The sequence below is a fragment of the Notolepis coatsorum genome (assembly GCF_963971535.1).
Source record: "Notolepis coatsorum genome assembly, chromosome: 6".
Taxonomy (NCBI): Eukaryota; Metazoa; Chordata; class Actinopteri; order Aulopiformes; family Paralepididae; genus Notolepis; species Notolepis coatsorum.
This window is the reverse complement of record NC_140170.1, coordinates 32544820-32605767: the sequence shown is the minus strand read 5'-3', so window position 1 is coordinate 32605767 and position 60948 is coordinate 32544820. Positions and strand designations below refer to the sequence as shown.

The 60948-nt window shown below is 42.6% G+C and overlaps 1 protein-coding gene across 1 annotated transcript; it reads right to left on the bottom strand.

The window, feature by feature from the left end:
- Positions 1-410: 410 nt before the first annotated feature.
- On the bottom strand, positions 411-51937 carry LOC311229976 (uncharacterized protein). Its single transcript, XM_084316088.1, has 2 exons — positions 51907-51937; positions 411-4011 (listed from the first exon to the last, which is right to left on the bottom strand). Exon 2 carries the CDS (start codon positions 3914-3916, stop codon positions 2282-2284), a length of 1635 nt encoding a protein of 544 aa, XP_084172214.1. The 5' UTR covers positions 3917-4011; positions 51907-51937; the 3' UTR covers positions 411-2281.
- Positions 51938-60948: the final 9011 nt, after the last annotated feature.

The following is a 60948-nucleotide window of genomic DNA, read 5'->3' as shown; positions in this document are numbered from 1 at the left end:
CTGTAATTATTATTATTACCATTATTATTATCATCAATTTACGAAAGAACCCATATTAGCGTACTAACACGTAATCATTATTTGCAAGCTTGGTGATATTACTTCACCGTCTAATAAGTTTTACTACTGCCAATAGCATATATATATATAATATATAACTTTAGCTGAAAAGCATTAACCAGCCATTGATTCAATCTGTATAGTCACCTCCAGGAAATCAGGGCGCGGCCAGCATCGTGGCCCATTGCTGGCAGAAATCAGTCCAAGAACTCAATGGATAATTATAAAAAAGTCATCTTTATTTCAAGTTACAAAAAAAGACTGTATTGGAAATGTCCAATACAGTTTAAAAGATTATATAAACAAAACATCTCATCTCTAAGATAGCAACAACCTAACACGGCTGGTGTCTGCAAGCAAAATACTGCATGTCAAAAACTCTGTAAAATCAAAATCAAAATCTGTCTGTCTCTAGCGAGCTGGCCTTTTTATAAGGTCCGTCACGTCACGCCATCATCAGTACATAGCTCCAATCATTGTACAGTACGTGTCATATCCCTCCTTCAGTTATTTGTTACTTTGCAGTTACATATCAAATCAAGTAATTCATAAGAATACAATGCCCCGGCGGCTAGGTGGTGTAGTGGGCAAGGCACTCGCCACCAGTGTGGAGACGCTAGGATTCGCGTGTTCGAATCCAGCTCTCCACATTGTTTTTCGGTTTGGCTGGTCGTCCGCAGTAATACACATTGGCCGTATTACGGGGAGGGAAAACTGAAGGGTGGGGATCGAACGTTGTGAACAAGCGACTCCTACAAGTCGGTTGGTGCGCCTGCGCAGTAGAATCAGGAAGTGTCGGGGGCAGCGTGAGCCTCCCACGCGTTACTCCTCGACACTGAGAGATCGAGCTGCGCAGGTGAAAAGATGCGACTGCTGTTACCTCAAGTACCGGAGGGGACTTGTGCTATGTATGACTTAGTCCACATTGCAGCCGGCTTGTGGGAGGCAAGAAACAGCGTTCGTGACAGGGGAGGGTTGAATTGGATGATACGAAATTGGGATGGGAGAAAATATGGAAAAATGGGAGAAAAAGTGGATCAAAAAAAAAAAAAGAATACAATGCCCCTCTGACTAGAGCTCCCTTCTCTTGGCCTTGCATTCCAGCCGTTCACTCCCTTACTGCATGGGGCCTCTTTCGTTCTGACTCACTCTAACAGTAAGAGAAACAGGCAGAACAGTACAGAACAGGCAGAACAGTACAGAACAGGCAGGACAGGCAAGGGTTATGATACCTTCTGTAGGTATCATCGCCAAGCATATCATTCTTTTTAAGCAGAGAATTATGAAACATATAATTAATATAGCATTATATATATATATACACCTTTATACCAACATTCTGACTGTAACATAACATTAACATTTAACTGTATAAAAGTGTATAAAAAATATACAGGTTATATAAGAATACAAGTGTGCACAAGTTTACACAAGTGGGAGGAAGAATATACAGACATTCCTCTTAATCATATATAATAAACATAAGAACAGGATGTCATTATACAAAGTGTCACTCGTTGACTTGTGGCACTTAACACCCCCTCTGTCATCTTGTTCTGTCATTTTCCACTGTCCTAATAGCGTCTGTACGGGGGGACGAGATGGCGATTGCGGGGTCACGTGGCTGTGACTCTCCACACCCCCTCTGTCATCTTGGTACCTCGGTACCCTGGTAGCCGGCGGGAAGACTTGCATCTGTTGTTCCCTGGCTGGACGGCTGGCTGGTCACCCCATACTGAGGTCAGAAAGTTCCTATGATCCCAGTATTTAAAACACCAGAACAATGTGGTGTTATATTTTATATTTATTAACTTGACCTTACCACAATGATGCTTCCATCCTGTGTGAATTCTCTGGTGTGATTTAAGATAAGACAAATGACTAAAGCTCTTCTCACACTGGTCACAGGAGTGGAGCTTCTCTCCTGTGTGAATTATCTGGTGTAATTTAAGATGAGACAGTCGACTAAAGCTCTCTGGTGAATTCTCTGGTGTGATTGCTGATCATGTTGATGACTAAAGCTCTTCCCACACTGGTCACATGAGTAGGGCTTCTCTCCTGTGTGAATTATCTGGTGTGGTTTAAGATGAGACCGTAGACTAAAGCTCTTCTCACACTGGTCACATGAGTAGAGCTTCTCTCCTGTGTGAATTATCTGGTGTAATTAATGATGAGACAGATTACTAAAGCTCTTCTCACACTGGTCACAAAAGTAGGGCTTCTATCCTGTGTGAATTCTCTGGTGTGTTTGCAGAGTACTCAGTCGACTAAAGCTCTTCTCACACTGGTCACATGAGTAGGGCTTCTCTCCTGTGTGAATTCTCTGGTGTCTTCGCAGATCACATTGATGACTAAAGCTCTTCCCACACTGGCCACATGAGTAGGGCTTCTCTTCTGTGTGAATTCTCTGGTGTTTTTTAAGATTAGACAGTGCACGAAAGCTCTTCTCACACTGGTCACAAAAGTAGGGCTTCCATCCTGTGTGAATTCTCTGGTGTGATTTCAGACTAGACAGTCGACTAAAGCTCTTCTCACACTGGTCACAAAAGTAGGGCTTCTCTCCTGTGTGAATTCTCTGGTGTGTTTGCAGAGTACTCAGTTGACTAAAGCTCTTCTCACACTGGTCACATGAGTAGGGCTTCTCTCCTGTGTGAATTCTCTGGTGTGTTCGCAGATGACTCTGTTGACTAAAGCTCTTCTCACACTGGTCACATGAGTAGGGCTTTTCTCCTGTGTGAATTCTCTGGTGTTTTTTAAGATTAGACAGTGCACGAAAGCTCTGTCCACACTGGTCACAGGAGTAGGGCTTCTCTCCTGTGTGAAACATCTGGTGTGATTTAAGATGAGACAGTCGACTAAAGCTCTTCTCACACTGGTCACAGGAGTAGGGCTTCTCTCCTGTGTGAATTATCTGGTGTAATTTAAGATGAGACAGTTGACTAAAGCTCTTCTCACACTGGTCACAAAAGTAGGGCTTCTCTCCTGTGTGAATTCTCTGGTGTTTTTTAAGATTAGACAGTGCACGAAAGCTCTTCTCACACTGGTCACAAAAGTAGGGCTTCCATCCTGTGTGAATTCTCTGGTGTGATTTCAGACTAGACAGTCGACTAAAGCTCTTCTCACACTGGTCACAAAAGTAGGGCTTCTCTCCTGTGTGAATTCTCTGGTGTGTTTGCAGAGTACTCAGTTGACTAAAGCTCTTCTCACACTGGTCACATGAGTAGGGCTTCTCTCCTGTGTGAATTCTCTGGTGTGTTCGCAGATGACTCTGTTGACTAAAGCTCTTCTCACACTGGTCACATGAGTAGGGCTTTTCTCCTGTGTGAATTCTCTGGTGTTTTTTAAGATTAGACAGTGCACGAAAGCTCTGTCCACACTGGTCACAGGAGTAGGGCTTCTCTCCTGTGTGAAACATCTGGTGTGATTTAAGATGAGACAGTCGACTAAAGCTCTGTCCACACTGGTCACAGGAGTAGGGCTTCTCTCCTGTGTGAAACATCTGGTGTGATTTAAGATAAACCAGTTGACTAAAGCTCTCCCCACACTGGTCACAGGAGTAGGGCTTTTCTCCTGTGTGAATTCTCTGGTGTCTTCGCAGATCACTCAGTTGACTAAAGCTCTTCTCACACTGGTCACATGAGTAGTGCTTCTCTCCTGTGTGAATTCTCTGGTGTCTTCGCAGAGCACTCAGTTGACTAAAGCTCTTCTCACACTGGTCACAGGAGTAGGGCTTCTCTCCTGTGTGAATTCTCTGGTGTGATTGCAGATTACATCGGTGACTAAAGCTCTTCCCACACTGGTCACAGGAATAGAGTTTCTTTCCTGTGTGAATGCGTTGGTGTTTATTGAGATTCATCTTTGAACTGAAGCTTTTCCCACACTGGTCACAGCAGAGACCTTTTCTTCCATCCAAGCCTCTTGGTTTCTTCCCAGGCCTGACAGGACAGCTTTCTGGATGGAGAAGAGTGTCAGAGGAAGGAGAAATTTGGTGATTTTATTCAGGTTTAATTACCATGTAAGAGGTTTATAATGGTATGTAGCTGGGTTTTATAGTTTAAGAACACAGTGTAGTCCAGAGTGGTCTACAGTTCTAGACTTAAACCACTTTGTTTCAAGCACCAGTTAGTAGGGCTGTACCGAATGCCATTTTTTAACATTCGAAGCTTCGATTGAAGTATTCGAACAAAGCTTTGAATGTCTATAAAAAAGAAATGTACTTAATTTTTTTTAGGGACGTTTTTTTTTCTCAAACTAAATCCTCAATTTGAATAAAGTGATTAATCTGATTAAATGAGTCTTTCTTTTATTAAATCAACTTTCTTTAATGAATATAACTAATCAGTTTCGTCAACATAAACAATCCAATAAGGGCACGGTTGGTATGAAAGTGATGGTGGCATCTTATAGTATAATATTAGTGTAGCCTAATCTTTAACTACAACTGTGAAGAAAACCCCCATTGGTTTAAAAAGATTGAAAAAAATAATAATAATAATTTGAATGTTGATTTAGAATTCGAATGTCAACATTATGATCGAAGCTTCGAAGCATTCGGTAGGCCTACAGCCCTATCAGTTAGTCAACAGTTTCTGGAGCAGGAGTGGTTACATCATGGCTATGGTTAAGGTCGGTTTAAATTTAGTCCGGGACTAAAGCCCCTTTAGTCTCAGGTTATGACAGATTTAAGTGTCACCTTATGGATCAAACCTTATATCACGCTATGGAAAATTTCATGTACCTTTTTTTTTATCCGCTTTTTCTCCTTATTTTCAATTTCATGTATCCAATTCTTCCCTCCCCTGTCTTGAACGTTGCTCGACTATGCCCCCCACTGGTCGGTTGTAGAGAGGATAGAAGCCTTGCATCACGCGTTCCCTCCGGCACACGAGGAGGCAGCCTGTCACATCTTTTCGCCTGCCAGTGCGGACTCTCATTGGCGAGGTGTAACGCATGGGAGGCTCACACTACCCCCGCCATTTCCTGTCTCTGCTGTGCAGGCGTCTCCCAACCGATCTGTAGGGGTCGCTGTCCACAACGTCCAATCCCCACCCATCGATTTCCACCCGCTGACTCTGCCAAATGAGCCAGTACGACGGCCGACCCAAGCCGAAGGCAATGCTGAGACTGGGATTCGATACAGGAGTCTCTTGCATTGGTGATGAGCGCAATCTCCGCTACGCCACCCAGCCGCACCCAATTTCATATATCTGTAACGATATATACATGGAACAAAAATAACTTTTTGGCTGGTAGATAAAAAAATTAAATAAAAAAATACCAGCCAGGCAGATTTTTTACCAGCCAAAAATGATAAATAGCTTTTTAGCAGAGGTGTGGACTCGAGTCACATGACTTGGACTCGAGTCACAAATTTGATGACTTTAGACTTGACAAAATCAAAAAAGACTTAACTCGACTTTGAGTTCAACACCAATGACTCGTGACTTCACTTGGACTTGAGCCTTTTGACTTGAGAAGACTTGATACCTTCCCCCATGCCCAACGATAAAAAATTATGTTATTAAATGTGCCGTGAATTAATTCATTTCCAGCTAATAGACACTTAATTTCCCAGATCCACTTTGTTTGAAACAATCCGACAGCATCCAATCAAGTTGCGCGAGAGAAACACACAAAGAAGTAACGTTACAATTCAGAACGACGGATCCAGTGGAAAATGATACCAAAGATTGCTTCATTTGCTTATAAAAACGACGTGGTGGGGGGCGGCTGGGTGGCGCAGCGGACATTGCGCTCATCACCAACGCAAGAGACACCGGGTTCGACTCCGACTGTCGGCGTTGCCTCCGGCTTGGGCCGGTCGTCATACTAACTATAGGGAGGTGTAGTGGTTACGTCATTTTTATTTTATCATTCCATTTGGGCTGTGGGGGGTGCTTAATGTCTGAAGGAGTCGACTGAAGGCTTCTTGTCCTCTGCAAAAGCATGCAATTGGTCCACTGATGGATACATCTTGATATTTGTCTAGTCTGTTCATTAGATGGGTGAAATCCTCTTCAGTGCCTCTGTGCCTGTTTTCGTAGGCAGTTAGCCTCTGGTATGCGTGCCATTAGCATTAGCCACGCTTCTAGGCCTCTTTTCTTTTGGAAAGAATGATACACATTTTTTTTTTTTTATTATAAATTCTTTTTATTTTTTTTACTAAGGGGTTGGCAGTCGACTACGGCTCCTTTCGACCAATTAGTCGACTAATCGACTAATAGGGGTCAGCCCTAATCCACAATCTATAGCTCAACATGAAAATATTCGCAATGAATCGTAAAGGTAGCAAAACGAGATGATCGCAAATTGCCCCTTAATTTGGCCCGTGTGAGTGGTAAATTATATTTGGGGGCAACCTTGTGAGTAGTGATTTCAACCCTTCATTCGCATTTCACTCCTAAATTAATAAAAAAAAATAGTAAAACATTAGCCTACAACCAGGGCTGTACAGTGCGACATAATGCCGCGCTGCGGTGCTATGAAAAAATCTGTCGGCAATGAATGAATTTACTGCGATAGCCGTGTGTGGAAAAAAAAGATTTGCGTGTGAAGTGAATCTGGGTCATGTTATATACTTGGTAGTTGTAGTCTAAACAGAGCGGCAAGCGGAGAGGCGGAGGGCTTGTTGTCTTTGTTAACTCCAAATGGTGCCACCCTGGGCACATCACCATTAAGGAACGCATCTGTTCCCCCAACATTGAACTATTGGCACTGAGTCCGCGAGAAATAACACACGTTCTGGCTCTGACTGTTTACATCCCACAGAGCGCGGTGGCGGTGCAGGCGAGTGACGTCATACACTCCACAGTCGCGGCACTCCAGACAAAACACCCGGATGCATTTATTTTTATCAATGGGGACTTCAACCATGTCAGACTGAACAAGACCCTGACAAACTTCACCCAGTATGTCACCTGTAAGACCAGGGGAGACAAAACACTGGACCTCCTGTATGCTAACGTGAACGAGGCTTTCAGTGCGACTTCCCTGCCCCCCATTGGCCCCCCCTTGGCCACAACCTTGTGAGGCTTGTATCTACATACAGGCCTCTCATTAAGAGACAGCCACCGACCACCATGTCTGTCCCACAGTGGTCTGACGACGTAGAGGAGGAGCTACGGGAGTGTTTCAGGTCGACAGACTGGGACATGTTTGAGAGGGTCCATGGAGACGACATTGATGGACTATCCCACTGCATCACAGACTACATCAGGTTCTGTGAGGAGAGCATCGTACCCACAAAGAAGGTACGCTGCTTCTCAAACAATAAACCCTGGATTAGCAAGGACATTAAACACCTGCTAAACAGGAAAAAGAGGGCCTTCATGGCAGGGGACACTGAGCAGGCCAGGGCTGTCCAAAGGGAGCTAAAAAAAGAGCTAGGGGCAGCCAAGGACAGCTACAAGGACAGGCTGGAGGGCAGACTACAGGCCAACAACACCAGGGAGGTGTGGGTGGGTGTCCGGAAGATTACTGGGTTCAAACAGCAGGGCACAGCTGTTGAGGGCCCCCAAGAGCGTGCAGACAAGTTCAACACGTTCTTCAACCGATTCGACCAGAGTGGCCTCCCCACACCCCTCCCCCCACCCATCGACACCAGCACCAGATCACACCTACCAAGCACCCCCCCCCACCCACCCACACCCATCAGCAGCAGCAGACTGCCCACCGCCCCCAACCCTGACGATCACTAACAGCCAGGTCAGTAGGCAGCTCTCCAGGATTAGTGTGAACAAGGCCAGAGGACCGGACAACACCAATCCCAGGGTGCTCAAAGCATGTGCGGAGCAGTTGGCAGCACCGCTCCAAACAACTTTTCAACCTCTCCCTGAGGCTGGAGAGGGTGCCCCAGCTCTGGAAGACCTCCTGCATTGTCCCGGTGCCCAAGAAGGGACGACCCAGCACCCTCAACGACTACAGGCCAGTCGCTCTGACGTCACACGTCATGAAGACGTTTGAGAGACTGGTCCTGCAACACCTCAAGCCCCTGGTGTGTGACTCCCTCGACCCCCTGCAGTTTGCATACCAGGCAAACATCGGGGTGGAGGACGCCATCATCTACATCAGTGGTTCCCAACCTTTTTCCCCCCAGGGACCCCCAAACATCTCTGATGAAATTCGCGGACCCCCTCCTAATAAGATACCATAAAATACTTTTTTTTTTTCATTTTAATAACAAACTGCTTATACACAGGCATATGCATCACAATTAGACCCACTATGCTTCTTTGACTTGTGCCTTCAATCAACAAATCTCATCTTGCACCATATGCATTTCAAAATGTTTGGCCAATATTCAAATGCTGTATTCATCCTCTCAAATCAGGCCCTAATGGTGAACGGTTTGCATTTATGGAACAAATCAATGCAACAAATTAAACTAAATATGAGACAGGAAATTCCAATCAGTAGCAGAGAGAATCTGTCCTAGCTGGGGTTAATACCTTTTTTTGTCATTTTAATAACAAACTGCTTATACACAGGCATATGCATCACAATTAGACCCACTATGCTTCTTTAACTTGTGCCTTCAATCAACAAATCTCATCTTGCACCATATGCATTTCAAAATGTTTGGCCAATATTCAAATCCTGTATTCATCCTCTCAAATCAGTCCCTAATGGTGAACGGTTTGCATTTATGGAACAAATCAATGCAACAAATTAAACTAAATATGAGACAGGAAATTCCAATCAGTAGCAGAGAGAATCTGTCCTAGCTGGGTTTAATACCTTTTTTTGTCATTTTAATAACAAACTGCTTATACACAGGCATATGCATCATAATTAGACCCACTATGCTTCTTTGACTTGTGCCTTCAATCAACAAATCTAATCTTGCACCATATGTATTTCAAAATTTTGGCCAATATTCAAATCCTGTATTCATCCTCTCAAATCAGGCCCTAATGGTGAACGGTTTGCATTTATGTTGAATGAAGTAAGAATCCACTGCAGTAAAAATATCCTCACCTCGAGTGGTGGTAGTAAGGTTGACTGACATGAGAATGTCCTGCTTCAGATCCTCATTTTCGATATATTGCACATAAACGATGAGCACAGCCTCGTCTGCGACAGTTGTAGTTTCATCAAGTTGTATGGCAAATGGACCCTTTCTAAGCTTTTCTGACAGCTGCTGCTCGCAATCACTTGACATCTTATCAATTCGGTCTTTCACTACATTGTTCGAGAGTGGTACTGATTTTAGTTTATCCGCCACCTGTGGGCCGCACAGTTTCTAAACCATTTTGATGCAGGCTGGTTTGATGAGCTGCTCGCCAATATTGTGCGGTTTCTTTGCTTTTGCAATTAAAAGCGAACACTCAAAGGAGGCTTCGGTAGCCTTCTGTAAATCACTGCCACCCCTGCTCCACGCTACTCTAACATCAACAGGCTTGTTCGCCTTGAGAGACTGTTCTTTCCTCCGAAAAAAGTCTGGATCCTTCCCAACGGTTTCTGGGTGCTTAGATGCCTGATGTCTCTTCAGCTTGCTGGGCTTCAGGCTCGAGTTTGCCAACTTTTCTCCACAAATCACACACTCAGGTCGTTTGTCTGGTCCCTCAGTGAAGCCCATGGTGATGTAATTTTCGCGATTGCTGTAGGTCCTAACTTTTTTTGCAGATGAGCTGCCGTCATCTCCTTTTCGTTTGTCACACATTTTCGCCTCTGGCGGCTGACTGCAGACGAGCCGAGAAAGTTAACTAGCGTGCTAGGCTAGCTACAGAAAGTGATACAGTCAACTGATTCGCGTTTTAGCGGTTACCCGGTAGCCTACTGTTAATGTTCAAAAATCATGTCTAGATGTTTATTTATTTATCTTTATTTTTTATTGTAGTGGAGAGACTATTCATGCTTCTGATGATAAAAATATAAAAAAAAAAAAAAAAAAAAAAAAAGACCTCAAATCATCTGTGGTCTGGCGGACCCCAGGTTGGGAATCACTGATCTACATGCTCCACAGAGCGTACACGCACCTGGAGAAGCCGCGCTGCTCAGTGAGGATTATGTTCTTTGATTTCTCCAGCGCCTTCAACACCATCCAGCCATCACTGCTAGCAGAGAAGCTCTCCGCGATGCAGCTGGAGCACAGCTTGGTGGCCTGGATCAAGGACTACCTCACTGAGAGGCCGCAGTACGTCAGACTAAAGGACAGTCAGTCTGACGTACTGGAGAGCAACACCGGCGCCTCCCAAGGAACTGTGCTGTCACCCTTCCTCTTCACCTTCTACACCTCAGACTTCTGCCGCAACTCAAGAGGGTGCCACCTGCAGAAGTTCTCAGACGACTCCTCCATCGTAAGCTACATCACCGACGATGATGAGGAGGAGTACAGAGCCCTGGTGGAGAGCTTCGTGGGGTGGAGCGACAGCAACCACCTCCAACTCAACACCAGTAAGACCAAGGAGCTGGTGGTGGACTTCCGGAGGGGCAAGAAGAGGCCCCCCCCCGATTCCCATCACCATCCGAGGGGTGGAGGTGGTGGACTCATAAGTTCCTTGGGGTACACCTGAACAATAAACTGGACTGGTCGGATAACACAGAGGCCCTCTACAGGAAGGGACAGAGCAGGCTGTTCTTCCTGAGGAGACTCAGGTCCTTCAACGTGTGCAATAGACTGCTGCAGTCATTTTACCAGTCTGTAGTGGCCAGCGTCCTCTTCTATGCTGTGGCATGCTGGGGAGGCTACATCAACTCAAGGGACACCAACAAGCTCAACAAGCTGGTGAGGAAGGCTAGCTCCGTGGTGGGAGTCGAGCTACCTAGACTAGAGGTGATGGCAGAGAGAGGGATGAGAAGGAAGCTGGCTGCCATCATGGAGAACCCCTACCACCCCCTCTACGACGAGCTAGTCAAGATGAGAAGCACGTTCAGCCACAGACTCATACCCCCCCGACACTCAACTAACCGCCTCGGACAGTCCTTCATACCAGCGGTCATCAGGCTCCACAACAGTGGGCAGCGACTAGCGGCCTCCAGGCTCCACAACAGGGGGCAGCGACTAGCGGCCTCCAGCCTCCACAACAGGGGGCAGCGACTGCTGCCAGACATTGACCTGGGACTAATAGGAACCCAAGAAGGACAATTTACACTATCTTAGGCATACTGCACCTTATATGGATACTGTGAATAATGTATATTTCAGTGGATACTATGATACTGTGAATAATGTATATTCAGTAGATAGTAAATTATAACACTACCTTATGCATACTGCACCTTATGTGACACTGTGAATATATTTTTTAGATAGTAAATTATATTGACCTATTTGTTTACACTGCTTGTGTTGTTTTTACTACCTGTACCCCCCCCCCCCCCTTCCCCCATGCTGCTATGATGCCTGAATTTCCCCAAGGGGATCAATAAAGGAATATCTTATCTTATCTTATCTTATCTATTGTGCGATTAAATACCATGTCCCCGTCTGGTAGAGTCCATACGTCCATACAGATTTGTAGCACAGGCCAAAATGTTGTAGCACGTATAAAACGTGTTATATTTGTAACAGTCACAAATGTGCCTATTGTATTTGTGTTATTTAGTTGGAGTGCCATGTTTGGCTGTAATTTTCATGCTGACAAGTCGACGTCACACAGCCAGACACGTTACTTGTAAGGAATTATGGATTTTGTGTTGGGTGTATGGACTCTACTAGGGGTGGGAAACACCAGTTTCATCACGATACGATATCGATTCTTTGGACAACGATACAATATTTGCCGATATCTGCCACAATACGATACAATGCAGGTGCCTGCAATCGATACGAGATGATATCATAAGCCCATTTAACACAATCAGTAACATTTAGATCAACTCAAAAAAGGTAACGAAAATATAATTTGATATTTTCTTTTTTAGCTCTTCCAGACATTTAAATGAAAAACTATTTATTGTTTTTAATACAAATAGACCTCCTGTTCACTATAAAGTGCCACGTTTTGATATATTGAGCTTTAAACTTTAAGTAAATTTTTTTGGAACATGCAACCTAAAACCCCTTCCTCTCCCAAAAAGGTTTTTTTCATGACGACGAGACGTGACGTCACGTTATTGAAGACCACGTGACGCTAACACGACTAAATAGTTAATTACATATCGTTGACCACAACTGAGGACACAAAAATGTCATTTACAAAAACCAGGACGAAATTTCTCTTCATGTATCAGGGCTGTACACTGCGACGAAATGATCGCAAATTGCCCCTTAATTTGGCCCGTGCGAGTGGTAAATAATATGTGACTCGACGTGACCAAACCCGATTTGATCCGGTGAGAAACAAGTGCCAGAAAAGGAACAATTGTCTTGCTCTTCAGAAAATTGAAAAAATCGAAATCTGTTTTTTTTTTTTACATCTTTGAAATGTCAATAATGTGTTCTCTTATTTGCCCTTATTTGCAAACTTAAATACAACTTGTAAATGAGGTAATTATTGTTATATAGTTCGACAGTATTGTCTCTCAATACTGTGGAAAAACTACAGGCGAGGGCATTTACGGTGTGGGTCTGTCAGCTTAACAGGTACTTAAGAGGTGTTGAAACACACAGCCAAACACTCTCCTTTCTTAGCAGGGAGAAGAACAATGTTTATTCACTTTATCTTAATGTTATAAGTTATAGCAACGCAACAAACGCAGTGTCCTGTCCATATAAAAAAGATTAAAAAAAAACGCGAGTCCGCGCGGGTGTATTGTCATTAAATTAAACAACATTAAAACACATTTAGAATGTCACGAATTTGATGAGCGAACGAATTTCATTCAAGTGAATTTATTGCAACCTAATGGTATAAGAAGTAAATTCATTCAATAGGGAAACTCAAAGAAAATAACAAACAACTTATTATCATTATAGGACGCGTTGGTTGTTGTTGTAGACGAACGCGCGCTGGCAATTCATTTGATGACAAGACAAACGTCTTTCTGGGTCTGCATCCCCTTAACAATTGTGTGTATTGAGCTGTACTGTATTATTGCAACTTGGCTTGAATCCGCAGCAATAAGCCAGATAAACAAAATTGTATTAACGCGCCTCGTTAAATCCTCCGCTGTTTCCTCTCTCTCAGTGCTCCACTGTCCGGCTGGCTGCGATTAAATACCATCTCCGCGTCTGGTAGAGTCCATACGTCCATACAGTTTTGTAGCACAGGCCAAAATCTTGTAGAAAAGTATAAAACATGTTATATCTGTAACAGTCACAAATGTGCCTATTGTATGTGTTATTTAGTTGCAGTGGCATGTTTGGCTGTCATTTTCATGCTGACAAGTCGACGTCACACAGCCAGACACGTTACGTGTAAGGAATTATGGATTTCGTGTTGGGTGTATGGACTCTACTAGGGGTGGGAATTACCAGTTTCATCACGATACGATATCGATTCTTTGGACAACGATACGATATTTGCCGATATCTACCACGATACGATACAATGCAGGTGCCTGCAATCGATACGAGATGATATCATAAGCCCATTTAAAGGTGACATGTACTATAAATGTCATTTTTCAGTCTCTAGCATTGTATTATAGTAATAGGAGTTCGTATCAATGTGTTTTAGTGTCTAAATACCATATTGGCGGATTGCTCTGATTCAGCTCAGCCCCTTTCCTCCTCCAGTAAATCAGGCCATTTTGATTTGAACGGCTGAGTGACGTCATTCGGCCGCTGGGTAGTGCACAGTGATGCGATTGGCTCTGTGGTTGGAGCTAATGCCCGCCTACTTCCTCATACTGCGAAGCAGATTGAAATATGACACATCTGCATACTCTGGAGGGAGAGAGAGAGAGAGAGAGAGATAGAGAGGGAGACAGAGAGAGAGAGGGAGGGAGCACTTGGGGGGGGACCTGCCGCGCCACACGGGAGGTGGGACCCTCTCGAAAACGAGGGGGGGGGGCCTCCCTTCCTCCCCTCTCCCGTGTGGCGCGGCAGGTCCCCCCCCCCCCCCCCCCCAAGTGCTCCCTCCCTCTCTCTCTCTGTCTGTCTCCCTCTCTCTCTCTCTGTCTCTCCCTCTCTCTCTCTCTCTCTCTCTCTCTCCCTCCAGAGTATGCAGAGGTGTTGGGTTTCAATCTGCCCTGCAGGGAGAGAAAAAACTAAAGGAAGAGACGGCCTATATTTTTTTCTCTCTCTCTCTCTCTCTCTCTCTCTCTCTCTCTCTCTCTCTCTCTCTCTCTCTCTCTCTCTCTCTCTCTCTCTCTCTCTCTCTCTCTCTCTCTCTCTCCAGAGTATGCAGAGGTGTCGGGTTTCAATCTGCCCTGCAGGGAGAGAAAAAACGAAAGGAAGAGACGGCCTATCCTTTTTCTCTCTCTCTCTCTCGCACCCCCCCCCCCCCTCTCTCTCTCTGTCTACCTCTCTCTCTGTCTATTCATTCATTTTCATTCATTCATTCATTCATACCAGTCGCAGACTGTGTGGACTGACTGTCACTCAAAGTGCTTATGGGCGGAGCCAGGCCATAACAGCCTGAAATCTTGGGGCTGAAAAATGATGGTTTTGAGTACTTGATTACAAATATAAAACAATGCATTTTTTTGAAAAAAAATATGTCTTCAATAGACTAACAGGAATTGTGTAAAGTTGCCCAAATAGTGCTAGGAATAGCAGTACATAGCCCCTTTAACACAATCAGTAACATTTAGATCAACTCAAAAAAGGTAACGTAAATATCATTTGAAATCTTCTTTTTTAGCTCTTCCAGACATTTAAATGAAAAACGATTTATTGTTTTTAATACAAATAGACCTCCTGTTCACTATAAAGTGTCACGTTTTGATATATTGAGCTTTAAACTGTCGGCAATGAATGAATTTACTGCGATAGCCCGTGTGTGGAAAAAAAAGATTTGCGTGTGAAGTGAATCTGGGTCACGCTAACTTGGTAGTTGTAGTCTATCGTGCGATTAAATACCATGTCCCCATCTGGTAGAGTCCATACATCCAACACCAAATCCCATAATTCCTAGCAAACATTCGAATCGAAACTGAATGTGAACTTCCTTTCAATAAGTTTAAGCCACTAATTTTTCTCTGCAAGAACAACAGAGCGGATATCAGTCCATCTTGACAACCACGTCCGATGTGGAGAGATGATAAGAGACCATAGCCGATTAAGTCGGACCTGGCAGTGATGATTGACATGGACACTTCTAACGTTCAGCCGTGAGTAGCCCACTGGTGTTAGGACGTGAAATACTGTCTACTTAAATTTCCCTCCAGGGATCAATAAAGTATCAACCTATCTATCTATCTAATAATGAGACAATATACAAATAAGATCATACTAATAATTGTCACGGTTCCCCGTATGAAAGTGGCTTGCAACTTACTGCTGGTAAAATCACTGTTTATTTCTCGTTTTGCATAGTATTACATTCATCTTCTATAAACAATCAAAGTCCTACCGTAAGAGCTATGGCCTCATACGGGTCAATTAAACCTTTTTGATTACAGTCTTTCCTTCGAGCTAAGTTGAACTGAACATTTCACTGTCAAAAGCGCAAACTTAAACAAGGTTGCGTCGCAACACGGTTTTCAAAATAAAGGTAACATAACAAATACCGTAGTAGGCCTCTCAATTCTTATAAAAAAAAAGTCCCGGATATACTGTACATAAACATTAATTGGCATAGATCTCTATACCCCAACACATTGATCACTTTAGGCACACCCTGAAACCAGTAACATCACAAATATGAAGCAGGTAATTACCCATACAAATAATAAACCTTTCATGGGGTTATTTACAATAATAATAATTCATTTTATTTATAAAGCACTTTTCATTGTGAAACAAAAGGTATGGAGAGTTTCTTGTCCTCCTGATTAATGCAATGGTGTGTGTGTGTTGTGGTGATCTCATTCAAGGAGCACTACACAAGCGCGCGCACACACACACACACACAGTTTGTTGTTTTTGTTCTATTAGTGATTTACACACTTTCTCAGTTGGTTCATTATAAAAGATACAAACCTGAAAACAAACGCACTTAAATGTTAAATAAAAGGACCACAGTAATGAGGCAGGAGGAACATATTTTTTTGCACTATAATGGTAAAATTGTTATTAAAAAATGTGCCCCTAAAAAATATTCTGTTTTCCAGTTTCATCACGATACGATATCGATATTTGCCGATATCTGCCACGATACGATACAATGCAGGTGCCTGCAATCGATATGAGATGATATCATAAGCCCATTTAACACAATCAGTAACATTTAGATCAACTCAAAAAAGGTAACGAAAATATAATTTGAAATCTTCTTTTTTTAGCTCTTTCAGACATTTAAATGAAAAACTATTTATTGTTTTTAATACAAATAGACCTCCTGTTCACTATAAAGTGCCACGTTTTGATATATTGAGCTTTAAACTTTAAGTAAATTTTTTTGGAACACGCAACCTAAAACCCCTTCCTCTCCCAAACCGTTCCTGCAATTGTTTTATGTTGCATGATGATCATGCATACATTTATTATGTATTGTATTTATGTTTAAATATCAACATTATCTGTCCACCCTCAGTACATTTACTATCAATATAATATACTCGCCTGACTCCATCATATCTTTTCAAACGCACACACACACATACAGAAGGGAGAATGCCCCCCCCCCTCCTTCCCAGTCCCCACTCTGCTGTTCTCTGTATTGCTCTGAAGAGGGTTTTAGCTTGTTGTTAGCTTATGCTAACGTAACATTAATTCCGGTCTTAAACACGACGTGGTCATAAAGGAATGGCGAGGATTGCAAAGCATGTTATATGCATTTGACCCATTGCGGAATAAAACAGCAGGGATTTGTTTTGGGTGGCGAAATAGGCACACTAGCCTTGCTCTGTTGCAATGTGCGTGTTCCAGACGCTACTGCTGCTACTACTGAGACGAGTACTGCTGTGTTGTGAGCCGAGCGGACACCACGGGATTTTCAAAATAAGAGTATCGATATGAACTGAGCGTTGCTAGCTGCCGGAGCCATAGTTATTATAGCTGGAGCTGCGCTTGGGGCGGAAATGTTATTGTTACTTGCCAAACCTTAAATCTGCCCGCCATTGGCGCTTGGCGCGTACTTATTTTGTTCCCTGGAATAGTATATCATGGAGCCATTCGTGGTAGATATATTACACTTTAAGTTACTACTATTAGTTACTTTATTAATTCGTATCTTTGTGAGGTTACTGTTATAATTTACATTACATTGAAAAGATATGAAGCTACATTTTTTAAAGGTGCATTTTTTTATACAGAAAGAGGTATTATTTAGAACATGAATTCATATTTAGTAAGGCTTGAAAGAAAAGAGCTATTTTGTTATTTATAGGTTGATTTTTAAGTTATTTTCTTGAGATTTGTCAGATGACTAGGCATAATAAAGCATGTTGAGTAACTTTGGTTATAGAGATATCATTTTGTTATATAAATAATAATTTTATATCCATAGTTACAGAGGAGGCATACTTTAAATATATTAAAATTATAAGGCATCTTTGAGTCAACTTTAAGTATCTTGAGGCTGTGGGCACTGAGTGGGCAGTGTCCTCTTTTTTGGAAATCACAATATGGTCACCCTAGAATATACAGTCCGAGGTACTACTACGTAACCTCTGACCTATAGTGGAAGAGTTAGACTTTTCAGAAGTTGCATCTGTTCTGACTTTATTTATTCCTGTCTTAGATTGCAGATGTGAAGAAACCCAAGACACTACAGCCAAAGCCTTGTGATTTCTTTGGTGCCTTGTACAAACAGAACTCCCTCGAGCAACTAAGCAGAGGAGGCAGTCGCCGCCTGGATCGGCCGCACAGCACTCCCTGCACGTACAGTGGAAGATGAGGATTTCATAATGATGTTGCGAACATTTGATAAAAGGTTCAGAGTGCCAAAAAAGACTAAAGTTTCCAACCTGGTGGACAAAGTGTATGTGGAACAACAAGAGAAATGCAGGCACAGGTTGTCCATGGCACGCAAAATAACCTTAGGTTTAGACATAATATGTGACAGAGTCCAGTGATTGTGCCAACATGTCTACATTTTCATTTTCCAGATTGTGAAAGTACAGAATGTAAGCTTTCAAATGATGTGTCATACTTTGAAATCTGAGAATGTTATTATTGTGATGTGCTAATTTTTTATCTTGTAGCAGTCTTTTTTCCCCAGAGACTGAAGCAGAGAAAACAGCTCTCAAAGATTTAACACCTACGCCAGGTTTCTGCTGGGCGTAAACAATACCTCCCAGCCACACCTCTCCCCTGAATAGTATTAACTAGGGCTGTCAGTTTATCGCGTTAATTAGATTAATTAATTACACAGCAAATTATCGCGTTATGAAAATTAACTCAAATCTTTTTTTTTTTTTACATTTTTTTTTTGTATCATTAATTCCATAAGAATGTAGAATACACATTTACAGACTTTTTTTTATATGGTCCATTTGCATGTTCTTGGTATCTGATTCTAGGGACATCTATGAATCTCAGGGAATGTATTCCCAGTGTCAGAAATACTGTGGGCTAGATCCACAAAGAATGGATTGCACAGTGCAAGTTGCACCCTTACTTACAATTCATTATGAATTGAAAATGGGGGACCCTGATGTAAACAAGATGAAAGTCTTTCTCTGGTCTGCATCCCCTTAACAATTGTGTGTATTGAGCCGTACTGTATTGTACCCATTCTGCAATCTGTTAATAACATTTTCATTCAATCAATCAATCAATCATGGTGATTGATTGAATGAAGATTTTATTTTGAGTAAATTGTAATGAACCAAATGAGAATATCAATAATTTTTTTTTTTATCTTTGACTGTGAATAACACCATGCTCAAATTGACCAGACCTGAAAAATCTAAGCAAATTAATAGATGGAAGATGATTAAACAGAAGGTTTTGTAGATACAGTACTGAATTCTGCCATCCGGACACATGCAAGTTGAAATATGATTATAGAATATAGAATATCAGGCATAAAATGGTTATGCGATTAATTAGATTAATTAATTACAAATCCTGTAATTAATTAGATTAATTTTTTTAATCGCCTGACAGCACTAGTATTAACATAATTAAGTGCTGTGACAGCCATGCTGTCATGACAGATCAGATACAAAATCAAACATTTTGTATTGTAGTAGTAATATAACTACTAGTCTAAACTAATAGTAGCTTAGAACTAATAGGAGGACTAACCCAAGGAGGACAATAACACTACCTGTGAATAATGTATATTTCAGTTATTGAATTGAAAACCTTTATTTATTAAATTAAATTATATTGACCTATTTGTTTACACTGCTTGTGTTGTTTTTACTACCTGTACCCCCCCCCTTGCAGTATGATAATCAAATCAAATCAAATTTATTTATAAGGCCCGACAACACACGTTAATGTCCCCATGGGCCATACAGGTCTTCTTTAAACAAGTCAAGAAGAAAACATAACAATAAGTCAAGAACAGAACAAGAACACCATAAGGTCCAAACATTTTTAGATGAATGCAAAAAAAAAATTTAAATTAAATTAAAGAATGCAAGCACTCCCAGACATACCCCACGCGAAGGTAAGGAAAAACTCACTAAAACCTAACAATAGGGAAAAAAGCTCCACAGGCAGTGTTGAGGAGAGAAACCTTAGAAGGGCCATTCAAGGGGGGATCTCCCTTCTTAGATGTTGGTGATAGTAGTGTTGCAGACGGACAGTTGGTAAGCATGCACTCATGTGTGTAGTGAAACACAGATGAGTGCATGCAATAGCAACTGAACATTTTGAAAGATTAAAGATAAAGCTAATAGCGATAGCAACTGAACATTTTGAAAGATTAAAGATAGAGCGGATCTATTTGGGGCACAGGGGCGGCGCAAAGAGAGTCACGTCCTCCCCGTCTTAGTCACTGCACATTCAACACTCCGGTCATTGCTCAGGGACAGCCGGAGACAGGGAGATAGGGGGCGGTGCAGAGAGGGTCGCGAACTCCCCGACATCATCGCGGGACGTCCGGCACTCCGGTCACCACTACGAGACCTCCGGAGACAGGGGGGCACGCAGAGGGGGTCGCAACCTTTAATAGTATGGAATAGCAGTAGTATGATAATAGTATGTAATAGAAATATTATCATTGCATGACAAAATCAGCAGACAGAGATATCAAATCAATTCAAGAGGTTTATTCGTCACATACATACCAGGGCATACAGTGAAATGCGGGTGGTCATGCCCGCATCGATTGTGCAATAACTGCATCTTCTGGCCGCCTCAGACCTACTCCTATCCGAGCTCCGGGAGGGTCATCAAAGAGAAGTCGCCTATTCTCAGTCCTTGCCCCACAATGGTGGAATGAACTACCCACCCCCGTTAGGACAGCTGAAACCCGTCCAATCTTTCGCCGTCGACTAAAGACGCACTTCTTCAACCATTATCTGAATTAAAAAAAGAAAACAAATATCTAACCCTAACTAACCGTACTGTCATGCACTTGTCCTAATAAACTAACCTACACTGTAGCACTCAACACTTTGATGAACATTGTTGCTCAGCTGATAGAGTTGTGCCCTTCCTGATGGCTTGTCGTACAGAACTTGTAAGTCGCTTTGGACAAAAGCATCAGCTACCGTAAATGACTAAATGTAAATGTAATAGCAGTAGTATGTAATAGAAATATTATCATTGCATGACAAATCAGCAGACAATATCAAATCAATTCAAGAGGTTTATTCGTCACATACATACCAGGGCATACAGTGAAATGCGGGTGGTCATGCCCGCATCGATTGTGCAATAATACTAATAATAAAATACATAAACAGGTAATAAGAAGGCATAAGATGTGCATGAAATATACAGTTTCAACTCTGTCATTATGCTATACTACTATAATCTAAACTATACAAGAACCACATCGGTTCTTTCCTTTAAAGTGACCTTTCCATTTAGTTTAAAGTGACATTTTTTTTATTCATCGCATACATACCAGGGCATACAGTGAAATGCGGTTGGCCATGCCCGCTACGATAAAACAATAGTAATAGTAATAATAATACAAATATAATGTACATGTACCGGTATACAACAATACAATTCTTCTATGTCCCTATGCTATACTAGTACTACTATACTATCAAGTCAAGTCAAGAATGCAATAATAAGAATCCAATAGGATGAGAATGCGACATTTGTGCAATAATACAAGTAATAAGAGTAAGACATATCAGGTATATGTACATGAGTTTTACAAAAGCTTTTATTATACAAGAACCACTCCTGTTCTTGTTTTTTTAAAGTGACCTTACATTGTGAGCGTGTGCAGCATGAGTGTGTGTGTGTGTTCATGTTAAAGTGACTGCTAGTACAGTGTGTGTGCTCATGTGTGCTTGTGTATCAGCTGAGTAACAATGTTCATAAAGTGTTGAGTGCTACAGTGTAGGTTAGTCTATTAGGACAAGTGCATGACAGTAAGGTTAGTTAGGGTTAGATTTTTTTATTTTATTTCAGATAATGGTTGAAGAAGTGCGTCTTTAGTCGACGGCGAAAGATTGGACATGTTTCGGCTGTCCTAACTGGGGTGGGTAGTTCATTCCACCATTGTGGGGCAAGGACTGAGAATAGGCGACTTCTCTTTGATGACCCTCCGGGAGCTCGGATAGGAGTAGGTCTGAGTAGGTCTGAGGTGGCCAGCATCGTCACGGTATAACTTCGCCGTCACCATGCCAGGACTGTTGGCATCGAAGCTGTAATAGAATAAACAACACATTTAAAATATGTGAGAGAGAGAGAGAGACACAGACAGACAGAGGAGCAAGTGTAGTAATGTGAGAGAGAGAGAGAGAGAGAGAGAGAGAGAGAGAGAGAGAGAGAGAGAGAGAGAGAGAGAGAGAGAGAGAGATGGTAGTGGAGCAGGTTTTAACTGCACCTGGATGAATGCATGAATGAATGAAAACGTTATTTAACAGATTGCAGAATGGGTACAACACAGTACGGCTCAATACACACAATTGTTAAGGGGATGCAGACCAGAGAAAGACGTTTGTCTTGTTTACATCAGGGTCCCCCATTTTCAATTCATAGTGACATGACATATAGGTATAGTACTGTAACATTTGTTTGTTAACCTTCTGTAGTGTGGTAGTGGAAGGTTAACTGTCTGTAGTGTGGTAGTGAAAGGGTTAACCCTTTCTCGTGTGGTGGTGAAAGGGTTAACCGTCTGTAGTGTAGTAGTGAAAGGTTAACCTTCTGTAGTGTGGTGAATGAATGAATGAATGAATGAAAACTTTATTAACAGATTGCAGAATGGGTACAGTGCAGTACAGCTCAATACATACAATTGTTAAGGGGATGCAGACCAGAGAAAGACTTTCGTCTTGTTTACACCAGGGTCCCCCATTTCCAATTCATCGTAAGGTAGTGGAAGGTTAACTGTCTGTAGTGTGGTAGTGAAAGGGTTAACCCTTTCTCGTGTGGTGGTGAAAGGGTTAACCGTCTGTAGTGTAGTAGTGAAAGGTTAACCTTCTGTAGTGTGGTAGTGGAAGGTTAACTGTCTGTAGTGTGGTAGTGAAAGGGTTAACCCTTTCTCGTGTGGCGGTGAAAGGGTTAACCGTCTGTAGTGTAGTAGTGAAAGGTTAACCTTCTGTAGTGTGGTCGTGAACGGGTCAATACACACAAGGGGATGCAGACCAGAGAAAGACGTTTGTCTTGTTTACATCAGGGTCCCTCATTTTCAATTCATACAAGAGGAGACTGTACATTAGTAGACTGTACACACCTGGAGTTTCTCCACCTGCAGAAGTGCTTTCCACAACCGAACGAAGGATCTCTGACCAACAACAGATATCCTGAAAAGACAAGTGTTTTTGTTAGATTGGCAGAATAGAATAGAATCTTTATTGGCATTGTTGGTACAACGAAATTTAGTTTGGAGCATCACCACTGGCATACAAGCATACTGAATATAACATGTACTTTTTTATTTTCACCACATGTGCAATCGTTTTGAAACTAATTTCAGATCTAATTGTTCCTACATGTTAAAAATAGGGAAGAGAAACTTGAAAGCCTTTCAATATGTCAAGAAAAGTTACCTTTTGTGTTATATTATCCCGAATAATAAGCAATTCATACAGAACTATGAACCTTGAACCCCAGATCCCTTCAGGAAGTGTAGTTTTCCAAGAATTCCAACTCTAGCTATGTGCATTACAAAATGGCCACAAAAAGACTACAGTTCCCAAAATATCCAAAATGGACGCCCTCGCGGGTAGAATGGCCTGTAGATCCGATTGTAGTTACACACACCACACAAAACATACATCTACATCTACCGTCTACGTATACAATACAATATACAATCATAAATACACTTACCCTGTTGAATGTCAATATTTCTTCCTTCTCTTCTTCCCCTGTTGAGAGCAGCTGACAAGCTCTGTGCGTCCATCGTTAACGTTACTGTCTCTGTGTGAATGTTAGCTGGGCTCAGTGAATCGAATCTGCATATGAACACAGTGTGGGCGTAACTCTCAACGGCGCAGCTATTCACATGCAAAAATGACAGACTCCGTGGAGAGGATCAGACTTATGTCTCAAACAGCCTTTTTTTAAACACAGATTTCTTACAATTAGAGTTATTATATATGTTCGCTGTTATACTAAATATGTTCTTCAACCCTCGAACTGTAAGTATATATATAAAAAAAGAAACGGAAAATAACCAAACCAAAAAAGAAAAAAACACTTTTCCTTTTTTTGAAGAACTCAGCACTCCGACTTGTAGGCACGGCCGCTGGTCTCGGTCACATATGGTCCAAAAAGGGTTTCACTGCATCCTTCATTGCAATCAGTGCTTGTTATTTCAACCCAGAAGATAATAAGCCTGAACATATTCTCCTGAACCTGAAGGAAATGGTTCACCCCCACACTGCTCAAGCTATAAGTGCGCTTGTGGAGGAGTGCATAGAAGCCTGGGGGATCCCAAAAGAGAAAATCCTCACGACGATCACTGACAATGGCAGCAACATGGTGGCTGCGTTCCCGTTCCGTACTGCAGGAGAAGAGGCCACGACTTCTGAGGAGTCGGACTCTGAGCACAATGAGGATGACATTGAGGAGAACAACAACGATGTGCTGCAGGAAGGAGAGGACGACATTGACGGGTCAGTCTGTGCTTGAAGTTGAAATAATTCTATATTCATTTGAATAATAATAAATACCGGTAGGTAACTGGTTATAATTGAATTTCATATACATAATGTTGAAGTGCCACAGACAACTAGTGACACTTTTTATAATGACATCCTGTTCTCTCTGTCACTTGTATGATGTAAAGGTTTAAGCATATGTTTATTGTATATATCTGTTTTAAATCTAGGCATATGTTACTGTATGTGTCTATATGTGATATGTATTCATATATATATATATGTGTATATGTATATATATACATATATGTGTATATGTATATATATACTGTGCGCCTTGCACGAGTATCCATGTCTGGGCTGGGCTGCACAGTCAGAATGGAAAGTCTTCCTTGTCTTCTTGTCTTACTGTTAGTGGAGCCAGGAATGTGGCCTTGGAGACGGCTCCGAGCAGAAGAGCAGAGGAGAGAATCACTGCCTTACAGTTATGAGGCAGAGAACTATTATTATTATTATTATTATTACTTTAAACTACAAAATACATATGATGTTTGGGCATGTCAATCAGTGTTTAAGTATATGAGTATTGAATAGTACATATATATGCTATATCTGCTTTCTGTAGAATTTGGATCAATGCAAACATGACGTAATAGGGGCTTTTCCACAGCCACAAGGAATCTATTACATTCCCAGTTACTGTAACAACTAGAAGGGGAGGAGAGTTCATCCTTGCTGAATTGTGTGTTGATTGGCTGGTGGAGTAGACAGGAGCCAATGGCAAAGATACAAGTTGGAAGGAGGAGTGTTTTACTGTGCCTACTATATGACGCTACGGACCTGTGTATAAAAAGGCCAGCTCGCTGGATCCCAGTCAGATTTTTCATTCTTAGACTTCAGACACCATTCTTATAGCGACAGATACCGTTGAGCGATGTATTGGAACGGAATTTGTCTATTTTTCAGGGTGGCGTACCTATGACAAGACTGTCTTTTTTAGATGCTCTAAAATCTTTTAAATTACAAAGAGAGTCTATGCTATGCTAGAGAAGAGATGTTTTGTTTTATACTTCTTTTAACTGAATTGGACATTTCCAATGCAGTCTCTTTTGTAACTTGCTTTTTCTAATTAAAATAACTTTGTTATAATACCTGAATAATTGAATTCGTGGACTGCTTTCTACCGCAATGTGTCACGACGCTGGCCTCGCCCTGCTCTCGTCTGAGGTAACGGTATAGCTACATTCTGGAAGCCATGCAGATTGAATCAATTGCTGGTTACTGCTTTTCAGCTAAAGTTATATAGAGGATATTATATATATATATATGGCACTGTTTGTTGTTTGCGGGCGCCGGTATCTCTGTGTTCGACGAGCTCCATCAGATTTGTGGAAAACTGAGTCTGGCCACTGCAGGGCCGGACGATCGGTACCACGGATTGATGGATCTGTCGAGTTGATAAGGGGTACTGGGGCTTGCAAATGATTATTTTTTTTTTTTTTTAACTTACATTTGTATTGAACATTTATAGACAAACACCACAACATATACAATAACATCAACAACACTATTAAACAGACATAAATAATAAAGAAAAAAAGTAATACCCAAAAAGACTCAAATAAAAAATACTGACTTAAGCAAATATTCACATACATAAATAATGAAGTGGAAAAAACATAAAACAATTGTCATATCTTAAACAAAAATAAAATTAGAAAACATTAAGTGTGTGACATGGGTTCAGAGATCCTCCTTGAACCTCTTTCCTCCTTTACCCTTCGCCCTCTTGTGTTTCATTTGTTCCTTCCTTTGTGATGTCATTTTCGTTCCCCTTATAATCCTCCCACTTTCCCCATCTTTCCCCAAATTTCTCTTCCTGTAGCCTCAGCATGTGTGTTATCCTCTCCATATCCTGTATCTCCTCTACTATTCCTACCCATTGTGCTATTGTCGGTGGGTCTTCTTTGTACCACAGTCTCGTTATTGCTTTTCTGGCCGATATCAACATTATCTTTATTAAATACTTGTCCCCCCTCGTGTGTCAGGTCCCCTAAGTAAAGCACCAGTCCCGTTTGTGGTAACCCGTATCCTAATATTCTGATCATTTCCTCCCCTATCTCCTCCCAATACCCCTTCAGCTTCTGACATCCCCAGAATATGTGTGTGTGGTTTGCCCCCTCCTTCCCACACATCCTCCAGCATGCCCTTTGTGTTGGTGCATATTTTCCCTTCAACTCTGGGGTTATAAAGAATCTGATTATGTTTTTCCATCCAAACTCTTTCCATATCCTCGATCCTGTACCTCGCATGTTACCCCATTCCTTCTCTGTTATTCCTATCTCTAGTTCTCTCTCCCATTTCTCCCTTATGTAATCGGTCGTGTGTCCCTTGCTGTTCATTATAGCCCGGTATATTGCTGATATTACTCTTCCTTGCCCCCCTTCGTATGCCCATACTATCATCTTGATTATTACATTCTGTTCTTCGTCTTTGGCCCCCCTTATTTCTTTGTTGTAGTAGTCTCTAACCTGTAGATATCTGAAGTGGTCCCTGTTTTCTAGTCCAAATTTCTCATTTAATTTTTGTAGTGTTTGCATTTCCCCCTTCTCTATCATTTTGCATATCGCTGTTGCCCCCCCCCCCCCCCCCCTCTGAATCCATGGTCCAACCTCCCTGGTTTGAATCTCTTGTCATGCGCTACCCATCTTAGAACCCCTGACTGCTTCTCCAATTTGTGTGTTTTTACTACTCTGTTCCATATGGTCAAGGTGCATTTGGTGATTGGATCTAACAGTCCCTCTTTTTCTTTGAATAGTTCCCTATCTCCCACCAGAGCTTGTATCTTGTATCCCTCCCCTTCTTTTTCAATGTCTTTCCATCTTGCCTCATATCTGTCGTTACACCAGCACGTCACTGCTCTCAGTTGTGCTGCATAATAATAATCTTGTAGGCTGGGTACTGCCATCCCTCCCTCTTCCTTTGGTAGTTGTAGTGTTTTATATCTGACCCGCCCATATGAACCTCGATATCAGTCTGTCCCACTCCCTGAATTGATTCTGTGGTATTTGTATCGTTAGTGACTGGAACAGGTACAGTAACCTTGATAGTATGTTCATTTTAATGACCTCTATTCTTGAATTGAAGTCCAAGGGCATTACTGTCCATCTCTCTAAGTCTCTCTTGATGTTCTGATTTATCTGTGTATAGTTCGCCTCAAACAGTTTCCCCACCCCTCTCGTGATGTTCACCCCTAAGTATTTAATCTTGTCCATGTCCCATCTTGTCTGGTTGCCTCATGTATACTATCACGTCGTCCGCAAATAGGCCTAGTTTATATTCCGTTCCCTTTATCCTTACTCCCTTAATGTCCTCTGTCTGTCTGATCAGTTGTGCCAGTGGTTCTATGAAAACGGCGAAGAGCGTTGGTGAGAGACAACATCCCTGTCTGGTAGCCCTCTCTAATCTGATTCTATCCGTCAGGCTGCCATTCACCTTAACCCTCGCTGTCGGTTCTTGATATAGCGCCTTGATCATCTTCATTGCCCTCCCGTTCAGTCCAAACCTCATCAATGTTTTATATAAAAATGTCCAGCTCACACTGTCGAATGCTTTTTCTGCATCTAGGCTAATCAATACCGCACTACCACCTTGTTTTTGTATCTCCTCCACTATGTGTAATGTCTTTCTCACGTTGTCCTGTGTCTGTCTCCCTTTAATAAATCCAGTTTGATCTTCATCTATAATGTCTGGCATAAACGTCTCGAATCTCTTTGATATTATTGATGTATACATCTTGTAATCCACGTTGAGTATGGACACAGGTCTGAAACTACTACATAATTCTCTATCCTTCCCTTCCTTCGGTATCGTGGTGATTACGGCTTCCTTCCATGAGGGGGGCATTTTGCCCTCTTCCATCGTGTGTCTGAATGCCGCCCCTAACATGGGTGTTAATTCTGTTCTAAATGTATTGTAGAATTCCGATGGGAATCCGTCGCTCCCCGGAGATTTGTTGTTTTTAGCTCTACTAATTGCCTCTTCCAGTTCCCGTTCCGTAATTATTTTATTTAATTCTTCATTCTGTTCTTTCCCTATCGATGGTAAGTAAGTAAGTAAGTAAGTATTTATAAAGCACCTTTCATACATGTCATGTAGCTCAAAGTGCTGTACACAATTATAGGCATATATAACGATAAAAGCAATAAAGTCATAGTGATCAGTTAAGATCAATGTTTAAAAAAATAAAAATAATAATAATAATAGTAACGTAAAAATGAAAATAACGTAAAAACAGTCATTTGCTTACCAGTTTGGGAGAACAGGTCCGCACAAACATTTCCGCTCAGTGGCAACCGGAAGTGCACTAAACCAATGCACTTGTATGGTAGGTAGCAATGTTTAGGTCTTATAATGCTAGTGTAGTTACGTTTTTATCAGTGGTCATAGCTGGGTCCATAGTGCTTTACCAAGTCCCATGGATCCATCAGTGGCCGTGTATTGTGTGCGTATGTACCCGTTCGCTCATGTGGTCAGTGGCCAGAGTTGGGTCCACAGGACTTATCCAAGTCCCATGGACCCATCAGTGGCCGCGTCTTGTGGTAGAAAGAAAGAAAAAGAAAAACGTATAAAGAAAACAGTCTAAAGTTTGAAAGTTTGGGAGGTCCGCAAAAACACGCCTTCAGCTCAGAAGCTGAGGCGTGTCAAAAACTTTTGAAAAACTGGAGGCGTGTCTCCTATTGTACCCATTCCTTCATCTAAGAAGTTTGAAAGTTTGGGAGGTCCGCAAAAACACGCCTTCAGCTCAGAAGCTGAGGCGTGTCAAAAACTTTTGAAAAACTGGAGGCGTGTCTCCTATTGTACCCATTCCTTCATCTAAAATGTTTGAAAGTTTGGGAGGTCCGCAAAAACACGCCTTCAGCTCAGAAGCTGAGGCGTGTCAAAAACGTTTGAAAAACTGGAGGCGTGTCTCCTATTGTACCCATTCCTTCATCTAAAAAGTTTGAAAGTTTGGGAGGTCCGCAAAAACACGCCTTCAGCTCAGAAGCTGAGGCGTGTCAAAAACGTTTGAAAAACTGGAGGCGTGTCTCCTATGTACCCGTTCCTTCATCTAAAAAGTTGGGTCCACAAGGCTTATCCTAGCCTCATGGATCCATCAGGTTTTTCCAAGCCATAACTATGGTAACTCTAGCTTCTCCAGATAAGCTTCTATTTCCTCTTCTCCCGCTGCCTTTGGCTGTGTGTATAGTTTCTCATAGTATTCTCTAAATGCCCTCTCTATTTCAGCTGGGTCCCTCAATATTTCATTAGTCTTTGTATCCCTTATTGTGTGTATCGTGTTTAACTTCTGTTGCGTCCTGATTCTCCTAGCCAACAGTCTGGTCGCTTTTGGACCCCCTTCATAGTATGTTTGTTTCATAAACCTCGCTTTCTTTTCTATTTCCGTAAATAATTCCCTATTTATCCTGGCCTTTACTTCTTTGATTTCTCCGAGCGTTCCCTGTTCTTTTGATATCTGGTGTCTCCCCTCTAGATCCTTCAGCTTCCCTATCAGATTGTGATATGTCTCCGTTCTGGCTTTCTTCAGCATTGCTGTCTTCTCCATCAATTTCCCCCTTATCACCACCTTCAGTGTGTCCCATAGAATGTTCGGGTCTACCGCCCCGTTGTCATTTTCCTCCTTATACCTGGCTATCTCCTCCTTGATCTGACTCACCACCCCCTTGTTATTTAGTATTCCTACATTTAGTCTCCAGATCGTGTTCCTCCGTCTCCCTTCTAGATCTACTGTCAGATATATGGCACTGTGATCCGATATGTCCGCTACTCCTATTCTGCTCTCCCGTACCCTGTAACTGTCCCCCGTCGTCATCAAAAAATTGTCTATTCTCGCATATGTCACGTGTGGGTGTGAGTAATGTGTGTATTCCCTGTCCATGGCGTGCATCCCCCTCCAAACGTCTGTAATTCCCATTTCCGTCATTTGAATATTCATATATCTGCTGATCTGTGGCCGTCCTTTCCTAGTACTCGTGGTGTCTAAGTCGTGATTCAGTACCACATTAAAATCTCCCGTGCATATCAATATCCCTTCTAGTTCCATCACTATCATATCAAAAATGGTCTCATATAAATTCCTCTCACTCTCTGGGGGTGCATAAACATTCACTAACGTAACCATTTGACCCTCCATTTTCCCCTTCACCAGAACAAATCTCCCCTCCTTGTCTCTTACTTCTTTGATCAATTAAAATTTGACTGTTCTTGATTAACGTGGCTACTCCTCTCCTCAGGGTCCGTTTAAAGGAACTATAGTATGCATTTTCATATCCAAATCTTTTCAGTTTCTCATGATCCTGTGCTATCAAATGTGTCTCCTGCAAAAAAATCACTTGCATCTCACTTTTTTTACATTTCAACATCACTTTGCCCCTCTTTATCGGATTATTCATTCCATTAACGTTTAACGACATCATTTTTATACCTTTAACCTTTGTCATCTTTCTTCTTCTTTCGTCTGTCATTCCCCCCCATGTCACACTTATTTCCCCCTCCGGTTGTAGCCTCCGCTCTCTTCACCGAATACATATAATGATTACCATAAATAAAAAACATAAACTCTACATAAAGTGCTCCCGAGTTTAGCATCGATGTGTTCGAATTTAGTATCGATGTGTGCAACGTGTAATTTGAAAGCGACCATCTGTTCTTTCATCAGGATAGTCAGTGAGTTGAAGTCGGGTTGTGTAATTGCACTGCTTGTGTCAGTTGATGTTATGGGTGCAGTGAGGGATCCGATGGATTTGTTTGCTATTATCTTCTCAAAATCACCTGCTTTATCTCTCACGGTACTTTTTCCTGTCGTTCCTGTTATGTTGTCATCTATTGTCTCCCTCTCGGGGCCAGTAGTCGTTGGTCCCGGTGTATTCTCCTCTATATTCCCCACGTCGGGGCTTGTCACCGACGGATCTGCCGCAGCGTCGCCTGTTATTTTTCTTGAACGTGTTTCAATCGGCGCCGTTGGAATTGCTGTTTCTTGTTTCTTTCCACTCTTTTTCTTATCCTTATCCATGTTGTCTTTTGATATAGTTAGTAGAAGGTCTTATCAATACATACGATGTGGTTTAATCTCTTTTGGTATTGTCCAAATAAGGTTTAAATGAAATTAACGTTAACGGGAGCGGAGCTATAGCCAAATGCGTGCGCTACATATTGCAGCTAAACCGAAGAGGTTATAATCACGACAGTGGAGAATACGGTGACAGAAATTACACAGGCAGTCAAAGAGAACGAGAACATCATCAACGTTGGTTTGACAGAGGTAACAAAGGAGATAAAAAGGGTGGAAGAGGCATGTCGGAGGAAAATACAAGAAGTTAAAGATGAAGCGATGGAGAGGCTACTCGAAACCCAACGATACTACAAGCGAAATAACATCCGCATTGTAGGACTTGATGAATCAGTCAATTGCGCAGACGACAAGTTTCCAACAGTGCTATCAGAGATTTTGGTTAACAACTTTCTAAACACAGAGCCGATAGTGGACCAAGCTTACAGAATCGGTACTCGGGATCAAACAAGCAACGGACCACCAAAGGGGAAAGCTGAAACATGGTGAAAACCCAATATTTATCTACGAGGATCTTTGCAAAGAGGCCATCGCTCAGCATTTCCCCTACAAGGAGGTGATGCAGAAATTGTTCAAGTCTGGCCTCAAACCAAGGCTAGTATACCCGGCGCTATTATCGATCGTGGGCAGTGACGGCCGTAGGGTAGGATTACACACGCCTAAAGAAGCCGAGGAATACTGGAATCTACATGGAGCAGAACCCCCAAGGCAGAGCGAAACACTGTCTAACAACAGTTAAGCCTTCTCATCTCTCTCTTTCTCTGTGTATATCAGTATTCGAATGACTTTATCCGGGCTCAACAAAAGTAGCAGATGATATGCATGCCGGCTACACCAAGGCATAATGTGTATAATATGATTCGTAATGCATTATATTTTCAGACCTCTGGTCTCAGTGGAGACAAGAATATATCATTGACACTAAGAACAATCTGGAATATTCTGGGCTCATCGCTCGACTGCTCTGGGTCACTTAGAAATATCCCGAAAATACTAGTAGTCATGAACCCTGGGTAGGAAGATCATTCTGGAACATAACAGCAGTCTGTTAGTATATACTAGTGTATTCTACAACCTTCTAGAATATAATGCACCATTACAACGAAGGCCTGCAACTCTAACATTAACATCCGGTGTGTATAAGCATAAGCATATGATCAATTGACTGAAGTTTAATCAGGCCTTAATAAGACTTTAAAAAAAAATCAACCACACCTAAACGTATGAGCACAACAAGGTTATTCTAATAATTTAAATAATCACTCCACTGATGTAGAGATTGGCACATTGTAGCTCTAAAAGTCTCTGTTTTTCTCTTTTATCTATTTACTCAATTCTGTTCTAGTGGCTTCTCCACGTTGAGTTTTATTCTATCTCTCACTCCTTTTTTTTCTCTTTTATCTTACATTGTTCTTTCCCATTGTTCTTCATATTAAGGTGTTAATGTTTCTCTACAATCTTTTCCTTTTTTCTGATGTTTCCTACATAAGTTAGAAGGTTCAAATGAATATATCGATGAAAGTGTATTATTCTTTTTTTTTTTCATTTTTCATAATATTTCATTACAGTAAGGGAAGGCGCAAGACCAAAAGCGACATTCTATTGAATTAGAATGAAAATGTTAGATCCTATGGCAATTAGCATAGGAAGATTAGGATTACAAAGCTCAGTTTGGGCAATCCGGTGGCCTAAGGGAGGGAGTCATACGCGGAGGATGTGTTTTTGGAACACAGGCCTGTACGACTCTCTGGGTGAGGGGAAAAAAGGGGATTTTTATTTGTATATATATATATATATGTTTTTAAGCTCGGCTCTCAACGGGACCTCAATAATTGGATGTACATCTATTGTAGCTTCGCACTCCAGAAGCATTACCAAAAACTACACAAAAACATGTATAGATTATGGCTAGTTTGAATATAATGATATGGAACACTGGTGGGATAAACAAACACAAACGCAAAAGCGTGCTCACACTGATGAAAAAAGAACATGTGGACGTGGCTCTAGTAAGCGAAACGCACATTTTAGAGGAAGACATAGATACGTTAGCGGATAACACATATCATAATATTAGTCACTCTTCTTTTGGTACGAGAACTCGAGGTGTAGCCATAGTCGTCAGACGTAAGTTAAATATTGAATTAAAGGGGGTATGGTCGGATGCGGATGGGCGTATAACTATAGCTAGGATTGTACACAATAACAGGAAAATAGCGTTGGCAGCGGTATATGCCCCAAATTTGTACGAAGAGGGTTTCTTCACTACACTAACCGATGAAATGTTAAACCATCCCGATTACTCATTTATAATAGGTGCGGATTTTAATGCCATTTGGAATCCAAGGATGGACAAATCTTACCTCGCCTTTTCCAGCGAAAAAAAAATTCATCTAAAGCATTAAAGGATTGGTCAAAGATTACAGGTGTAAATGATTTATGGCGTTCACTTAATCCCACGACCCGAAAGTACTCTTGTCGATCGGCGAGACATAACACATTATCCAGAATTGATTATGTCTTTGCATCCCCGAGACTATTTGATAAATATGAAGTGGAAATGATACCCAATGCACTATCAGATCACTGTTATTTACTCCTAAAAGCAACATTTGGTATACTATCTTCCCGGGCCCCAAGATGGCGTTTTAATTCGATGCTGCTTAATAACAAGGAATTCATTACACAACTCAAAGAAGCTCTCATAGTATTCCTACGGGAGAATGCAAACTCGGTGCAAGACCCCAGAATAATATGGATGTCGGTAAAGGGTATGATCAAGGATTTCACTGATAGATTTTCCTCCATAATGCGCAAGAATCAATGCACAAAACTGTCTGAACTGGAAACGCTTTACTCAACGTTATTTAATTCTTTAAAATACAACAACTCAACTAGAAAATCAAGTTAACGTACTAAAAACAGAGATCAATGCCATATACAGACAACAATCGGAAATGCAAATACGCAGCACAAGACAACAGCAGTACTCCCAAGGTTCTAAACCTAGTCACCTATTAGCCATGCGATTAAGAATTAATGCAAAATTTGCAGATATAACTACCATTAGAGCACAACAAGTACTTGAAACAGACCCCAAAATAATAAAGGATACATTCAAAGAATTCTACTCCGACTTATATAAATCAGAAACGACCTTCGATCAAAACAAAATGGACACATATCTTAATCAAATTATTCTCCCTAAACTTTCAGAGGATGACGCTAAACAGTTAGAAACACCGATCACACTAGAGGAACTCAAGAAGGCCATATCCGAAATGCAAAATGGTAAGGCTCCTGGAAGAGACGGTATCCCATCAGAAATGTACCTTTCTTGTTGGGACATAATTGGACCCTTATTACTAAATATGATCTTATACTCAGTCAAGGAGGGGAGCTTCCATAAAAACGACAATATTGCACTCATTTCAGTCCTTCTCAAAAAAGACAAAGACCCCACCGAGTGCGGTAGTTACAGACCCTTAAGCCTCCTCGGAAACCGATGTCAAACAGTACTCTAAGGTATTAGCCATCAGATTACAAAAGCATATGACGTCTTTAGTTCATCCGGACCAAACTGGCTTCATAAGAGGTCGCCTGATCACTGATAACATAAGACGAATACTGCACGTACTAGATGCAGACAAGGACGACACCATACCTAAGGCGATGCTGTCCCTGGATGCTATGAAAGCCTTTGACAGGCTGGAATGGTCGTATCTATGGGCAGTATTAGAAAGGATGGGGTTAGGAAAAGGATTCATTGATATGATTAAAGTATTATACAAAGACCCATCGGCCATGATTACAACAGGTACATTCATCTCCAAAATCTTTCCGGTATCACGCTCAGCCAGACAGGGTTGCCCTCTTAGTCCCGGACTATTCGATCTATCATTAGAGCCTTTAGCACAATATATAAGACAATCCCAATCCATAGAACCAATCGTAATCAAGGGCACACAACATAAAATTAGTTTATATGCGGACGACGTAATATTGTTCATGCAAAGCCCCAACACCACATTGCCTCATCTACTCAAGTTGATTGAGAACTTTGGTGATTTATCGGGATTTAAAATAAATTGGCCGAAGTCGGCTTTCCTTCCACTTAACACCCATGCAAAAAAAGATACAACCCTCCCAGGTGAGATACCTATGGTAAAACAATTTAGATGCTTGGGTGTGGAAATATTTCCCACCATAAGACAAATGGTGAAGCACAATTACACAAAAATTCAGAACAAAATCAAAGACGACCTGGACAGGTGGGCAAAACTTAAAAACTCAGTACAGGCAAGGGTATCAATAGTTAAGATGGATGTACTACCTAGAATCAATTTCATCAGTTCAATGCTACCGTTACCCCCTCCAGAGGGTTACTGGAAAAGATTACACTCCTCCACATACAAATTTATTTGGAATAACAAACCACCACGTATAAAAAGATCCACCGCACAGAGAAATAAAGCAGACGGTGGCATGGCAGTTCCAGATTTTTTCCAATATTTTAAGGCGTACACATTAAGACCATTGACAATATGGTTTGATCCCCAAGCATTAGTATCCTGGAAAAAATTGGAAGAAAACATAGTAGCCCCACATAGACTGAAGGACATAGCACACACTAAACTACCAATCAAGCACTGTGAGCGGAAATTTGGCCCCATAATTACCCATGCGATCCGGATATGGCGTGAAACACAAAAAAAATATCCTAACCCACAAAAATGGCACAATCACACTCCCTTATTCAATAACAATGCACTCTTAATTGAAAAACGTCCTATAAGATTCCCTATATGGGAAGAGCAAGGCATACACTCATTAGGGGATGTTTTTAACAACCAGGGTTTTTGTAGTTATGGAGAAATATGCACAAAATCTCACAGAGTCCACATGGCTTTTTTACATACAGTTACGGCTATGTTTGAAGTCTCACGGTGTTCCATTAGACATACCAGTTGAACACCACAGATACCACAAATTCTTCTATGAAAGAGAGACATCGAGAGGTTTTGTATCAGGTTTTTATTATCAATTACTAACGTCCTCGTATGAAACCCTCCAACTAGACTGTCTGGAGGAGGGATATACCAGACCTGGAAAGTGACTTTGATTGGCAAGGAGCATGGGCAAATGTCCGTCTTACATCAAGGAACCCGGACCATCAACAAATCAATCTTAACTATATTCACAGGACATACTTGACTCCTATAAGACTGAACAGAATGGGTCTTAAACAAGACTCAAAATGCTCCCAATGTACAAATGGAGACGAAGGGACATTTATGCACATGTATTGGGACTGCCCACCAGTTAAGGCATTCTGGAAAGATGTGACCCATCAATTATCAAAACTCGTATCTTGGAATATACCAGTACACCCCTCTGTATTACTATTGAATGATGTTTTTGAGTTTGCAGTAAATCCACAGCTAAAGAGATTGGTTTTATCGGGTATCACAGTAGCTAAAAAACTGATCGCATCACGCTGGTTTCAACCGGAAAAAAATTGCCGGAAGGTTTGGTTTCTTACATGTGATTTATCAAGAAATATCTACAGCAAGAATTCTGGGTCTCAACGATTCCAAAATGTCAATGTGGTTAGAAGTGGTGGAGAGAATAAAAGCTAGCTTATAATGGTAGTGTCTGGTTAGGAGTGAGGGATAATGGAGGTACTATCCAAGGAGGGGTCCGGGAGGGGGGGGTTCGAGCTGGAGCATGTGTGTGTAGGGTTTTAGATAATAGGTATTAGGGGTATATCCTGTATAAGACATTGGTATAATTGGTAATTTCGTTGGATATACACTGTATACGGTAAAATATTATTATATACTTTTTTTTGTTTTCCGTTTCTGTACTTGCATGTCATTTTAGCCACCTTAATTGTTAGTTTCATTATGCATTGTGTGTTGAGTACTGACTTTTAATAATTTTGTTTTGCAATAATAAAAAAATAAAAATAAAAAAAATAAAGTGCTCCCAAGGCGTTCGGGGGGTCCCTGTGTCCCCCCCTGTCCCCTGCTGGTGGGTGAGGAGTAACTGCTCTCCTAGTGAGAGGCCTCCTCCTGACGGCTTGGGGGTCTGAAACCCTTGCCCCCAACCGCTCGTCATATTTGTCCAGCCTTCTTGCCGTTTTTAGTGCTGTCGAGCTCCTGGTCAAAAGCGCTCTGTCTTTCTTTCTGTCCAAAGATCCTCATTTCCTAGGTCTCTCTCAATGTGGCTCACATGTTCCAATGTCCCTCCTTCCTCTCAAACAAGTGTGTGGCGTCCTCTGTGTACCCCTCTTACTTTCTTTTCCTCCCCTTTATTTTCTGTGATGTTTATTTATCCCCTTAATTCCTTCCAACTGTGTTACTCGCAGCGTGTGTCTATGTATTTGTTTCAATGTTTTGTGTTCCGTCTATTATACCTAATTATATTTCCATTTATTTCCTTCATCAGCATTTGTATTTTTGTGTCCATGCATATGTTATGTCTGTTCCTATACCTTGTCTCTACCTGGGAATGTGTGTTTATGTATATGTTATTTCAGTTTCTATATTTTGTCTCTATTTGGGTAGTCTTTCAGATTCAGATTCAGATTACTTTATTCACCATATTGTACAGGTACAAATGGAACGTGATTTGACATTTCAGTGCATGATTATTCACAAATAGGAACAACAAAATAATAATGATAAATAAATAAGTAAGTGCAAAACAGGACAGAACAGTGAGACAACAATAAGACAGTAAAGTGCAGTGGTAGTGGTAGGGGACATGGATACAGTGCAGCATAGTTCAAGTCCAGAAGTCCAGCCCTAGCAGCTCGCCATAGAGGGGGGGTGGAGCAGGGGGACACCTGACTCGTTAACCAGGCGAGCCGCTGAGGGGAAGAAACTCAGTCTGTGGTGGGACTTTAGTGTCTTGGGCAGCCGTAGGCGCCTGCCGTGGGGGAGCATGTTGAAGAGGTTGTGACCCGGGTGGGCGGGGTCTGCCATGATCTTCCTCGCCCTCCTCAAGGCCCTGGTGGAATGTAGGGACTCGAGGGAGGGAAGGGGGCAGCCGATCACCCTCTCCGCCGAGCGTATCACACGCTGCAGCTTGGCCTTGTCTCTGACCGTGGCTGCAGGGAACCAGGTGATGATGGAGAGGGTGAGGATGGACTGGATGATGGCGGTGTAAAACTGGACCATCATGGTCCTCGGCAGCCTGAACTTCCTCAGCTGACGTAGGAAGTACATCCTCTTCCGGGCCTTTTTATTGAGAGCGATGGTGTTCAGCTCCCATTTTAGGTCCCGGGAGAGTGTCATGCCGAGGAAGCGGCAGGACTCCACAGAGGCCACCGGGGTGCCTCCCAGAATGATCGGGGTGGGGGGGGCTGCCTTCCGCCTGAAGTCCACTACCATCTCCACTGTTTTCTGGGCGTTGAGGTCCAGGTTGTTGCAGCTGCACCAGCTCAGCAGCCTCTCGATCTCCCTCCTGTAGGCGGACTCGTCCCCCCTGGATATTTACAATCTCTTGTGCGTGTACTCATCCGTTCGTCTCCTCCCGCCTCCTCTCCCCTCCTTCTCCGTCTCTGGCCTCCTCGTCTGTCTCCGCCTTCGGTCTGTCACGTCTCACCTCGGCCTTCATCTCTCTCCTCCCTCCTCTCCCGGGTTCCGATCTCCTACTCTGGTCCACCTGTGTGCTTTCTCCAATCTCTGCTGCAGGCTCAGCGTCTGGTCCTCCTGTCTCCTTCCTTCTCCGTCCTCCGCCATCTGCATCACCCGTCGTCTCATTTCCCCCGCCGCCTCCCGCGCCGTCGCGTACGTCACTGTCCCTTCCTTCCAGTGGATCCTTAGCGAGGTCATGGGTGATTGGAATTTCATTCGGTTTTCTTTCAGAATTTTCTTCAGTCCCGCGTAAGACCTGCGTGTTATTGCCACCGCTGTCGAGTAATCGTGGTCAAACGAAAGTCTTTTCCCCTCGATTTCTATCTTCTTGGTCCACGCGGTTCTGAGTATCAACTCCTTAACCTCGAATCTCAGAAAGTTAATAATCACTGTGTCGTATATTTCTAAATGAAAACATAAATAAAACAAATGAAACTGTACAAAATGATACTGGACGGAAATGCTGTTGGTAAACTGTAAGGGGCGACAGGGGCTCCAGGAGAAATGGTGTCAGTTGGCACCAGGCCTAAAGATAGTAGGATTTAGTCAACTCTCCCATCACCCCACCAGCTGGCTGACCTTAAGATAATTACTGACCCCTCCAGGCTATCTTGAAGGAAGCAAGGAGAGAGGCTTGTTGATTTTAGGTAAAGGAAATCAACTAATCTCTGTTTCCCCCACGGTCGAACCTATTTGGTAAGAGACTAAAGAGGAACTTATTATCTTAGAACAGGCATGAACAGGACTGGGGGGAAGGGAATACATTCTGTAGGATGATGAAACCTAGCATTTGAAGGCTCATCGATTGTGGAGGTCAGAGGTCTTGTAGACAATAGCTGACCAGCCGTTGGACCCAGGAAAAGGACTGGAGGGTATTTCCCTGCTACGGCAGCTGGTCTGAGACTAGGCTTCAGAGTATAGAAAATTAAACAAAACAATTATCACATATACTAAAGGTTAGTCTAGAAGCAAGGGAGTTTCAGAAACATTCAGTTAGGTATCAAATATGATTAACATTGGATACTAGAAAAGCCAAATGGAGTTAAATACATTCTAGAATTAATGCTAGCATAACCTAACTACAAGTAAAACTGTCATACAAAAAACACATTTGATAATAGGTTTAGCAAGCATGAAAAGTAGACAACAAGTGAACCAAATAATAAGACAGAGGTAGTAAATTAAGGTTAAAGCTAAAATAAGGATAAAAGAAACCATGACACAGGACTCCTTATAGGTTAATCAAGAAAACAAAGTATTCTATTTTCTGTTGAAGGACGTATGCTATTATCTGAGGACGGAGAGAAGAACTGTAAGGATCCCCAAATACGGTAATGGAATAGAACGGCTAACAGCCAGTCGGATTCTCCCCATTATACACTGTGTCGCAAGACCCAGGATGACGTGTCACGACAGACAAGTTCCTGCTAGAAGGAATTTGGCCAATGGAGAAGCCTGAGCCCTGGGGGACACGTTTCCGGGGGCTTTGGGGGAGTTCTTCCCTTTTTAAATAGGGCTGATGGAGACGGACAGACACACACACACCCGGAGACAGGAGTGGAGCGCGGGAGACTGGAGAACCAGAGACTCGAGAAGCCGAGCCGGACACGCACAGAGCCACGGACACGGACGATGATAGAAGATCGCCATACAGCAGGGAATCCAGACTCCGCCGAGACGAAATCAAGCGCTCCCTGCCTGACCGCCGAGGAACGACCAGCAAACCACTAAGAGAAGACTCGTGTTGTCATGGGAACCCGAGACAACAACCATACCACCCCAGCACGAGATAAGAACGCTCTGACGGCCGCAGCTGATCCGAGCATGGATCAACTGCCTCATCAAAGAGACAATTAGATACACCAAAGAGACGATTAGATTGAAGTAAAGAGCTTTTACTGTGTTTTGAAATAAGCTGTGGTTTATTTAGGAATGGAAATAAACACCGCAGTTTGTTTGATTGAACCACCTCGTCAGCTTCTTTCCTTACTTGAACCGAACATCTGAAATACCAAACAATGCAGAGGAAAGGGTAAAAGACTATACGATCACTGAACTTAGATATAGGTATAAATGAAGATAGAGATACTTCAACCGCCCTCGGGGGTCTGTCCGGTTGTGGTCTCGGAGCCAACGCCCTGTGGGCTCTCTGTATCTCCATTTTTTCCAGTCCCGTCTCCTTCAATTGTTCTTTGATAAGCTTTTCCACATACAAGGTCATTGATTCCCCTTCGACTCCTTCTTTCAATCCCCATAGCCTGATGTTATTCCTCCATGACCTCCCCTCCATGTCCGACATCTTTGTCTCCATCTTTTCTTGTTGTTGAATTGCTCTCGTTAACACCTCGTGTATCTCTGTGCTCCATTCTTCAGCTTGTGCCACTCTTGTTTGTAGCTCGGCTACTCCTCTACCCTGCTCCGCCATCTTTTCATCCACCATTTTGAGTTCTGTACCTATTTCGCCTCTGAAATCCTCCTGTTCCTTCCTCAATTCCTCCCGTAGCTTCTCAATATCGCTCCTTATCATGTCCGTGTTGGACTGTATGGTCGCCAATATTCCGGCCCGCATCGTGTCCGCGTTCATTTGTATGGTCGCCAATATTCCGGCCTGCATGGCCACGGCCCATCCTGGCATTCCCGTGTCTGTCCCGGCCGGTCTTCCCCCCTCCTCCGCCTGCTTTTCCTCTGCCTCGCTTCGGGGACTCTGTTCCATCAAACTCTCCTCTTCCCGGACTCTGTTCCATCAAACTCTCCTCTTCCCGTGAGTCCTCCATTTCTCTTTCCTTCACAATTGTTTTTTCCTCCTTCCTTCTCGTTTGCATCTTCATTTTTAATCACTTTTCGGGTCTTTATTTATCCATTTTTCACTCTTTTGACCAGGAGCTCTACCGCATGTGTGTTACCCGTCTGCTCTCATACCGGAAGTCTGCAAAGGATTATTAAGTGTTATTGCGCTAATATAATTACTATTGTTGTAGGCGAAGTAATATCATCAGGCTTTCAAATGAGTAGCATTACAGGCCCTTTCGTAAAATGATGATAATAATGATGATAATGATAATAATAATATTATTGTTATTATAGGCAATAAGAGTTCTCCCAGACATACATTCGGTTTATTACAAACAAAGAAGAGGTTAACAACTCTTCTATGCTTATATTTCATATCAACTGGATATAACTAACTAGTGACTATGAAGTAAGCTCGATAGAAATAGTAATTGACCCGAGAACTTAGCAAGTTTAGCACCTCGCTGGGGGTTATCGGGCGGCCACAGGGTTCTATCTCGAGTAGGTGATCTGAGAAAAATAAGAGATAACCCATCGGCATTCAACAATAAGTTAATACGTTAAAAGGTTAAACATTGTGAATTGAATAAATAAGTTAAAAAGAATAAATGGATCATTAAACTATGCATTTGTATTTTTTCTTATCTCCATCATGTAGGGACGACTATGCCTATGGAGCAATGGAGAGGAGCCCATGCCTTGTGCACACCCTCCAGCTTGTAGTGAACATGCTGCTGAACAAGGAAGCCTCAATCCCAAGACTGCTGGACAAAACAAGGCACCTGGTCAACCAGTTCCGCAAATCATCTGTGGCCACAGAGCGCTTGCTGCAGAGGTCTGGTCTCATCCTCCTCAAAGACTGTCCCACCAGATGGTCCAGTTGTCACGCCATGATGGCGCGTTGTCTTCAACTCAAGGACCACGTCACAGCAGTAGCGGAATCCATGAGCGGGGACAGCCTGCAGCCCAGTGAGTGGCAGAAGATTGGCATGCTGCGAGACCTTCTACTGCCATTTGCTGAGCACACAAAGATGCTGCAAAGTGACACCCAATCCCTTTCCCTCGTTGTGCTGCTCTTTTGGATCTCAGAAGTCATCTGTCTGAATTCAATGTAGCTCATGCTAGAAACTACAGAGAGGCAGCTTCACTGGCACAGAAGATGCTTTTCAACATGCACAATCGTTTCAGCGTTTTCCTTGACGTTACAGCCGTCAGGTTCTCTCCTCTTGCTGCAGCAGCATGTTGTTGACCCCCATGTATCAGCTGAGACCCTTATTGAGAATGAAGACGAGGGAATGCAGGATCTTCTACGGAAGGCAGAAGACTACATTGCTCACAGCATGTCCCGAAGAGTGGAAGTGCGAGTGGAGCAGGTGACCGATGATGAGGAACTGGAAAACATGGCTTCAGCAGAGACACCCTTGGCAAAGCGGCCTAGGTTCAAGTTTTTCAGTGCCAGTCATCCAGCAAGGCCAAAGACGCCCAAGACCACTAACATTAGACAGGAGATTCTGAAATACAAAGAAGGGCTGTCCAACCACCAGGCTGCTAGTGCTAACACAGACGTTGAGGAATCTGCTACCGAGTTCTGGATTTCTCAGAGTCCTATGGTGTTTCCACATCTGAAACCTCTGGCCTTGGATCTCCTGACGTTGCCAGCATCCCAAGCCTTTGCCGAACGTGTCTTCAGTGTAACTGGTTACCTCTCAAATGGCCGCCGCAACAGAGCAAGAGACATATTGGAAGAAAGTACTTTTCTCAAGATGAACAATTGTGAATGCGGTAATGGTTACCACTTTCCAGTTACTGGTAATGCTGACATTTTCTTTTCCATATATCAAAGACGGTGTTTCGTGTTTGAGACATTTGGGAGGAGGAGGACAGGACAGTAAGGTTCAGATTGCTTTCATCCATTGACTGTTAAAAATATGTTCATTATATTTGGGAGAAGTAAGGTTCAGATTGCTTTTATCCATTGACTGGTCAAAATATGTTCATTACGTTTTCAGTTCAGTTTGACAGACAGACTGAAAGTTTCACTGACACAAACTTAACATTTTAATTTAGGTTGTTATTGTAGCATTCATTATAATTTATTATTATTTAGATAGATGGATGTAAAGGGCTAGACCAACTCTTAACCCCTATCCGGACCTAGACCCCCTCTAAGTCACAACCCTAACTTAGGGGTTAGAGTTAGAGGTGGTCTAGGTCTGGTTAGGGGTTAGAGTTAGAGGTGGTCTAGGTCTGGTTGGGGGTTAGAGTCAGAGGTGGTCTAGGTCTGGTTAGGGGTTAGAGTGAGAGGTGGTCTAGGTCTGGTTAATAGGGGCCATAACCAGACCTAGACCACCTCGAACTCTAACCCCTAACCAGACCTAGACCACCTCTAACTCTAACCCCTAAGTTACCCTAACCAGACCTAGACCACCTCTAACTCTAACCACTAACCAGACCTCTTCCATGTGGCACTTCACTGACCTCAAAATGTGATTTTATATAATGTTTTTATGCAAGCAGATTGCAATCAGTGTGTACTACTAGTACTACTGTGTTTAGTTTACAGTATCCTGTTGTTATAGAATAAACCGCTGCCAGCAGCAGCCCAGCACTGACCAATGACCATCACCAAACCTAACTTAGGGGTTAGAGTCAGAGCCTAGGTGGTCTAGGTCTGGTTAGGGGTTAGAGTCAGAGGTGGTCTAGGTCTGGTTAATAGGGGCCATAACCAGACCTAGCCCACCTCTAATTCTAACCCCTAACCAGACCTAGACCAGCTCTAAAGGTTCAGCACTCCCTGCACGCACAGTGGAAGATGAGGATTTCATAATGATGTTGCGAACATTTGATAAAAGGTTCAGAGTGCCAAACAAGACTAAAGTATCCAACCTGGTGGACAAAGTGTATGTGGATTGTGGAACAACAAGATAAATGCAGGCACAGCTTGTCCATGGCACGCAAAGTAACCTTAGGTTTAGACATATGGTCCAAAAAGGGTCTCTTCATTGCAATCAGTGCTTGTTATTTCCAGAAGATAATAAGGCTGAACATATACTCCTGGGGTCTGGTTAGGGGTTAGAGTCAGAGAGGTGGTCTAGGTCTGGTTAGGGGTTAGAGTCAGAGAGGTGGTCTAGGTCTGGTTAGGGGTTAGAGTTAGAGAGGTGGACGGTCTAGGTCTGGTTAGGGGTTAGAATCAGAGAGGTGGTCTAGGTCTGGTTAGAGTTAGAGAGGTGGACGGTCTAGGTCTGGTTAGGGGTTAGAGTCAGAGAGGTGGTCTAGGTCTGGTTAGGGGTTAGAGTCAGAGGTGGTCTAGGTCTGGTTAATAGAGGCCATAACCAGACCTAGACCATCTCTAACTCTAACCCCTAAACAAACCTAGACCACCTCTAAATCTAACCCCTAACCAGACCTCTTCCATCACCATGTGGCACTTTACACACCAACCTCAAAATGTGATTTATCATTTTATATGTTTATGCAAGCAGATTGCAATCAGATTGCTACTGTGTGTACTATACACACTACTATTATCTACTCAAGTTCAACTACTACTGTACTACTGTGTGTTTATTTACAACACAGACAGTATCCTGTTAGTTAGTGTTGTTGACACTGTTACTGGCTGCTGTTACTGTTATTTAATATTTAGCATTAAAATAATCGCTGCCAGGTGAGCAAGGCAAGAGATAATGTGACTGTCTTATTAAGTTATTTCTCCATTCACAGATCGACAGTGAGTGCACCCTTCCTGTGTATTACTTGTGCAGCCGACTCAGATTCCCCTAGGTTAAAAAATAAATACGCAATTTAAATCAGAATATGTTCCATGTTGACTATTTCTGACAAGTTTTTTTCCATCGACTAAAAATAGACAAAAATGTCATCCGTTTTCGTCGACTAAATCTAGACGAAAACAAAAGACAAAATTGAGACAAAAACTGACTAAGACTAAAATGCTCAGACATTTAGTTGACTAAAACTGATAAACCTAAAACTAAAATGAAAATAGCTGCCAAAATTGACACTGCATTCGATAAGCTTAACAATTCGTACAATGGGAAAATAACTGACCCTGAATCTATGGCTAGTATCTCTCTGGTGATTATCCATTTATCAGATGAAGCCAAACACCATTTCTAAAAGCAACAACCACGTTATCATTATTTGTATTCACTGCATATTAAATCACTGTAAATACTAATGTAAATCATTGTTTCGTTGTACATAGTGTATAGTTTATAACATTATTGTTTTTACGGCGGGCTCTACATGCCCTGATTTAAAATAGTCATCTCCTCTTTGTATACTTTTTAGAGAATATGCTATACAGCGTTATATATATCGTTCTTATTTACTTTTGTCCTCACAGACAAAGTATTCTGCCAGGGAACTTATGGACACAACAGTAGTAGTTATAAGGTTTTTGAGTTTGTAACGTTAGTTTGCTATCGTGGTATCAGCCGGACGTGACGTGTAGCTAGCTATGATGCATGCAGTGCACAGGTCTGAGAAGAGGACCTGTACATTTTACTCTGTCCCGAAACGCCTCTACATGCCCCGATTTAAAATGGTTAACGACAGTAGACATTGCTAACGTCTAGTACGTTTAGCGAGGTAACGTTAACGTTAGCTAGCTAGGTAGCGTGGTATCAGCTGGCCGTGACGTGGATCAGGCGACAGCACTGAACAGGCTGCCTAGTGAACAACAGGCTGCTGGTAAGTGTAGTTCTTTTTTTACGACAAATTAAAAACCTTATAACTACCTTTATTTCAACCAAAAATGCTTAAACAATAATGTTAGTAGTAGAAGGGAACTCATTTTGTGCACAAATGGAAAGCTTGCCACTGTTCATGCGGCAGAATTGTTACAATAGCCGATAATCCATTTTCCCAATGATGAATCCCTATATGGGTGGAACAACCAGTGACGTCAGACTACACCTCCCTATTGGCAGAGTTGGTGGGTGGAAGTCGATGGGTGGTAATCTGGACGTTGTGGACAGCGACTCCTACAGGTCGGTTGGGGGACGCCTGCACAGCAGAGACAGGAAATGGCGGGGGTAGTGTGAGCCTCCCACACGTTACACCTCGCCAATGAGAGTCCGCGCTGGCAGGTGAAAAGATGTGACAGGCTGCCTCCACATGTATCGGAGGGGACATGTGATGCAAGGCTTCTATCCTCCCTATGACCGGCCTGTGGGGGGCATATGCGAGCAACGTTCAAGACAGGGGAGGGGAGAATTGGCACATCGAAATTGGGATGGGAGAAAAATAGAAAAAGGAGAAAAAGTGGATAAAATAAAATAATAAAAACTACGTGGTGGTCAACAAAAAATCCGCGGTATGCAAAACGTGTGGGTCAAAAATCACAGACGGAGACGCAACAACTTCCAACTTCGTTCGACATTTGAAGCTGCACAAAGAACGGTAAGTAACTTGGCTTGCTAGCTACAGTAGTTAAATCAATGAGCCATCGAAACAGCCAATGTGGTAATGTTATCATTACATCCAAGATTGATACACAGCTGGCTAGTAGGGGTGGGACGGTTCACAAAACCCACGGTTCGGTACGTACCTCGGTTTTGTGATCACGGTTTTCGGTTCGGTTCGGTATATTGTTTTTTATTAAAAAAAAAATTTACTCCAAAAATACCAGAATCAGCATAAAATATATATAGCCTAAAAATAATCCAACTTTTCAGTTATTCTCAAGGACGTAGTCATGCAAAAACTGAAAGAATGAGGCAGTTTGACATCAGGCACATCATTTTACCACGAGGAGGAAGTGTTTACAGCCTAGGGGTGGACGGTATAAACGGTATACGGTATAAACGGTATGAATTTGCTCTACGGTATGGATTTTGACTATACCGTGTAACCGGTAGGGCAGCTCTAAAATAGCAATGACGTCATGTAACCACAGCGCGACTATTTCACTCGCATTTGCCCCTAAAAATAGATAGAATTAGTCATAGATAATAGATATGTGCGAACTGGAAAAAGTTATTTAGGAGGCTTCGCGCAGTGGGCGTGCCAGCCCCTACCGCACGCATGTAAACACGGGTCTAGTAGTCTAGTGGGACGGGAATGAATGAATTAATGAATGAAAACTTTATTTAACAGATTGCAGAATGGGTACAATACAGTACGGCTCAATACATACAATTGTTAAGGGGATGCAGACCTGAGAAAGACGTTTGTCTTGTTTCCATCAGGGTCCCCCATTTTCAATTCATATAGTCTTCTTCTTCTTCTTTCGTGTAACGTCAGAGGTCCAACTCCGTATCTTGTAGCCATGCCCTTAACTCTGGTCCCACATCAAAGAGGCTGGCTTCCGAGGGTGGTTTGTATAGGGGGCAGATGGTCAGGATGTGGTCAACAGTCTGCTCAGGGTCTCCACACTCACATGCAGCGCTGTCTGCCAGGCCCCACTTCTTTAATGATGCTTTAAAGCGATGCTTTAAAGCGACCAACCCCAGATCTTAAACGGTTCAGCAGAACCCATTGCCGGCTCAATACATACAATTGTTAAGGGGATGCAGACCTGAGAAAGACGTTTGTCTTGTTTCCATCAGGGTCCCCCATTTTCAATTCATATAGTAACGTATAGACACGGGAGGACGGCGGCGTCTCCCTGAGCTAACGTTAGCTTAGCTACCGTTACAAAATGACCCAGTCAACTATTCACTTTTAGTTTAATACATGATGAGGCATTGTCTAACCGAACGGTATCTAGTCGGCCAGCTACCGATAGCTCCTGACATCAACAAACGCTCCACAAAGTCTAGTAGAGAGACGTGTATGCTACCTGTTAGCTCACGTTAGCGCAAGTTAGTTCACCGTTCAAAACGAAATGTCCCATTGAACTAAATAATTCACTGAGGCGTTGTATTAACGTTATATATCCGGCTAGCAGTAGCTACAGATAGCTCCTGATATCAATGTCTTATAACACTGATTCGATGCGTATTCGAGCTGAGGGCTTGCTGAGCACAGTTAAGTAACGTTATGCCAATAGGGTCCAGGTGCAGCGCCGGAGAATCCTGGCGGTAGCTCTGCTCGAGGCTACTCGAGTATAGGTCCAGGTGCAGCTCCAGAGAATCCTGGCCGTAGCTGGAGGCTACTAGAGTACACACAGACAGTGGAGCTTGTTGCGTGGTGGCGATGTCTCGCAGATAATACAAGTACAAGTCTAATTATATAATATATATATTTTATAAAAAAATAAATAAAATTATATAAAATAAAATAAAAATTTATAAAAAACGATGATACCGTGATATATACCGTTACCGTCTATGCTTCAAATTATACCGTGATATAAATTTTAGACCATACCGTCCACCCCTATTACAGCCTTAAATAATGTTTGGCACACAAAGACCGAACTGACAGCATACATCAAACTAACACACACTGTACTGTTTAAAAACAACACTGCTCTGTTCATTCTATTTTTAAAATACGTACATTATCTGTCTACATTTATTTAGACTAACATTATTTAAATATTGAGTGCAACTGTGGTTGATTACGTAATTCGGTGAGTTGGAACTATTTATGGGTTGGCGCGGGTCCCCACGGACAGTTTAGCGTGTGGCACCTTCAGCTCCGGTAACGTTAGGAGGAGTTTATAACATCAACAAGCAGCACGAAAGCAGCAATAGTCCCGGTTGGAGTTAGTAAAACACAGTTGTATGTTAGCCTTCTTGGATGTTGAATAAAACGCCTATCATTGTCTTTAAACACCCCGCCTCTCAGACTCTCATTTCCTCCTCTGCTAGCTAGTACTAGCTACGGTAACATTTCGTTGACTGTATTAGCTGGGGCTAGCGGGGCTACCATGGTTAAAACGTGCGTTGTGTTGTACAAACTGCTAACGCTATGGCAAGATGTGTGTAGGCCTATGTAATGTTAATGGCTATGTTTTTAAAGTCGTAATGAAGATTGATTTATATTGTGCTTGGCATTTTTACACAAACTGACTAGCACCTGGCTGCAGTGCTGCTGCTGCTGCCTGCAGCCAGCGCTCACCTCTCCCGGCTCCACCAAATGACGTTTTTTTTTATTTGCGCATCCGCGGAACCAACCCCCCCGAACCGCCCCCGCGAACCGCGGAGGTCGTGCTGAACGGTACACGGTTTGGTTGCGTACCGTCCCACCCCTACTGGCTAGGCAGTTGGTAGTCATAGTCTTATAAAATAAATAAACAATCAGCAATGTCTCGCTTGATGAATGGCCAGCAGTAGCCTAACAGTACTGCTGCTCCTAAAAAAACATTAATGTTACTGTAACGTTAACCACACAGAGAGAGAGAGAGAAGAAAGGGATAAAAAGTACTCGCACATGAATTAGGTATTATTGTATTATGGTGCAACCATACATAAGTAGGTCAACTCATTTCAAAAAGCTTCATATTGCACCCTGCCCTAAGTAAATTACAACAGATTAAGACTTGGACAAGAAGGAAAGAGGTGACAGCCCACTGTTAGGTGGCGCCTCAAAGGAATAGACCTCTAGTGTTATTTAGGAGAGCGATGGATGTAGGAAGGAAGGAGAGCTTGTAGCGGTTGCTCTTATATCTACTTGCTCTGAACCGTCTCCCTGAGGGAAGAACTTCATATTCGAGATAAGAATTCTCTGTGCCTGGCTGACCACTACTTTCTCCAAGATAGATTGGAGTGACGGATACTTGGGGTTTCCGGTCACCTCCATCGCTGCGTTCACTAGCCTTTCAAGCTTCGACTTACACTGTATTGTGAGCGTACCAAACCACGCTGCCATCCCATATCTCATCAGGCTTTCTAGGATCGCTTAAACACAGGGGCTGTTTGGTCCGGACTATCGGCGGTTTTTCGGGTTTGTGTGAATGCGCGTCGAACTCGGTCCGTGGACCAAACACGCGAACTCTGGTCCGCCTGAAAACGTAGGTCTCGGTTCGCTTCATCGGACCAAACGCGGACCAAACGTAGGAAGTCACCTGATAAACCATCTTGGGTATATTATTACCGCGGCGCGCATTCACTGCAAAACAAGCACACTGCATCTATCTATCTATCTATCTATCTATCTACTGTGCATCTTGGGGTAGAACAAGGAAGAAAAAAAACACAGCTGTTATTATTATTAATATTACCGCAGTGCGCATTCACTGCAAAACAAGCACACTGCATCTATCTATCTATCTATCTATCTATCTACTGTGCATCTTGGGGTAGAACAAGGAAGAAAAAAAACACAGCTGTTATTATTATTAATATTACCGCGTGCGCATTGACCGCATTCACTGCAAAACAAGCACACTGTGTAAACATGTCTCGTGGACAGACTTGGGGGGCAGAAGACCAAATAAAACAGCTGCTTGTGGGGAATGTGGGCACTCACAAAAACAACGAGGTGTACAAGTTGTTTAGCGAGAGGATGGCGGTAATGGGAATTATAATCGAACGATGGATCAATGCCACGTCTCTGCTACTATCACGCTCACAGTTTGTGTTGACGCGCATTTCACTTCCTGAAAGGGAGGGATTTCCACTCTCCATTGTGTCCAATAGACGAGCGCCCTTTTCGACCGTGTGACATTGTTCAGAAAGTTCGGTGCGCCTGACAAATTGCTATGTGAACGCAGGCGAACCAAATGAAGAATGCAACAATGTTGCAACTTCACCACCAGAACCGCACCGAGTCCACCAAAACTATATGTGAAAGCGACCTAAAAGACAGGTTTATAAAATGTGGTCATGATCGCTGTGCTCACACCAAACAGTCTGAGACTACGGAGGAAGTGCAGTCGTTGGGCTAGTTTGGAACACAGAACGTCAACATGTACATCCCATTTCCGTCGATTATCCATGTGGATTCCTAGGTATTTATATGATGCAACCTGCTCTATATCACAGTCACCAATTACCACAGGGTCATGTACTCTCACTTCTCTGGGCTCATAGATCATCTCTTTGGTTCTGGTGGTATTGAGAATGAGATGATGTCTCTCACAGCAGACCTGAAAGGAGTGGATCTCTTTAAAGTAAGTAGAGGGGCAGTCGCCAGCCTTCAATAGTCTCAGAATAAACATGTCGTCTGAAAATGTCAGGACATGATTGTTAGGCTGCCTGCTGCTACACTCGTTGGTGTACAGTGTAAATAGGAGAGGGGAGCTCACCGCACCTTGAGGCACCCCGGTGCTGCAGAATTTGACCTCAGAGAGTGTGTCATTCACCTCGACTTGTTGTGTCCTGTTGGTAAGAAGAGAATAGAACCATTCGATTATTGAGGGGTTTATCCCCATAAGCTTCTGGACAAGCAGGTGAGGGCGAACAGTATCAAACACAGAGCTCAAATCTGCAAATAGCACCCGTTTGCTGTTATATTATTTCAAGATAATAAAGTAGCTATAATGAGTCAATAGATAAAAAGCAGTAATGGCATGTAGGTTACTCACCCTACTCAAGTACAGTGGGCATCCACTTATCATCCATCCACTTATTATAAATCCACAGCATTTATAGTAGGGCTGGACAGTATGGTCTAACATTTATATCACGGTATAATTTGAAGCATAGACTGAATGAATGAATGAATGAATGAAAACTTTATTTAACAGATTGCAGAATGGGTACAATACAGTACGGCTCAATACACACAATTGTTAAGGGGATGCAGACCAGAGAAATACTTTTGTCTTGTTTACATCAGGGTCCCCCATTTTCAATTCATAGTGACATTTATGACATACATGACATTTATGGCATAGGGACATACATGACATACAGGTATTTAGTACTGTTACATTTGTGACATATACGATATGCAAATATACAGTACTGTTACCCATAGATCCTGACAGAGTATATACATATGATGGGGAGGGGACTGTACATTAGGAGGGGGTGGGTGGGTGGGAGAGAAATATACATACGGTGGGGTGAGAATATATGATACGGTGGGGAGGAGACTGTACATTTGGAGGGGGTGGGGGGGTGGGAGAGAAATATACATACGGTGGGGTGGAGACTGTACATTTGGACGGGGTGGGAGAGAAATATACATACGGCGGGGAGAGAATATATACATACGGTGGGGAGGAGACCGTCTATTAGGAGGGGGTGGGGGGGTTTGGACATTTACGGTGGCCAGTTTCGAACTGCAGCCTCCCGTAGGTGCTCTTTAAGAGCGGTTTTGAATGTGGGTAGGGATTCACATTCCTTTACTGCTTTGGGTAGGGCGTTCCACATTGATGTGGCATAATTGCGAAACGTGTTTAGTCCCTTGTTTGAGCCGAATCTGGGTTTAACATGATTTGTTGAGCTTCCTCTGGTGTTGTGGTCGTGGTATTCACTGACCTTTGGGAAGTATTTTGACATGTACAGTACATGGGTACCTTAGTCGTATAGTGTATCTTGTAGACCAGGCCCATTGCAAGTTGCTGTACTCTGTCGTCTACTCTAAGCCATCCTAGGTTGTCAAAGTGGGCAGGGGTGAGGTGGGTTCTAGGGGTAAGGTCAAGTAGAAGTCTGACCAGTTTGTTTTGTGATGTTTGTAATCTTGTTTTTAGCGCCTTTGAGGTGCTTTGGTACCATGAGGTGCAAGCATAGTCGTAGTACCCTTGAATGAGTGCTCCTGCCAGAGTCTTCAGGGTATTCTTGTTTACCAGAGAGTAGTTGATGATGTCACACCAGGACAGGGTTAGAAATTAACGGGGGCTTGGGGCAATAATGCCCGTGAAAATGGACAAAATTCCCTCGAAAATCAGTTAAGGGGGGCACAAAATGCCCCCGACAGTTTACTAATTATATATATATATTCTGTTGAAGTCCGACATATTTAAATATCTCCGGTCATAATGTCCTGTGAGAATGATTCCCTCGCGAAATGTGTTTTGCTGATGGTGCGGCAGCTTGGTGCTGGATTAGAGAGGCGTGCAGCTGCGGAGCCGCAGAGCTCACAGTTGTGCCCGCACAGTGCAGCCATCCAATTCAGCTGCTGAGCGGTCCCCAGACCGGACCTGATAGCGCCGCTGGCTCTGCAGTTGCATACTATTGGGATGAGTTTATCGCTTCGTTGGGAGGCGGAGGTTGTCGTTGGTTTCAGCGATCACACAGCGTTGGACCCCGCGATAATGTTGCCGTCTCTCTCTGCCAAATTTCTCAGTTCTTCGCTTGATATAATTAATACCAACTGCCCACAGACCTATTTGATTTCAAGTCAGGAGCAGCACGGAGTCTCGAGGGACTCATTTTATTTGGAATATATTAATGACTGTATATACGCAAAAGTAGCCTAGTTTTAAGTTAAAATATTATAAATCTACATGCCTTGAGGATGGCATTCTTTATATAGCCTGCCTATCAATTGTTTTTAAGCTCAATAAACTGACCGGAATTTCTCACATTTGTCCGGGAGATTGAAATCTTCCAGGACACGGAGTCCGGCCCCAGTATTTTCTAACGGAAACCCTGATGGGAGACATTAACATTACGTTTTGTTTCATTTATGTGAATAGTTTATTTACAAGTGAACCAAACTTCTCCTCCATTGCAAACACCGCAACACTCCCAGCTGTGACACAATGTCACCCGTGCGCACTGACAGCTATGCGTTCTGGGCTTCCCTCATGTTAAGGGGGGCCGGGGGGGACAAAAAGCCCCAGACAGTTTACTAATGATATATATATATATATGGAGACATTATTAATGTCATTAACATTACGTTGTCAAACATAGTATAAAAATGTATATTACTATTGAGTGAAAGACGTGATTTATTAAATCTGTTTTGATCAGACGCCGATGTCAACGTCACTCTCCCCACCCTCTCACATTAGCAGGTGAGCAGCTCACCAGCATTTGATGGCATTTTGAAGACGGACAAGATGGAGCGTTTTTTATCAAACTATAAAAACACGAAGGAAAAAGAGTCTGAGAAGCAGATTCCCCAGGTCCTCAAATAAAAAAAATGTAAAGCGGAGTACGATGGAGTCGTGGGGATTAGACTGGGTAGGGGTCGAGGAGGATGCTACCGGTCAACATATCATTTATTGCAAAGCTTGTTGTGAGACTCCGGCTGCAAACATGGCTAGTGTTCGAGGAGCTTGTGTGGATCTTTTTGTCCACGGGACGAAGACTGTCAAAAAATGTGGATGTAAGGATGTTTAATAACCGTTTATCATAAAAATTCAGTGCCCCCGAAATACAAAAAAAGCCCCCGAAAATCAATTAAGGGGGGCAAAAAAAAAGCCCTTGAATTTTTTTTTTATTTCTAACCCTGCACCAGGATGTCATTGTCAACACAGTTGGAAACGGGATGCCCGATGGATAAAGCGATATAAAGAAACGAATAGCCAATAAATGTGAAGTTATCTTTGAACCTCTGTTGTCAAGCCTCGTCAATATAACCCCCCCCCCCCCCCCCCCTTTCCTCACTAATGGAACTGGTGCCGTGGAGTCACGTTAGCTTAGCGGCTAACGTTAGCCCATTGCTGCGCTAAAGCAAGTCTCCTCTCAGCCTCCTTAGCCAAATTGAAATGCCAAAATTATAATACAGCTTACTCAAAATAGAGCTGCAAGACTTGCATTGCATAGCTCAATTAGAAACAGTGTTGAAAAAAAGCACAAGGAACGGTCATGGATGAGAGTCAATGAGAGACTAGTAGTCTTATTTTGTTTATGAGAAATATTTATACTTTACATAAACCTGTGTGCCTCTTTTCGCAGATGGTGGCTAAGGCACTAGACAAGCCTTGAGGGGTCGGTTCACCCTGCCGAGACTAGAGTTGTTCCGATACCGATACCAGTATCGGAAATGCCTCCAATACAGCCTAAAATGCTGGTATCGATGAGTACGTGTCAAATCTATGCTCCGATACCATATGACCAGGGGAGGAAACTAACTTTTTGGCTTACCAGCCAACTGGCGAGTATCTGATTTTTTTTACCAGCCAAACAGATTTTTTACCAGACAAAAAAAATCGCTAATTGTGATAATTACTTCTTTGTATGTCTTCGTCTAAATAGATTTTCAATCATAGTAAAATAATCACACCGTGTCTCTACTCTTTAAAATATGTATTAGCATAAAACATTAATCTCTACTCTTCACAATATTAGCATAAAACATATTAACATGAAAGAGGTATCTATTCTGGACTGGGTTGGGCTGAACTGGGCAGTGAAAGATGCTGGGTTGGACTGGGTTGGGCAGTGAAAGAAAAAAACCGAAGTATGTTGTGAAGTGTATAGATAGATGTGAAATATATAGATGTAGCAGTAGTCTATCTGTATGTCATATGTTATGATGAATTGAAAATGCCGTACTGTATTGTACCCATTCTGCAATCTGTTAATAAAGTTTTCAATCAATCAAGTTAACTTTGAACCTCGGTTGTCAAGCCTCGTCAATGTTGTGTATGCATCTGGGTAGGCACACTGTGCCTTTAAGACAGCACAGTGGTCTTACGACAGTACCGTCAAGTGTTGTGATAACGTCAGTTGGGTTGGTGTGCTGTTGTACACAGTGCACTGGTTGAGCTTAGCTAGCCCCTTTCGTGACTGCAATGTGCAAGCCAGGGGCTTTTGAGCATGAAATAAAATGTCTAACCTTACGTCGTAGTCCGGTGCTTTTTTGGAAACATTATAGTCATAACAGATATACACCTAGCTGGCTGCTTTGAGCACACGGGGCTAACGTTAGCTAGCAAGCAGCTATCGCTAAAACTAGAAGCTAACCACTGTATACATTTCCAGTAGACTAACATTACACCTCTGTGATTTAAATGTGTCCTTAGTAACTTATACTCGAGGGTTGTACTAGGGTTGGATGCAGTTCCCCGTTGGTCAGTCTGTCTGTTTTCCATCTTCTGCTGTGTTTAACGTTATCTGTTTGAGAGTGCTCCTGATGGCTAGCCTAGTAACGCAGGACTTTTATCATTATATGTCCGCGGGTTGGCCAGTACTGCGCAAACTTTTATTAAACATTATATGTCCGCGGGTGGTCTTGTGCAGTGCTCTCGTGGCACTGTCAACTAAAGCGAGCACTCAGAAGACGCGCACCGTTTGCCAGTGCAGTGATTGCAGAATGTTTTTTTTTTTTGTATACTCGCCAGACTGGCGAGTGGTCTTCATGAATCACTCGCCAAACGTAAAAAATACTCGCATTTGGCGAGTAAAGTGGCCTAATTTCCTCCCCTGCATATGACGTCATTTATCAACAACACGTGCGGTATCCTCCTGCTGAGAGTGAGCATTATAAAACAAACATGTTTTTAATCCACCGTGAATTAAAGTGTCAATGCTGTTTGTCATTTTAACAGCAGATATTTAAATGCCATCGTCCCGACAGAGCGGTGTGACGGGGAGCTCTGATGTGTTCGCTTGCTGGTGTTAGCATTAGCTGAAGAGCTAGCTGAAAAGCTAGTTTTATCTTTAACGTTACCTTGTCTAAAGTTGGGGCTATTCATAATCCAGCAATAATGGCTGCAGACCTGCAAGCAAAGTACAGCAAGTTGGCAAAGGAGTAGGGCTGGGCGATATAACGATAACGATAAATATCGCGATATATTTTAATAATCGATATAGAATATTTTTCTTTTTCTTTTGTGACCTGCAACGAGGGCAGTTTTAAAACAGAGACAGTGGACAGACTTGTCTTTCTTGCCTGCAACTTAAAGTAATGGCTTTGCTTGTCCAAATGACAATACTGACCAAATTGAGATTTATTTTTCTCTTGTCCATTTATTTTGTTTGCTTTCTTTTTTTTTTTAAACTTGGCCATTTCCCTGGCTCTTTTATACGTTTATCGCATTTATACTTGGTCAAGTTCGACCGACAGAAGCAGGCTGAAAGGGTTCAGATGGGGGGGAAGACACTCTGGGAAAGGCACGGCTGCAGTCCGGGATTCGAACTCGCTCAGCCCCAGATCCGTGACGAGCACGGTTGTCCACGGCGCTGAAATAGCACTCGCGGTACGTGGTGAGCTACTGGAGCTCCCCTATTTTGTTTGCTTTCTAATTTAAAATACAGTTTGAAACCGTCTGTACACAGTAGGCTATGTGTGCTAGCAGAGCTAGTCTCCAGTCACGAGTCACGGTGCACATGTGCGGTGGTTTGTCCACCAAAAAAGCGCCAAAAGATCGAAAATAAACTAGTAGAGCCAGAACTGTTCAACTCCCCTGGAGCCACAGCCAGCAGAGAAGCCGGTTTACTTTCGCTTTTAAACCAGCTGCAGCCTGAGAACTGGAGTGTGAGGGGATGTAACACTAAAGATGGCGGCAATGACAAAGAATTGCTGCAAAATAAACATACATCTGTTTAAAAAAAAAAAAACGTATAACAATTTCGATAATTATCGATATCGAGAAATATGATAACATTATCATATCGTTATCGCGATATGATTTTTTTCCATATCGCCCAGCCCTACAAAGGAGTATTCCAAGGTAAATCACTTTTTCACCAGTAACGTTACATTGTCTTTCCATCTAGCTCACGTTAACTGGCTAACCTAAGTGTCGTCACCAGGGGGCGAAATTTAAGCCCGCCACCCGCCAGGGGCGCTCTGTTTTTACCTTTGGCGCTTGCCACTGAGAGGTCTGCCCGCCGTGTGGCGTGTAGACGTGTAGTTCATAACGATACTCTTATTTTGAAAATCTGTGCGGGTCTCATTTCCGGCCCAAGCGCAGCTCCAGTCATAATATCGATGGCTCCGGCAGTTAGCAACATTCGGTTCGTATGATACTCTTATTTTGAAAAAAAACGTGGCAACGAGTCATATCCGCCCAGCCCGCTGCAGCGGGATACTATTGGCTTCTGCTCGTATCAACACAGAGGCAGTCTGCTCTAGTCTAGCGCGGACCTCCATGAGCTACCGTTACTGTTTAAACAATGACCCAGTCAACTATTCACTTTTAGTTTAATACATGACGAGGCATTGTCTAGCGGTATCTAGCTGGCTAGCTACTGATAGCTGCTGATATCAACAAATGCTCCAGCAATAGTCGACTCGAGTGCATAATACCTCCGTTCCCTCGTTAGCTAGCTCACGTTAGCTAGCTCACGTTAGCTAGCTCACGTTAGATCTATATGTCCCAGTAAACTAAATTGTCTTAACGTTATCTAGCGGGCTAGCAGTAGCTACAGATAGCTCCTGATATCAATGTCTTATAACATTGATTCAATGCGTATTCTAGCTGAGGGCTTGATGAATGTGATTTGACCAAAGAACCGTAACGTTATACCAATAGGGCCCAGCTGCAGCGCCGGAGAATCCTTGCATGCTGGATGTAGAGTATTAATATAGGTCTAGCTGCAGCGCTGGAGAATCCTTGCTGGAGCTGGAGGCTACTCAAGTATACACACAGCTGTTTGCAGATAGCGAGCATTTTGACTTATTGCGTGGTGGCGATGTCTCGCAGATAATACAACTACAAGTATGATTATATAATATATATTTTATTTTAAAAAAATATATATAAAATATATATATATTTTGTTTTTAATCAAGAAAAATTTGGCAGGTAAGAAATATGCTTGGCGGGTAGATTCTTCCCATCTACCCGCCACTGGCCGGTGAGTCAAAAAGTTAATTTCGCTCCCTGGTCGTCACTGATCGATCTTGCACACATGCACGCAATTAATGACATGTTGCGGACAGCCATACCGGTGACAATGTTTAGATTTTAGTGCCACAGGATAAGAGTCTGAGGCGGAGTCTCAAAAGAGAATGTTGAATATTTATTTTGCATCGAAAATCACAACATAGACGTTACTACTAGCTAACTGAACCGGAGCCGACTGGATAGCAAGTGCAAAAACGTATAACATCCGTGCGGAACCAATGTCCCAACACCAACAACAATTCCGTGGGTGACATAAGCAGTACGCGACGAGAGCCTTGAGAACCCTTTCGTCATAGTTTTATGCGGTTTGACTGTTCAGATGATAGCGCGAAGGTGTATCGTTTCTAGGATTTCCACCCAGGAAGGTGGTTTCACTTTTTTGCGGATTCGCCCTGCAAAAACGCTGTTGCCGTATGAACAAAAGGCACATCCGAAAAAATATTTTGCCGGATTCACCCGCCTAAACATGGCCTGAAACAGTATCTCTGTAGCTGTAAAAAAAATTAATAAAGTTTATATAATATAATTTTTATTTTTAAATGTATGCACTGGTATCGGATCAGTACTCGGTATCGGCCTATACCCAAAGCTTAGGTATCGGAATCGGATCGGGAAGGAAAAATGGTATCGGAACATCTCTAGCCGAGACCCAGAACTGAAGCCTTAAAGAAAACTGTATTGTACGGGGCAATGTCCTACTGGAATAGACTTCCACAGTATTTGGTTTCAATTACCAGTAAGGTGGGATTCAAGAGGAGACTAAGAAGGGCTGTAATGCAGAAAGAGATAGATTTTGGTTGGGTCTAATCTGTGTCTAATGAATGGGTTCTTGTGTTGGGTTGTGTATTGATTTGGAATGTCTTTGTCTAGTGGTTATGAGGAGTATTAGAGTATTAGTGTATGGGATGTCGTGCTGTTTTTGAGCACGTTTTTAGTTTTCTCTGAGATGTCTCCGTTTGTTGTTTTATTGATATTTGTTGTTTTATTGATATTTGATTTGTTTATTTATTTTTTTATCCACCTTTTCTCCTTATTTTCTATTTTGCCAATTCTCCCCTCCCGTCTTGAACGTTGCTAGACTATGCCTCCCACTGGTCGGCTGTAGTGAGGATAGAAGCCTTGCGTCACGTGTCCCCTCCGGTACACGAGGAGGCAGCCTGTCGCATCTTTTCACCGCAACAGCTCGAACTCAGTGGCGAGGAGTAACGCGTGGGAGGCTCACGCTGCCCCCGATACTTCCTGTCTCTGCTGTGCAGGCGTCACCCAACCGACTGTAGGAGTCGCTGTCCACAACGTCCAATCCCCACCCATCGACTTTCCACCCGCTACCTAATTGAAATAGTATGACGACTGGCCCAAGCCGCAGGCAATGCTGACTCGGGGAGTCGAGACCGGAGTCTCTTGCATTGGTGACGAACGCAATCTCCGCTACGCCACCCAGCCGCCTGATATTTGATTTGTTTCTATATGTTTGTATATTTGTTATTGTTCTACATTTGTTTGTATGTCTGGTTTTGATTTGTTTAATGTTCTATATTTGTTTGTATATTTTATTGGTGTTTTATTGATATTTGTTTTTATGTTGTTTTATTGATTAT

What these genes read in the sequence shown, in the direction of transcription:
- LOC311229976 (XM_084316088.1), bottom strand. Translation starts at nt 3,916, where the DNA reads ATGAATCTCAATAAACACCAACGCATTCACACAGGAAAGAAACTCTAT.